Source organism: Chlorocebus sabaeus, chromosome X, assembly GCF_047675955.1.
Source record: "Chlorocebus sabaeus isolate Y175 chromosome X, mChlSab1.0.hap1, whole genome shotgun sequence".
Lineage (NCBI taxonomy): Eukaryota > Metazoa > Chordata > Mammalia > Primates > Cercopithecidae > Chlorocebus > Chlorocebus sabaeus.
The window spans coordinates 52293487-52365575 of NC_132933.1; the positions used below are offsets into that span (position 1 = coordinate 52293487).

The following is a 72089-nucleotide window of genomic DNA, read 5'->3' on the forward strand; positions in this document are numbered from 1 at the left end:
TGCTTCAGAATGCCACAACCTTTAGATGTTGAATCTGTCCCTGAATCAGCCCTGGGGAAAGGAGGCAGCAATCATAGAAACCTTAAAAAACAACATAAGACAGGACTACCTGGAGGCCATCATTTTGGTGGCTGCTACTTGGCCACTCCTCACATAGATTTGTTTTACTGACTTCCTGCAGCAAAAGGAGATTGGCACAGGCTCTGCTACATTATTATTATTATTATTATTATTATTATTATTAAGACGTAGTCTTGCTCTGTTGCCCAGACCGGAGTGCAGTGGTGCAGTCTCGGCTCACTGCAACCTCTGCCTTCCGGGTTCAAGTGATTCTCCTGCCTCAGCCTCCTGAGTAGCTGGGACTACAGTCATGCACCACCACGCCCGGCTGATTTTTGTAGTTTTAGTAGAGATGGGGTTTCAACATGTTGGCCAGACTGGTCTTGAACTCCTGACCTCAAGTGATCTGCCGGCCTCAGCCTCCCAAAGTGCTGGGATTACAGGCGTGAGCCACTGTGCCTGGCCTACATTTATATTATTACCAGGAGGCAGATGTTTTCTCTTTTTCTCTGAGGTTTAGAATTATGCAAATGAAGACATGCAAACGAAAGCTCAGTGAGGTAGGGGAGGATTACACTTAAGAATACAGGTAATTTGCAAAGCTCTTTAAGACACCCCTCTCAGTTTTCACTAACAGCTCTCTCTTGGCTTTTTGCCAGTCTGTTTAGAATTTGGCACCTCTTCATAACCTTTCAACCAAAGACCTGTAAGTTCTTTCTAAAGCTCCTATCCTGGCCTCATTTTGCAAGTGGAGAAATCAAGGCATAAAATACGAGCTTTCAGTGTCTGTGGGCTGACCTTGAGTCTTGACCTTTATCCTGTTCCATCTTCCCTCCGCTGAAAACTCTGGCCCAATTCCTCCCAGGTTCACCCTCTCATGATATTATCTGGAGGGCAATAGGACCTAGGGAGGTTCAACCCTGCGGCCGAGGGAGACACACCTGCCTAACCGCGTGGGTAGAATGAGTGTTGGAGCAAGTCACTTAACTAGTTAGGGAGGGCGGGGTAAAAGTGGGCGCCTGCTGCTCTTAGGGAAGAGTAAAGCTGTGGCTCCCGCCTGGGTCTGGAGGTCGTGGTCAGAAGTGCTTCTGAAGAGCGGCCCAAGCCCCTTTTGTCCCGCCACTCTTCAAGGAGCATCCCTCGGCTGGCCGCCTGCCCGGGAACTCTCTGGCTGGTTTTGTTTGGCCCCAGCTGTCCCGCCCATCTCGCCCGCCCCCGCCGTCCCGGTGCCTTAGTTTTTGAAGCTGCCGGCCTCTCGCAGCTGGAATCGCAGGCCAGGCAGGACCCTGGCAGCAGACGGCGTCCAAGAGTTTGGCGACATCCGTCCAGCCAGGTTGGCGACCCGCACGTCGTGCCTCTCACTAGCAAAGTTTCTCCGAGGAGAAGCAGCCCCTCCAGCCTTTTCTTGATCCTGTAGAGCGAGCGCGCTCTGCTTCTTTCCCTCAACACTGCTCTCCAGTCCCGGGCCAGGCGGTCTTGGGGGCGGGGCTGGGGAGTCCGAGGAGCTATCCTGAGAACCCTGGACTCAGCAAAGGTCCTGAGAGCGCGCAGGTGAGCGGGCGAGCTGATAGCTACAGCCTAGCAATAGCTAGGATACCTAGGCACTGAACTGAATCCCGGTTGCGCCCCCTCTTCTGCCCTGGCTCAGCTCTCCGCTGACTTGAGAGAACACACTGGTCAGCACTCTTTGTGAGGAGCTGTTGAGTGTCGGTGCCCCCAACAAATTGGCTACTCCCTGCCTGAGGGGCTGCAAAAGGAGCTGCCACGGAAGCCGCTGTTCTCATGACTCTTCACGTCCCTGGAGTTGGACTCTGGATGGGGCGCTGGGATGCTTGCTTTTGTCTTGTTCAAGTTTCACAGCAAGTATGTTGACGATTGGAATCCTGGGCCAATCAAGAGTCGAGTTCAAAGTGGTACTCCTGGGTTTTCCATCCCAGACTCCAAGTCGAATCTGAGTCTAGAAGAGAGCGGTTTCTTGCTCTAACTAGTGAATCTCTGTTCCCAAACGGGACTTGACAGAGCTCTCCTCACCTATACTTGGACTGCAGCGGCTACAGGGTTCTCTTGGGGATGGATGGGAGGGTGCTATGAACACCAGACCATAACATTCAGAAAGAACTTCAACAATGGACAGAGTTTATGAAATTCCTGAGGAGCCAAATGTGGATCCGGTTTCATCTCTGCAGGAAGATGTCATCCGTGGAACCAATCCCCGATTTACTTTTCCATTTAGCATCCTTTTCTCCACCTTTTTGTACTGTGGGGAGGCTGCATCTGCTTTGTACATGGTTAGAATCTATCGAAAGAATAGTGAAACTTACTGGATGACATACACCTTTTCTTTCTTTATGTTTTCATCCATTATGGTCCAGTTGACCCTCATTTTTGTCCACAGAGATCTAGCCAAAGATAAACCGCTATCATTATTTATGCATCTAATCCTCTTGGGACCTGTTATCAGGTGAGCAACTTTTAAATCTTTTCTTTACCCCCCGAACCCCACCCGAGACTTGGGCAGAGAAAGATGAAAGATTTACAAGATGGCTACTATGGCTCTAATCAGTTCTCTCATTTCCTCCCACTCTCGGCTTCCCTGTCTACCATCCAAAAAACTTATCTGAAATCTTAAATGCCACCATGATGAACATGTGGTAGGTACCTGTGTTCCAAAACAATGAACGATACTATTAACAAGACTTTATTAGAGAATGTTTGCTGTCTGGATTTGGGCTGTGTAAACTAGTACGGGAACAACAAGACGTGATCACCCTGTGCATGAAGGCCATAGCTGCAGAATGTGTAATTTTATTTTTTAAATTTTTTTTTCTAAGACAAGGTCTTGCTCTGTCTCCCAGGCTACAGTGCAGTGGTGCAATCCTGGCTCACTGCAGCCTTGATCTCCTGGGATCAAGCGATCCTCCCACCTCAGCCTCCAAGTAGCTGGGACCAAAGGCATGTGTCACCACGCCTAGTTAATTTTTTTAAAAAAAATTCTAGGCCAGGTGTGGTGACTCACACGTGTAATCCCAGCACTTTGGGAGGCTGAGGTGGGCGGATCACCTGAGGTCAGGAGTTCAAGACCAGCCTGGCCAACATGGTGAAACCCCATCTCTACTAAAAATCAGCTGGGAGTGGTGGCGCACATCTGTAATCCCAGCTACTCTGGTGGCTGAGACAGGAGAATCACTTAAACCCGGAAGGTGGAGGTTGCAGTAAGCCAAGATGGGTGCCACTGCACTCCAGCCTGGGCGATAGAGTGAGACTCCATCTCAAAAAACAAAACAAAAAAATTTGTAGAGATGGGGTCTCGTTATGTAGACTGGGCTCAAGTGATCTTCCTGCCTCAGCCTCCCAAAGTCAGCCACCGTGCCTGGCCTGAGTGTAATTTTGACTCTACCTTTTGGATGCTTTGTAAATTGGATAAGAGTTTCTTTACCCTGAGCTGCTTGGGGTGGTGCTACTGCCATTTTCAAATTTTCAATGTGATTTGACATCTGGAAAATATTTTAAACCATCTGTGATAATCTGGTACCCCAACTCAATGTAGTTCATTCTCTGTTGGTTTATCAGTCTCCTGTTTATCTCTTTGTATATTTCTGCAATAAAGATACAAAGTTAGGAGGGACAAAGGAAGACAGTTCATCTCTCTATGTGGATGCAGTAGCACAATTTAGTAGTATCAAGTATTTCTATTCAGATTGCCTTCAAGTGGAGAGAATGTACTTAATCCTAGGAAGACAGGCATCTCTGTCAACAGTCTCATCTGGATGCTATGGGGTTTTCAAGGTAGAGAGATGTTGCAAAATTTATGAGTTCAGGAGTAAGGAATGGACCACGTTTGTCTTGATTGCAAGAGAGGTAGACAACTTCAGTCAGCCGAGGAATATGGGTCAGAGTGTTGCAATGGGAAGATACTTCATCATTAGACAACTAAAAACAGTCTGTGAAACTGATTAAGGATGGAACTCACTCCTTTATAAAATTTCATGTATGTACATATATATAATTTTTATTTATCATTTATACCTCAATAAAGCCAGAAAATTTTTTTATCAATACATTTTTAAGTGGGGAGGAATTGATTAGGCTCCATCAGAGAGAATATGGGATATCAACAGAAACAGTGGCCTGAAATTCAGGAGATTTGGAGTCTAGTCTTCCCTCTGTCATTGACTGGTTGTGTGTTCTTGGTAAAATCTCTGAAGATGTATTCACAGGAAGGCATATACAGTTCTCTCATCTGTAAAGCAAATGGGTTAGTCTAAATCATGGGTCTCAAACTCAAACACTTGCATGGACCAGGCAGGTATCATAAATGAATGGAGCAGGCCTAGTATAAGAAAAAACAGTAGCCTTGTGTGTGATGATAAATGAAAACAAAGTCTCAGTGTTAGAGAAATACTGAGGAGTAGTGAATACCGTGGTAATCTGAAATCTTCATGACCTGCCTGAAGGAGGTAGCCCCTCTAGAGCCCTGGCCCGTTGTTTCCATGTTGGAATTCAGACCCAGTATTGCCAGATCTACTAAGTTTTCAGGAGATGCTCCAAAGACAGGATTTTTACATGAAATGTCATGATTTTAAATTTTCACAGCTGACTAAAACAACAACAACAACACAGGATGGGCCAAACCATTTCTATTGGTCAGATATAACTCAGCTGGCCTATATGCATCTTTGGACTGGGTAATCTAAAGATCCTTTATGGTTCTAAATCTTTGAAGTTAAGCTGTAAAAGGAAGACCTCATCTTGACCTTGAAACCAAGAAATTTAAAGATGTCACTAGAGGAGCAAATAAACCATTCGTCCCTCCTTTTTCAAATGCAATATATTGAGTTAACCAATCGAAAACTCTCAAGATACAAATTTCAGAAAGTACCCAGCTGCACCCTCCCCTCTTTTTGACTTCCTTTGTTTGCTTTGTGAACCCTCTGTGTGGAGTGTTGAGTACTGTTTTTCATTTTTGTTGTTTAGCTTCCGCTAGAAATGATTGGGAAGCATTTATAACCTCAGGCAGCTAAGCCCACAGCAGAGAAAAGATAATTAAAAACTCATAAATTATACTCTGGATTTGTTTATTTTCAAGGCCAATTACTTGTTAGATAGGTAGGAACTTGATTAGTGCTATCAGGCACATGAAAGTGCTTGTAGGGTCTGGGTGCCTTACATGAAATGCAAGCATACTTCTGAAATGAAAATGTGCTCTAATTTACTGAAGCTTATAAATGGGCAAACACCCTTACTTAAACCAGAAAATAGCCTTGAGAATAGAAACGGAACATTTATGTAAATGGAAATGGAACATTTCATGCCACCACCTTCTCCAATACTGTTCTCCAGTTTAGCAATAGTACTGATGGGTTTGGATTAAAATATAACATTTTTCATTGAAAATGCACTTATGCAGAACAAGAATCAGAAAAAAGTGTTGCTTTTTCTTCTCTGTTCTTTCTTTGCATCTTTTTCTTTCCCAGGTCTTAGAGTTTGTCCCTAGAAGGTGAAAATTTCAAACTACATGCTTCAGAGTGGTACACATGCATCAATCTTAGAGTGATCTATGGAGACTGGCAGCCAGCATATGTTCCAAATTTTCCTTATCAGGAACTAAAGGCTAGAGAGCATATCAACCTCTGGGCTTGTCTTTGGTCTACTTTTCTGTTAAATTTCATTGCTGTTATTATTATCCTCTCCTCCCATAATTGCTTACCCTGTATTATTTTCTTCCTTCTTATTCTTTCATTTACTCAGCAAATATTTCTCAAATACCCACTAAGTGATCAGAGCTGTAAACAAGATAAATACAACCCTTGACCTCAGTCTATTAGGCAAGATGCCTTAATGTCCACTACAAATGTTCTTACTAGTCATAAGTAGTCCACAGTTTTTATTCGTTCAAGGTGAGTAGGGAAGTGGTAATTCAGGTGTTCCAGAACAAGATGTTCTGGTTGCTTGTCTTCCACTTGCCACATCAGAACTGCTATAGACTTCTGATTTGTATGGGGGAGATAGGAGGGGCATAGCAGGAAATGTCATCTTACCCTTATTCCAAGGATGATAGACTTTCATAAGGATGTTTTTCTCTTTGTAAAGAAAGAATCCAGTTTAAAAGGCTTCTGTCCACAAACAGGTCAAGAGGCACAAAAAGTAACGATTACAGTGATCTTTCGAGGGCCTAGGTATGTAGTTCATTCAGGTTTGAGTTGTCGTCTTTTAAGTACCTTTGTTGCTTTCATTGCTTCCTGTGTATATGAGATATTTTTTTTCCCTGATCTCTCCCAAGACTTTTTGGCTGAGATATAGTTATGAGCCCTTTCTTGAAAAAGCAGAATCTGGCCAGGTGCAGTGGCTCACGCCTGTAATCCCAGCACTTTGGGAGGCTGAGGTGGGTGGATCACCTGAGGTCAGGAGTTCAAGACCAGCCTGGCCAATATGGTGAAAACCCATCTCTACTAAAAATACAAAAAAAAAAAAAAACAACAACAACTTAGACGTGGTGGCACGTGCCTGTAATCCCAGCTACTCAGGAGGCTGAGGCAGGAGAATCGCTTGAACCCGGGAGGCAGAGGTTACTGTGAGCCAAGATCGTGCCACTGCACTCCAGCCTGGGTGGCAGAGCAAGACTCTGTCTCAAAATTAAATTAAATTAAATTAATAAAGAAAAAGCAGAATCTAAAACCTTGGTTATGGAGCTGAATGCTTTGAGTGAGGAATGCTTTACCTCACGAATTTGAGGTAAGAAAACAGGGCCTTTTGGAACCTTCATCATTTCGCTAGGAAAACAGTATTGACTTAATACCTTTGTGTTCAAGGCACTTTTCTACCTGCCATAGGCCTATTCTTAAAAAGACAAAACAATTCCTCAAGTCCTCAAACAAGTACTTCTGAAATGGTGTTCTTAGGATAGTCAATGACTGGACAAAAAAGGATTTCGATTCATGTAATTTGTAGAAGGCATGATCCACCCTTTGACTTATGAGAAATGATCAGAGCAGGAGAGAGAAAAAGACAAAAAGTAGTGCAGGCCGGCCATGGTGTCTCACACATGTGATCCTAGCACTTTAGGATCCCAGCACTTTGGGTCAAGGCAGTAGGATTTCTTGAGCCCAGGGGTTCAAGACCAGTCTGGGCAACATGTCTAGATCTCATCTCTACACAGATTAAAAATAGCTGGCATGGTGGCATGTGCCTATATTCCTAGCTACTCAGAAGGCTGAGATGGGAGGATCACTTGAGACCAGGAGGTCAAGGCTGCAATGAATCATGATTGTGCCACTGCACTCCAGCCAGGGTGACAGAGTAAGACTTTGTCTCAAAAATAAAATAAAATAAAATAAAATAAAATAAAATAAAATAAATAAAATACAGAAGTTGCACAGCCTCCCCAAGTTATTTTTTTCCCCTCATTACAACCTCCCTTCCCAGGACAGCTTTAGTTAAGTTCGCATGATGCTTTACTTCTGCAGATGTTTGGAGGCCATGATTAAGTACCTCACACTGTGGAAGAAAGAGGAGCAGGAGGAGCCCTATGTCAGCCTCACCCGAAAGAAGATGCTAATAGATGGCGAGGAGGTGCTGATAGAATGGGAGGTGGGCCACTCCATCCGGGCCCTGGCTATGCACCGCAATGCCTACAAACGTATGTCACAGATCCAAGCCTTCCTGGGCTCAGTGCCCCAGCTGACCTATCAGCTCTATGTGAGCCTGATCTCTGCAGAGGTTCCCCTGGGTAGAGGTGAGTGGGGTCAGGAGAGGGGAGGGCTCCAGTTAAATCAAGGGTTTTAGAAGTCTAGACCCAAGCTGTCTAATATACTGGCCACTAGCTTCATGTGGCTATTTAACTTAAAATTAAATAAAATTAAAAACTTGCCCGTTGATACTAGCTACATTTCAAGTTCTCAGTAGCCATGCGTGGCTAGCAACTACTGTATTGGATGGCACAGGTATAAACATTTCCATCATCACAGAAAGTTCTATTAGACAGCACTGGGAGACTGTCAAAGAACTTGTGGAGTCAGACATCTCAAGCCTGCCAGATTTCTTAAACAGGTAAGCTGTTTAGACTAAAAATGTCACAGATAAGCCTTCTCTGGGCCCAGAAGAAGCTAATAATACCAACAGTCAGTAGGATATTTTCTCTTGCCCAAAATGTTTAAATTATGCTGTTGTTTTGTTTGTTTAAGGATGGCAGTCTTTAATAAGAGGTTCACAACTAGTACTGATCATCAGAATCATGTGATGAGCTTCTTTTTGAAATTATATTCGCTCCCCAGACTTGAATCAATCTTAGAGTGTGGCTGGGGCAGGAATATGTATTTCTAAAAGTTACCCCAGTTGATTTTGATCAGCCACATTTGGGAACCAGTGATTGAATCATTTCTGCTAATGCCAGTGGAGAGAAAGAAAAGGAGTGTGGGGTGAATACTAATGAGAGTGAGGCCTGGTCCAAGTTCTGACCTTCACTGCGATCTTTGGAGGAAGTTACAAAGCAATCACTGACCTAATTTCCCACTTGTAAAAAAGGGATCCTGAAATGAGTATAACCTCTAGCAGTGGATGAAATGTGAGTCAGTGTTTTCAAAGTTGAGATAAATTGTTGTTAATGAATTTTAACAGCCTGAGATGTGCTTCATCTGCTTGGGCAGGCGCTGGTATAGGTGTGGGTACAGCTTTGGACCATTTCCTAATTATTAGGTTCTAGCCCTGTTTGGCAAAGTCCCATGTCTCAAATAAGGTAAGGAGGAAATTTGCCCTCTTTTGTCTTTTTTCCCCACTGAGAATTGTTCTTGAAGTTCTATTGGTCTTGAAGCTTTTCACATACATACATAGTAGTTTGAGGAGAAAACTCTTTAGAAATTATGATGCTTTTCCTTTAAATCATCTAATAAAAATAGGTGTACATTACAGCTGGGCATGGTGGCTCATGCCTGTAATCCTAGCACTTCGGGAGGCCGAGGCAGGTAGATCACTTGAAGTCGGGAGTTCAAAACCATCCTGGCCAACATGGCGAAACCCCATCGCTACTAAAAATATTTTTTAAAAAGTCAAGGCTGGGCATGGTGGCCGGTGCCTGTAATCCCAGCACTTTGGGAGGCTGAGGCAGGTGGATCACCCGAGGTCAGGAGGTTGAGACCAGTCTGGCCAAAATGGCAAAACCCTGTCTCTACTAAAAATACAAAAATTATCCAGGCATGGTGGCGGATGCTTATAATCCCAGCTACTTGGGAGGCTGATGCACGAGAATCACTTGAACCTGGGAGCCCTGATCTCGCTGTTGCACTCCAGCCTGGGCAACAGAGTGAGACTGTCTCAAAAAAAAAAAAAAAAAAAAAATTTAGCTACGCGTGGTGGCAGGTGCCTGTAATCCCAGCTACTCGGGAGGCTGAAGTAGGAGAATTGCTTGAACCTGGGAGGTGGAGGTTGCAGTGAGCCGAGATTGCACCGTTGCACTCCAGCCTTGGTGACAGAGGGAGACTCCCATCTAATAAATAAATAAATAAATAAATAAATAAATAAATAAATAAAGGAGTACATTACAAAAGTAATACATGCACAGATTGACGTATAAGTAATTGTATATGCACAGAAATTTTCTGGAAAACTATGCAAGAAACTACCTCTGCAGAGTGGGAATGAAAAGTCAGCAGTCTTACTTTTTTAAATTCTTCTGTATGGTTTGAAATTTTTTTTTCGTGATCATGCATTACTAGTTCTGGTCTTTATTTTTTTTTAATTACAAAAGTCAGACATGGTTATAGTAAAAATTAAAAACCATACAGAATAGATCTAAAATAGGAAACGTAATCTCACTCCCCAAAGATAACCTCTGTTAATTATCCAGTATATATCCTCCTGGACTTATTTTTACTATGTAAACATAAACATACATACAATATATAGTATATGTTTTTGCCCAGAAATGGACTGTATGAAACATTCTGTCAACAAAGTCTTTTTCAAAAGTACGGTATACCAGTACATCTTTTCTCAAGTTATTTGTATATACATGTATCACAATAATAAACAATAATATGGGTTTCCTTTATATGAATTAGACTATTGTTATTCTCCTAATTTTCTACTGATAGGATTCTATTGATTGTCTCAAAAAAGAAAAAAAAAAAGGTAGCACAACCTCCCCAAGTTATTTTTTCCCCTCATTACAACCCCTCTTCCCAGGACAGCTTTAGTTAAGTTCCCATGATGCTTTACCTCTGCAGATGTTTGGAGGCCATGATTAAGGACCTCACACTGTGGAAGAAAGAGGGGCAGCAGGAACCCTATGTCAGTCTCACAAATTTTAATTTTTCACAAAAACATTTTTTCTAATTACAAATTATGCCACAGTAAACATCTTTATAAATGCATGTGTCCTCAAATGAGACTTTGTAGGACAAATTTATAGCTGTAGAATTGCTGAGTGGAAGGATATGTATGTTTAAAATTTTATTGATATTGCCAAATAACTCTCCCAAAAAGGTATATGAATTTATACTCTCACCAACAGTATGCAAATGTGCCTGTTTCTGTTTCTTCATATCTTAAACTCAATATTATTTATTTGTATAATTATGAAATAATTGACTTTTAAAATAATTGGCTTTCTTTGGTTATGAATGAAGCTGAGCATCTTTTTGTGTTTGGTCATTGTGTGTTCTGTGAATTGCTTGTTTATATATTTTACTCACTTTTTCTAGTGAGTTGTCTTTTTCATGTTAAGTTTTAGGAGCTATTTACTTATTCTTGTTATTAATCCTTTCTCTGCTGTGAATGAGTATGTACGCATATATTTGTATATTTTTTGTTTGTACATACACACGTTTTAAACATGTATATACATGTCATACAAGTAATATGTGTGTGATATATTTAATATCCACAATACACTTTGTAGTATCTTCTGGAATTCTGAAGTATTACATTTTTATGTATTCAAATTCTTTATTGCTTTTAGATTTTGTGCCTTTCTTACAAAGGCCTATCGCATCTCTCATCTGGTAGAACAATTTCCCCCAATCTTCTAAGTAGATTAATTTTCAAGATCAGTTTTTAAATTCCTCCTACAAAAAACAAAGCAAAATAATAACAGCAAAAGAAAAAAATTTCATTGAGATTCTGATTGAGATTGGTATCAAATTGCTTAGGTTATTTGGGGGGAATTTACATGTTTATAGGATTGATGGATTTCATATTGTGAAATGATAAATGTCTCCATTTTATTAAATATTTTAAAATGTACCTCAGTAAAATTGTATCATTTTCTTCAGTAAAGTTGTATAGTTTTCTTGCTATGAGTCTTACATTTTTATAAGGCTTACTTTCAGATGTTCTATCAGGTTTAAAATGACCTGATTTTCTAAGTACCAGGATAGCATCCAGGTAAAGTAAACCCACCTACCATACTTTTGGAAACATGGGGATGATGAAGATGACAAAGAATAGGAAGAAAGAGGAGGAGGGGGAGGAGAAGAAAAAGGACAAGAAAGAATAAGGGAAGAAGGAAGAAAAAGAAAGAACACAGCTAAAAGATAGAATTTACTAGGTTCTAAGCATTTCTCTAAGCCCTTTACATGTAAATGTTTATTTAATCTTTACCACAACCCTATGAGATAATTATTATTCTCATTTTACAGATGAAGAAACAGACGTACCAAGAGTTTAAGTATATTCCCCCAAGGTCCCGTAAGCAAAGATTGGATTGGAATTCAGGGTGTTTGCCTCCAGAGCCTGTGTATTTTGCTCTTTTATGGCATGAGTCTATTTGTAGGGACACAGATTGAAAATGTTTTGACATTTATTGGAAGCATCAGGTTTTTTTTCCTTCTGTTACACTGCTAATCAATAAATGAGTTCTAGTGTAAGGGAAAGCATCGCCACACAGCTGAATGTATGCTCTGCCATTCCCAGTTCCATAAGGTGCATCAGCTCTTGAGGATGGAACTGAGAATGGTTGAGAAAGCCAAGAGTCACCACTTCGAGAGTCTCCCATTCCAGTCTCTGAGATTCCAACACTCTACTTGAAACTGAAGAACTCAGAAATAGAGCTGTGCTTCCTTTTGGGTTTACCTGGGGGACATCTTAACTTTTCCTCCATGAAAAGTAAAAGATTAAGTTGATATCGCTATGGCCACCTTTTCCCTAGATCAAGTGTTTTAATAAGAACAGAAAGCCCCAGCTTTTCTTTTGGATGAGTATTCCTCAGCCCTCCCAGTTCTCTTGAGAGCACTGGACTTTTCTTAGTAATCAGCATCCTTTGACATAAAGAAAGAAAAGGAAAGGGCCACCTGTGTCATCTGTAGTTGAGGCTTAGGTAGGTTAGGGAGCATCCTGGCTCTTTAGGGCCACTACTCTAACATATGGTTCCATGGATGTCATGGGCGAGGCAACAGGGTTTTGAATTTTTTGAACCACCCTGCTGCAAATTCAGAGATTCCTAACATATGGGGGTAATGAATTGACATTGCTGATGACAAATATAAGCAACTCTAGAGTATCTCAGTGAATTGAGAACTGAGGCACATAGATATTCAGTGACTTCCAAAAGTTCCCATACAGCTGAACCAAGGATTTTCTTTCTCTCTTTCTTTCTTTCTTTTTCTTTCTTTCTTTCTCTTTTTTCTCTTTCTTTTTTTCTTTCTCTTTTTCTTTCTTTCTCCTTTTCTTTCTCTCTCTCTCCTTCCCTTCCTCCCTTCCTCTTTCTTCCTTTCTTTCTTTCTTTTTTCTTTCTTCCTTTCTCTTTTTCTTTGTCTCCTTTTCTTTCTTTCTTTCTCTCTCTTCCCTTCCTCCCTTCGTCTGTCTGTCTGTCTTTCTTTCTTTCTTTCTTTCTTTCTTTCTTTCTTTCTTTCTTTCTTTCTTTCTCTCTCTCTCTCTTTTCTTCCCTTCCTCCCTCCCTCCCACTCTTCCTTCCTTCCTTCCTTCCTTCCTTCCTTCCTTCCTTCCTTCCTTTCTTTCTTTCTTTCTTTCTTTCTTTCTTTCTTTCTTTCTTTCTTTCTTTCTTTCTTTCTTTCTTTTCTTTCTTTCTTTTTCTTTCTTTCCTTCTTTCTTTCTTTCCTTCTTTCTTTCTTTCTTTCTTTCCTCCTCTCCTCTCCTCTCCTTTCCATTCCTTTCCTTTCCTTTCTTTTCTTCTCTTTCTCCTTACAGGCATGCACCACCACGCCTGGCTAATTTTTGTATTTTTAGTAGAGACCGGGTTTTACCATGTTGGTCAGGCTGGTCTTGAACTCCTGACCTCAGGTGATCCACCCACCTCAGCCTCCCAAAGTGCTGGGATTACAGGTGTGAGCCACCGTGTGCCTGGCTGGAACCAAGGATTTCTAATTAGTTTTATTTATTTATTTATTTATTTATTTATTTATTTATTTATTTATTCTTTTTGAGAAGGAGTCTCACTCTGGTGCTCAGGCTGGAGTGCAGTGGGGCGATCTCAACTCACTGCAACCTCTGCCTCCTGGGTTCAAGTGATTCTCATGCCTCAGCCTCCTGAGCAGCTGGGATTACAGGCATGCCATCATGCCCAGCTAATTTTTTTTTTCTTTTTGAGACAGAGTCTCACTCTGTTGCCCAGGCTGGATCACAGTGTGTAATCTCAGCCCACTATAACCTCTGCCTCCCGGGTTCAAGCAATTCTCCTGCTTCAGTGTCCTAGGTAGCTGGGATTACAGGTGCACGCCACCACACCTGACTAATACTTGTATTTTTAGTGGAGATGGGGTTTCATCATGTTGGCCAGGCTGGTCTCAACTCCTGACCTCAGGTGATCCATCCGTGTTGGCCTCCCAGTGTGCTGGGATAACAGGCATGAGTCACCACACCCAGCCTAATTAGGTATTTTATGCACCTCTCTAATCTCAGAAGTCTTCATTAATTCCACAAACATTTACTGAGCACCTGCTATGTTCCAGGTAATATATTAGGCTCTGGGAATACAGCAGTGAGCAAAATAGACATGGTCCCTCCTGCCTTCATGGAATTTTCAATACACATTTTGACACATCACTGAAGTTAAGTGTTCTAGAAATACACAAACAATGTTAGTTCCTTGAAGAAGACATACATCAAAGAAGGGACTTCTATTAGCAAGGGCATTCTCTATGAGTCTCCTAAGACTGGATTTTTTCAGATAGAGTTCTTTCTGCCTTATTCAATGTTTGCTCCAAAGCCGGCTTCATCAGCAAAGTCTGCCTGATACCTTTATATGTACTCTTCTCATGTTAGTGACTTCTCAATGTTCTAAGACCCACGCTTTTTAAGGAAGTTTATTTTATATATTTATATGATTATTAAAGTGTTACAGTATATGTTCATCATGGGAAATTTTGAAAATAGAGCAATGTAGAGAAAAAGATTTCTAAAACTGATATAAGACTATCACACACAAAAAAAGATATTTTGGTTCATTTTTTCAATTTTTTGTGCATCTATTTTGTTTTATTGTATGTATTCAAGGTGTACAATATGATGTTTTGATGTATGTACACATTGTGAAATGATTACCACAACCAAACTAACACATTCATCACCTCACATAGTTACCATTTTTGTGTGTGTGTGTGTGTATATATGTGTGTGTGGTAAAACTTAAGATCTACTCTCTTTAAAAATTTCAAGTACACAATACATTATTGCCAACTATAGTCATCATGTTGTACATTAGAGCTCTGAAACTTATTCATCTTATAACTCTAAGTTTGTAGCCTTTGATCAAAATCCTTCCATTTCCCTAAGGCCCCATCCCCTAGTAACCACCCATTCTACTCTGTTTCTAGGAGTTCAACTTTTTTAGATTCCACATATAAGTAAGACAATGCAGTATTTTTCTTTATGTATCTAGCTCATTTCACTTAGCATAATGTCCTCTAGGTTCATCTGTGTTGTCACAGATGGCAGGGTTTCCTTAATTTTATGGTTGAATAATATTCATACACACACACACACCAGATTTTCTTTATCCATTCATCTGTCAACAGATACTGAGTTTGTTTCCATAGCTGGGCTATTGAGAATAATACTACAATGAACATGGGAGTGCAGATATCTCTTTGAGATACTGATTTTCTTTAGGTATACACCCAGCAGTGGGATTATTTGATCGTTTGGCCATTCTGTTTTTAATTTTTTTGGAGAACCTCCATACTGTTTTCCATAATGGCTGTATCAATTTATGTTCCCACAGTGTACAAGGGTCTTTTTTCTCACATCCCCACCAACACTTATTTTTTTTTAAATAATAGCCATTCTAACAGCTGTGAGGTGATATCTCATTGTGGTTTTGATTTGCATTTTTGTGATGATTAGTGTTGTTGAACACCTTTTCATATACCTGTTGGCCGTTTATATGCCGCCTTTGGAGAAAGTCTATTCAAATGCATGCTATTTGTTTACATAGCTGTGATCATATTTGCATTTGCTCTTAACTGGAGCTCTCAAGTTTCACCTGTCATCTCTCTGGACCTCTGGGTTATAAGTACAGCCTTCATTACCAACATTGACTGATTGCCTGTTTTTGTTTTTTTTTAACAGTTGTGCTAATGGTATTTTCCCTGGTATCTGTCACCTACGGGGCGACCCTTTGCAATATGTTGGCTATCCAGATCAAGTATGATGACTACAAGATTCGCCTTGGGCCACTAGAAGTCCTTTGCATCACCATCTGGCGGACATTGGAGATCACTTCCCGCCTCCTGATTCTAGTACTCTTCTCAGCTACTTTGAAATTGAAGGCTGTGCCCTTCCTAGTGCTCAACTTCCTGATCATCCTCTTTGAGCCCTGGATTAAGTTCTGGAGGAGTGGTGCCCAGATGCCCAATAACATTGAGAAAAACTTCAGCCGGGTTGGCACTCTGGTGGTCCTGATTTCTGTCACCATCCTCTATGCTGGCATCAACTTCTCTTGCTGGTCAGCTTTGCAGTTGAGGTTGGCAGACAGAGATCTTGTCGACAAAGGGCAGAACTGGGGACATATGGGCCTGCACTACAGTGTGAGGTTGGTAGAGAATGTGATCATGGTCTTGGTTTTTAAGTTCTTTGGAGCGAAAGTGTTACTGAATTACTGTCATTCCTTGATTGCCTTGCAGCTCATTATTGCTTATCTGATTTCCATTGGCTTCATGCTCCTTTTCTTCCAGTACTTGCATCCATTGCGCTCACTCTTCGTCCATAATGTAGTAGACTACCTCCACTGTGTCTGCTGCCACCGGCACCCTCGGACCAGGGTTGAGAACCCAGAGCCACCCTTTGAGACTGAAGCAAGGCAAAGTGTTGTCTGATTCTATTTTCTGGGTATTTTAGGATGAGTTGGGAGTTGCCAAGAGTAACCATGAAATTGAAGGAAAGGATGAGGCTCATGGGTGAGATACCCATCAGTACATTTTCTTGACTTTTCTGTTAAGCCTATCAGAAGAAAGAGCAACTCCCAAATAGGTTTTATTTTCTTAAGAGTTACCACTATGTTTGGAACCAGGGGGTATCCACTATATAGTTGAAAGGGTCAGAAATACCATTCACACCCTTCTTACCTAGGTCGATTGGAATAACTTGCCTTCAAACACTTTAGGCTCTCTAAAGTGACCTTCTAGCTCTGCTCATTTGCTTGATGCATTTCTGAGCTTTCCTGGACTGAGCCGAAGGCCCAGAATCCCACTAGAATATATCCTGACTGATCAGAGGATATAACAACTTACCAGCTAAGAGTACTTCCCAGGAAACAGTCTGACTAATGTGGAACCTGCAACTGTCAGTGTGGCTGGGGTCTTTTTAATTCCAGTGAGAAGCTCTGGCTGAGAAGAAAATCCCCACTATTAAAAAAGCTGCTCCCCAAACAGATTAGCTCTCTGTTAGGATTTTACTAGTGGCCATTCAGCAAGGACGTCTCTTTACAAGTGGCACTTCATAGGCACACTCTGAGGAGAAAGCGCAGAGTAGAATTCCTTCAGGGCATAAGCCAAAATGACTCTTTTTCTCAGGCACCTGCATGGACCTCCAGCTTGTCTAGTGGAATTGTTGAGCGAAGCCTCTCCCTTAGTGCCTCATTAGCAGAGATTTTATCCAACCCAGCTTTTCTGTGCTCTTGGTATTTTACTACTTGATGTAGACCTCAGAGAAGCTGAACTGTAATTGAAAATGTTTCCAATGTGTGGAAGAAATGAAGACTACTTTGTGTCTGCTGTTATCCTGAGTATTTCATTAATGTGTGTGCATGTGTGTGTGTGTGTGTGTGTGTGTGTTTATGGGAGAGAGAAAGTAATGATAGCTGAGACATCACCTTCATGTTGTTTGGGATTGGGATGGGTGACTAACACTCCAAGGTAGAGTGAAGTCAGAGGAGGGAAACAAGATCACATTAAATCATCATCAGTACTGGTTTCTGCCTACAGGATTTTACTTTTTTTTTTTCTTTTTTTTTCTCTTTTCTGAGATGGAGTCTCACTCTGTTTTCTAGGTTGGAGTGCAGTGATGTGATCTTGGCTCACTGCAGCCTCTGCCTCCTGGGTTCAAGCAGTTCTTCTGCCTCAGCCTCCCGAGTAGCTGGGATTATAGGTGCCCGCCACCATGCCTGGCTAATTTTTATATTTTTAGTAGAGACGGGGTTTCACCATGTTGGCCAGGCTGGTCTCGAACTCCTGACCTCAAATGATACACCCACCTCGGTCTCCCAAAGCGCTGGGATTACAGGCATGAGCCATCTCACCCGGCCAGGATTTTACTTTATAACAAGGAGCATATGTTTACCAACCCTCTGTTCGTTCCTATACCCCCAGTGGACAAATGCATGTCTCCTTTTCTCCTATATTTCAAAGTTTACTTCTTATATCAGTTGGGTATTTTGATAAGAATGTCAGCCAGCTACCTCTGAGGTAACCAAGGGATTGAAGTTACTATGGCCACTGCCTTTTGGGACCAGATATTCCAGCATTTACCTAACTAATGCTTGCCCCTCCCAGACCAGGAAAATTAGAAGAACTAGTAATGTGTACCAGTCGTGGCCACCACAACACTTCAAGAAATTGTGAACAATCTGACCTAGGGCTTCCTGTCCTCATCCAATTTTACTCTTGGTAGCATGCTAAGAATTTATCTTTAGTCATTTCCTCACCTCTTAACCAATGTCAGATATTATGTTGAGGGAGCTCTTTTTTTTTTTTTTTTTTTTTTTTTTTTGAGACAGAGTCTCACTCTGTCGCCGAGGCTGGAATGCAGTGGTGCAGTCTTGGCTCACTGCAAGTTCCGCCTCCCGGGTTCACGCCATTCTCCTGCCTCAGCCTCCCGAGTAGCTGGGACTACAGGCCCCTGCCACCATGCCCGGCTAATTTTTTTGTATTTTTAGTAGAGATGGGGTTTCACTGTGGTCTCAATCTCCTGACCTCGTGATCCACCCGCCTCAGCCTCCCAAAGTCCTGAGATTACAGGCATGAGCCACCGTGCCTCTGGCAAGGAGCTCTCTGTACTAAGTAGCAGGGCTGTTAACCAAAGTATCTTATTTCTTGGCATGGCTAGCATGGTTTTCCCTTCATCAGTCACTGTTTGGGACTAAAAGGATTGTATACTTAATTTGGGAGAGAGTGTACAGACTTGCTTTGGAACAGTGGAGAGCTCCTTTCTTCAACCCCAACTACCTCATTCCATTTTTCATGATGAAGAGACTTAGGTTATTGTCATATAAAGCTCACCTGCTGTCTTCTAACTATGATATTCAAGGTGAACTTGAAAGAAATAATCTATCAGACCTCCAGAAGAACACATTACTTCTTTGGAATTCAAGCAAAAATTTCTCCCCAATAGTCACTGTACCCTCAAGTAAAAGCAAGAGCAGCATGGAACAATAATTTGGTCCATAAAAGCCATGTGAATCAGCTACTTAAGGAGTGGATGATATGGAAACATACAGACACATAGTGATCTAAGCAAGGCAATTCGAGATACAATGACACTACACAGGGCAAAAGTGTGCCTCAGTACTGGACCAGGCAAAATTTTCCTTCCGTATATCCTCCCCAGCTTACTCAGTGACTTAACATCCTGGGAATGCAGAGAGTTTAGGGGTGTGGAGCAGCTTCTGACCTGAAAAACCTGCTGCCCTCACCCAAGGAGAAAAGACACCAATGATACATTATGTAAATGAACCCTTAGAACTTCCTACAGATGGTGGCCATTCGGTTCTGTAAAAATCCTCCAGATACACAGGAGAAGATGGAATTGTGAAATATGGTAGTGGGGCAGGGAACATGCTCCCTTCCATTTGCAAACACTTTTAAAATTGACTACTCTCTTTTGACTTTCTGAAATCTTTTTTTTAACCATTTTAATGTTTGCAATTTACTAAATACATCTCTTGATGATTGCAGACATGTAAGGCTGTTTGGTAGTATTCACAAACATCACAGTAATGGCAGTTTTTTTTCAACTGGTTTGTAGTCCTCAATAATTATATATGAAATTGCTGTCAAACCAGTAAGACTGCATTTATCCATCCATCATTTTCAGGATTGTTGGTAACCTGGTCATATTTTTCCCAAATGACTTTGCCTCCTTGCGTCACAAGGCCCAATTCACTCACATTTACCTCAATGACAGGACCTTTGGTAATAACACCCAAAGCTGTATACAGTGGGGATGAGGGATTCTTCTTTATACCAAGTATTGGTAGACAAAAGGTGGCTTTCAGTTCAGGATGTGTTACATGGGCTTTCTTGAAACGCGAGCCCATTGGCCTGATGAGTCTTCCATATTTAGGTGATTTTCTTGTAAAGCCATCTCCAACAAAGCAGACTTTAGTAACCATCCTCTTCCATGCCGTCTTTCTCTTTCCTGTTTGAATAACTTTTAATACTTCTGTTTCTCCTTGGGCACGTACTTCAGGCAGAGGGACTTCCCATTTTCCCACTTTATCTTTTCATTTCTGTTTAATCATATTGGAAAGTACTGTAGCTCGAGATTGTCCCTCTCTGTCCAGCAGATAGGCAGGTACTGATCCCTGTGGAGTCTTTGCATCATTCTTTTGTTTGGTGTTTCTCTTTTCATGCATCTTGATAGTCTTTTTCATTTGTATTTTCTCAGCATGGTGCTGTTTATGGTAAAGCTTAGCCTTCAGACCATCATTTTCTTTGCCTTCTTTGAACGTTAGTGAGCCTCTTGACTTTCCTTTTTTCTCTTTTTCTCATGGTAATCTAAACGGTACCCATAGCGTTTACAGTGTAATTCAGTATATTCGTTCTGTGGTATGGTGATGGCCGCAGAGCTGCCAGTAGCAGCCTCTAGGGTGCAAAAACGCTCTCAGTTTTCAGGTCTCAGAGACCCACGAGCTGATGCCGTGCAGTCCTCTCTGAAATCTTTTTTTTTTTTTTTTTTTTTTTTAGATGGAGTTTTGCTCTTGTTGCCCAGGCTAGAGTGCAGTGGCATGGTCTCGGCTCACCACACCCTCCGTCTCCCGTGTTCAAGCGATTCTCCTGCCTCAGCCTCCCAAGTAGCTGGGATTACAGGCATGTGCCACCATGCCTGGCTAATTTTGTATTTTTAGTAGAAACGGGGTTTCCCATGTTGGCCAGGCTGATCTTGAACTCCTGACCTCAGGTGATCTGCCCGCCTTGGCCTCCCAAAGTGCTGGGATTATAGGCATGAGCCACCATGCCTGGCCTACTCTCTGAAATCTTAAAGCAACATAGGGTACATGTGTAGGGACAAGTCTTGCTGAGTGGAGAGGAGGCAGAGACAGGGCCAGCAAATGGTTTCTGGAAAAGGCAGGCAGAACTATGAAGTTTGGGGAAAAGAAGTAGGCCATTGTAACAACAGCTATTCTCATATTATTGGAAATCTGGTAGACTACATATGGGCAAATTTGCATGTTAGGAAGAGGAATAAACTAATAGTTTTCAATTTCATTTGCTCCACAAGAACTTTAAAGACTATGGGCATAGGACTGTGAGGCACTGTGGGAGAACTAAATAATAGCTTATATTTATGAGCACTTACTATATTCCTGGCATGGTACTAGGTGCTTTATATGCTTTTTTTTTCTCTCTCTTTTGAGATGGAGTCTCGCTTTGTTGCCCAGGCTGGAGTGCAGTGGCACGATCTTGGCTCACTGCAATGTCCGCCTTCTGGGTTCAAGCGATTCTCCCATCTCAGCCTCCCAAGTAGCTGGAATTACAGGCACCCACCATCATGCCCAGCTGATTTTTGTATTTTTGTAGAGACGGGGTTTCACCATGTTGGACAGGCTAGTCTTGAACTCCTGACCTCAGGTGATCCTTTTGCCTTGGCCTCCCAAAGTGTTGGGATTATAGGCGTGAGCCACTGCACCTGGCCTATATGCATTATTTCATTCGATCCTCACGACAACCCTTATGAGGTAGGTATTGTTGTCTCCCATTTTACAGATGATTCTAAGGCATAGGAAGGTTAAGAGACCTGTCCAAGGTCACAGCTAGTGTCAGAGACAGGATTCAGTCCTATGCCCTCAGGCTCCAGAGCTTACACTCTTTATCATGGCACAAGCCTCTACGTCCTTTTAGGTCCTTTGTGAAAACATTTTAATATGTTAGTGGTTTCAGCAGTATTTTCTGAGCTATGGTTGGTTCATCCCAAACATTTTTTCCCCCTAAACACTCCTTATCAGGAGGCACTACTGAATTCTCTCTAGAGCGAGAAGTCCTAAAAAGCCTGGGATGAAAGCTGAGCATATGCTCACATGTATTTGTAGATTCGTACTGGGATAGTGAGGAGAAGGATGGTAGAGGGGCCCCATTTTCTTTCTAGTTTCAGGACATTAACTCCTGTATGCTCTTCCTTACACACCTTTCAAACCGTGGTTGTGGGAAGAAAACTGGAGAGAGCAGTTCCTACTAAGGGTTGTATGAATTCTGACTCCAGGAACAACCAGTCAGGCCAGTGCTGAAGCCTATTCCCTTCCACTTCATCTTGCCAGCACTGCTCTTACTCCTGCTAAGAAGCTGACTTCTAGTCCTAGAGCAGGCCAAGGGAAGTGGACAGTAGAGAATAATGCCCCTCCCTAGAGCCTAGGTCAACCTTCAGTGCCCTTTCAGCTAGCCCCTTCATGCCTGCACCTCATATGGTCATGGTCCTTAACATTACAGAGTTTATTGTCATGTTCCAGGTTGAGGGTGGGGCAGGCATCTGTTGGGTAGGGTACTCATCAGGACTTTCCATCTAAGCCCATGGGGCTTTATATCTAGGAAATTCTTTAGTACATTATCAGCTGACTCTATCCTGCGAAATACTTACCTACTTAAGAGTGGGAACCCTTGTTCTCTGAAGCCTTTGCTATTGGGCTGTCTTACTATCTTCAGAGGACACACATGTCCATAATCTTACTATGTCTTTCCTCCTGAAGGATTGGCACAATCAGTCACACACTTTAGACCATAGAGGCCCTGGGGTACATAGCAGAAATATGTTGAGTCTTGGCAAAAGAAAGTACACTGTGTGAAACTAGCAAGCAGTGAGGCCAGCCTATGTGGGATATGTGAACTAAGTATGAAAAGAACACACATTCCGGCCGGGCATGGTGGCTCACACTTGCAATCTCAGCACTTTGGGAGGCCGATGTAGGCAGATCACCTGAGCTCAGGAGTTCGAGACCATCCTGGGCAACATGGTAAAACTCTGTCTCTACTAAAATACAACAAATTAGCTGGGCATGGTGGCACATGCCTGTACTCACAGCTACTTGGGAGGCTGAGGCATGAGAATCACTTGAGCCCAGGAGGCAGAGGTTGCAGTGAGCTGAGATCCATGCCACTATACTCCAGCTTGGGCTACAGAGTGAGACTCCATTTCAAACACACACACACACACACAAATGCACACACTCCATGCATGAAAATAATATCTGAATAGCACTTTATAATATGAAAAGCACATTTACCCACATTATCTGTTACCAATGCATCATTGTTAGGATAAGCCCTCTGAGTTGTACACATGGATTTGCATTGTTTTAACATTCAATTCACCAAGGATTAAGCTTTTATTTTTTGCCAAGAAAACCTATATGGATATCTCAAAATGCTGTGTAGATCCTGAAAGACTTAAAAATGAATTCCATATACCTAGTGTAAGAGATGTGGGAGATAAACAGGTACTCTCACACATTATTGGTATGAGTGTAAGATATTGATGTACATTTTGAAAGGTGATTTGTTAATATTTGTGAAAATTAAATTGACATACATTGTGTCTCAGAATTTTAAGCTCCAGAAAATTTTCCTATGGAAACATAGTCACAATTACACAAAGAGTTATGCATAGGGGTGTTCATTGCCCCTTTATTTATAATGGTGAAAAACTGGTAACTTAAATTTTCATCTATGGGGAAATGACTAAACTCTAACAGTTCCATAATTGGAATACTATCTACCCATTAAGAGGAATGTGGTAGCTGCATACAGAAAGTGCTGAATGAAAACATAAGGGACAGGTCAGGTGTGGTGGCTCACGCCTGTAATCCCAGCACTTTGGGAGGCCAAGGCAGGAGGATTGCTTGAACTTAGGAATCTGAGATCAGCCTTGGCAACAGAGCAAGACCGCGACTCTACTAAAAAGAAAAAGAAAAATCAGTCAGGCATGGTGTTGTGTACCTGTAGTCCCAGCTACTTGGGAGGCTGAGGTAGGAGGATAACTTGAGCTCAGATTGAGGCTGCAGTGAGCCATGATCGCACCACTGCACCCCAGACTGGGCGACACAGCAAGACCCTGTCTTAAAAATTAAAAAAAAAAAATTTTAAGTGACAAAAGCAAGTTAAAGAATAAAATATGTAAGATGAGGCTATAAAGAATCATTCAAAATTTGGAAGCAAGGATGAGACAGGAAGAATAAGGACTACCCCCGCTTAAGATCTCCATATCCTGCTCCTCAGAACCTGTGAATATGTTATGTTACATAGCTGGGGAAATTAAGGTTGCAAATCAGTTTACCTTGAAATAGGGGGGTTACCTTGAAATAGGGGGTTACCTTGAATTATCCAGGTGTGCTTGATGTAATCACAAGGATCCTTATAAGAGAGAAGGTGATGTGAAGATGGAGGCAGAGAGATTTGAAGATGCTATGCTGTTGATTTTAAAGATGGAGGAAGAGACCACAAACCAAGGAATGCGAGAAAGCAGCTTCAGAAGCTGGAAAAGCATGGAAACTTTCTCTCATAGAACCTACAAAAGGAACATGGCCCTTCTGACATGTTGATTTCAGCCTTGTGAAACAGATTTCTAACTTCTGATCTCCAGAAATGTTGAGAGAATAAATGTGTGTTGTTTTAAGCCACCTAGTTTTCCGTAATTTGTTACAGCAGTACTAGGAAACTAATACAGAAAGAAAGATGACTACTTGATGCTTTAATGTCATGTTAAGATAATTTTTTTAACAGGCCTCTCTGAGTGTGATCTGACTCTGTAGGTCTAGATAATTGCAATTTAACACAGTTGATGAGAGTCCAGTCATTTTACAATTCTGTAAAACTGGCAAGATGCAGTGACTTTGTTTTCTGTCCACCTAAAGAAGACACCACAGGGAGAAGGGGAGGGATGAATAAGTGGAGCATAGAGGATTTTTAGGGCAGTGAAATTACTCTGTATGATACTACATTGGTGGGTACATATCATTATATACGTGTCCAAACCCATAGAATGTACAACATCAAGAGTGAACCTTAATGTAAACTATGAACTTTGGGTGATTATGATGTGTCAATGTATCTTCATCAATTGTAACAAATGCACAACTCTGATGAGGGATGTTGATGAAGAGCGAGGCTATGTACTTGCAGGGGAGGGGATATATTGGAAAATCTTCCTACCTTCCTCTTAGTTTTGCTGTGAACCTAAAACTGCTCTTAAAAATAGTCTTTTTTAAAAGAAAAACCTGGAATATAACATTATTGGATGGAACAATCAATCAATTATATTAATATTGACAATTGATTTAATAGAACTGTCTTGGCTCTAAAATTGTAATTTTAAATGCATCTTTATAGAAATAAAACTATATATTAAACTATATGTTCATTAAGTTATTTTTTAAAAGACACCACTATTTTGGTTCTTATTGCCCTGTAGAACATTAACCAGCTTTGATTCTAATTTAGCAATCTTATTTTAGCATTCCTTTGGTGTTTTTACTGACTATATGTAAAATACCAGTTTTCATATCCTCTTTTGAGTTGGCTGCCACCTTACTGGTTTCCTCCTCAATGAGTTAAATAAATCTTTGATACATACAAATTATCTATTTGTATGAAACTTATATTTCTTTGTTTTAGAATTATTTTGAGAATCATATGTTAACAATGATCCCATTTTTGTAAAATACAAAACCAACAATATGGGGGTGGGGGTAGAGGAAAATGTTTCAAGCTCTTTTCAGCAGTTCTCTGTTTTGGGAAGGTGGGAGAGATTACTAGAGATTTCTCTTGTGTTTAGTGTTTTGCAACATTTAGATTTTGTATAAATTTACATGATATTTGTAATCAGAAAAATACATTGCTTTAAAAAGTAAGTATGTATGAAAATGATTCACAAACAGTGTGTACCCTCAACAAGTTTAAGATCTGGCTAAAGATAGAGACATGCTTCATTCAACTACATAGAAATACAAGGCCAGTTATGATAGGTGCCTTCAAAGGAAGGGGACTATCATCTGTTGAGTGCTTATGAGATACCAAGAGCCATCTTGGATCATTAATATAGATTCATTTTACCATCACAATGACTCTGTGAGTTAGATTCTATCTCTTTTTCCTATGAAAAAGCTGAAGCTGAGAGTAACTTGCCCACAGTCACACAACTACTAAGACAAAGAGCCAGAATTTAAGCCCTGGTCTTATTCCAAAGCTCATATTCTTTCCATTTTACTGTACTACCTCCCATAGATGCTGGGACCCATGGTCTGGACTGGGTAGGACTGAAGTCAGTGAGCATTTTATACTCATTGTTGGCTCTTTAAATGGGGGCAGATCTATTCACACATCACATAGAAAACAAGCAAAAGACCTCTATTTCTAATATCTATCCAAACCAGTTTATGGCTTAGCCTACTCTATATGGTTCCCTGCCCTCCACGTGCTTATATTCTTTACTTTGGGCTCCAGGCCTTCTTCCTTTCCTGACCCGTTTGGCTCTGCTTCTCTGGTTTACCAGCTTCTACCTGCCTCACTTGATTTTCCAACTTGCTCTTCTCCATTGGATTGGCTCACTTACCCATAAGACATTCCTTCTGCCAGCCTCAACCCCCAGGTATCAACACCTGCTGGACAAGCTTCCCTGTCTCCCAGCCAGGAGAGTAGGATTAAACAGGCATAGCCAGGTCAGAAAACTTAAACTTACCTGGGAGTGGCATGGAAGAATCATGTGTTTAGGGGGCCAAGCCAGGAATTCGCACCAGAACAGGAAAGCAGGAACTTATTTAATTAAGAATGAAGTTGAAAGGTTTTTAATTTTAATGAAGTCCAGCTTATCAATTATTTCATGGATCATACCTTTGGTGTTGTATCTAAAAGGTCATCATCATATCCAATGTCATCTAGATTTTCTCCTATGTTATCTTCTAGGAGTTTTACCATTTTGTGTTTTACATTTAAGTCTCTGATCCATTGCGAGTTAATTTTTTGAAGGGTGTAAGGTCTGGTTTGTTTGTTTGTTTGTTTGTTTTTTCATGTATATGTCTGGTTATTCCAGTACTATTTGTTGAAAAGACCATCTTTGCTCCATGGTGTTGCATTTGCTCCTTGCCAAACATCAGTTGACTATTTATGTGAGTCTATTTCTGGGCCATCTCTACTGTCTCATTGATCTATTTTTCTGCCCTTTCACCAATACTACACAGTCTTGATTACTGTAGCTTTATAGTAAGTCTTGAAATTTGGTAGTGTCAGTCTCTTTGTTCTTCCCTTCCAATATCGAGTTGGCTATTCTGGGCCTTTTGCCTCTCCATAAATACTTTAGAATCAGTTTATTGATATCCACAAAATAATTTGCTCGGATTTTGATTGGGATTGTATTCAAGCTATCAAAGAATTTGGGAAGAACTGACAGCTTGACAATATTGATTCTTCTCATCCATGAATATGGACTATTTCTTCATTTATTTAGTTATTATTTGATATCTTCCATCAAAGTTTTGTAGTCTTCTTTATATAGAACTTGTACATATCTTGAATCTATATTAATGATCCAAGATGGCTCTTGGTATCTCATAAACACTCAACAGATGATAGTCCCCTTCCTTTGAAGGCACCTATCATAACTGGCCTTGTATTTCTATGTAGTTGAATGAAGCACGTCTCTATCTTTAGCCAGATCTTGAACTTGTTGAGAGTACACACTGTGTGTGAATCATTTTCATACATACTTACTTTTTAAAGCAATGTATTTTTCTGATTACAAATATCATGTAAATTTATACAAAATCTAAATGTTGCAAAACACTAAACACAAGAGAAATCTCTAGTAATCTCTCCCACCTTCCCAAAACAGAGAACTGCTGAAAAGAGCTTGAAACATTTTCCTCTACCCCCACCCCCATATTGTTGGTTTTGTACTTTACAAAAATGGGATCATTATTAACATATGATTCTCAAAACAATTCTAAAACAAAGAAATATAAGTTTCATACAAATGGAGAATTTGTATGTATCAAAGATTTATTTAACTCACTGAGGAGGAAACCAGTAAGGTGGCAGCCAACTCAAAAGAGGATATGAAAACTGGTATTTTACATATAGTCAGTAAAAACACCAAAGGAATGCTAAAATAAGATTCCTAAATTAGAATCAAAGCTGGTTAATGTTCTACAGGGCAATAAGAACCAAACTAGCGGTGTCTTTTAAAAAATAATTTAATGAATATATAGTTCATTAAATACTTAAGTATTTTATTTTAGACAGTGTTAATGTAAATGTGCATATGAAAAGATATTTGACATCATATGTCATTAAGGAATTGCAAATTAAAACAACAGGATACTACTACACACCTGTTAGAATGTCCAAAATCCAAAACACTGATTAATACCAAATGCTGATGAGGATGTAGAGCAACAGGAACTCCAGTTCATTGAAGGTGGGAATAAAAATGGTACAGCCAGTTTGGAAGACAGTTTGGTAGTTTCTTACAAAACTAAATATACTCTTACCATACAATCCAGCAATCATGCTCCTTGATAATGTATTATAAATTTTAAATTCTACTTGTTCATTGCTGGTATATAGGAAAGCAATTAATTTTTGTATATTAATTTTGTATCCTGCAACCCTGCTATAATTGTTTATTAGTTCCAGTTCCAGCAGTTTTTTGTCAACTATTTCAGATTTTCTGCATAGAAAATTATGTTAACTACAAAGACACTTTTCTTTCTTCCCAATCCATATACAGTGTATTTCCTTTCTTGTTTTATTGCATTAGCTAGGACTTCCAATATGTTGGAATGCAGTGCTGAGATGAAACATTCTTTCCTTTTTTTGTTGTTTGTTTTTTTGTTTTTTGCCTTGTTTCTGATCTTGGCAGAAAGCTCCAAGATTCTTACCATGAAGTATGATGTTAGTTGTGGGGTTTTTTTTGTTTAATACATTTTCTTTATCAAGTTGAGGAAATTCCCCTCCATTCCTAGTTTTTCAAGCATTTTTATCATGAATGGATGTTAGATTTTGTCGACTTTTTTCTATATCTATTAATAGGATCATATGGTTTCTATTTAGTGCGTTCATATGATGAATTACATTAATTGATTTATAAAGATAGAACAGACTTTCATTCTTGGGATGAATCCCACTTGTTCTTGATGTATTATCCTTTTTTATGTTGTTGGATTAAATTTCCTAATACTTCGTTAAGAATTTTTGCATCTATGTTCATGAGAGGTATTTGTCTGTCATTTTCTTGTAATGTTTTGTCTGGACTTGGTATTACGATAATGCTGGCCTCTTAAAATAAGTTGGGAATTGTTTCATTCTTTTCCACTTTCTGGAAAAGGTTATAGGGAGTTGGTATCATTTTAGATCTTTCATTTCTAATATATGCATATAATGCCATAATTTTTCCCCTCAGCACTGCTTTTACTGCATTGCACAAATTTTGATAAGATGCATTTTAATTTTCATTTAGTTCAAAATATGTTTTAATTTCTAGACTTAATCTAGACTTATTCTTTGACCTGTGAGTTATTTAGAACTGTATTGTTGAATTTCCAAATATCTGGGAACTTTTCAGCTATCTTTCTGTTACTGATTTCTAGCTTAATGTCTTTTTGGTCTGAGAATGCATTTTGTATGATTTCTATTCTTTTAAATGTGTTGAGTGTATTTTATCATCCAAAATGTGATATCTTTTTTTTTTTTTTCAGATGAAGTTTTTCGCTCTTGTTGCACAGGCTGGAGTGCAATGGCGCAATCTCAGCTCACTGCAACCTCCACCTCCCGGGTTCAAGCAATTCTCCTGCCTCAGCCTCCCAAGTAGCTGGGATTACAGGCATGTGCCACCACACCCAGCTACTTTTGTATTTTTAGTAGAGACAAGGTTTCACCATGTTGGTCAGGCTGGTCTTGAACTCCTGACCTCAGGTGATCCTCACCTTGGCCTCCTAAAGCGTTGGGATTACAGGTGTGAGCCACCATGCCTGGCCTCAAAATGTGGTATCTTGATGAATGTTCCATGTGCACTTAGCAGAATATATTCTGCTGCTGTTGGGTGAAGTGTTTTGTAAATGTTATTAGGTCAAGTTGGTTGATAGTACTGTTAAGGTCATCTGTATCCTTACTAATGTTCTATCTGATCTTTAAATTACTGAAAGAGGGGTATTGAAATCTCTCACTTGTAGATTTTTCTGTTTCTCGTATCAGTTTTACTAGTTTTCTTTCATGGATTTTTAGGCTCTGATGTTGCATGCATGTTTAGGATGGTATGTCTTCCTGGGGAATTGACCATTTTATTATTATGTAATGCCTCTTTGGTTCAAAGACTGTTTTTTTCTGAAATTAACATGGCTACTACAGTTTTATTTTGCTTAGTGTTTACATGGTATATCTTCATTCTTTAATTTTTAACCTAAGTCTTTATATGTAAAGTGAATTTCTTATAGACTGCTTACATTTGGGGCTTTTTCTCCCATTATTCTTTCTTTATTATTTACACTTATGATACATGATATATACACACATATGTATATAGATAGATACATACACACACAACAATGGCACCGACTTTGGTGTACATCAGAGTTACTTAAGGAGCTCATTAAAAATGGCCGGGTGCGGTGGCTCACGCCTGTAGTCCCAGCACTTTGGGAGGCCAAGGCAGGCAGATCACGAGGTCAGGAGATTGAGACCATCCTGGCTAACATGGTGAAACCCCGTCTCTACTAAAAATACAAAAAAATTAGCTGAGTGTGGTGGCACGCACCTGTAGTCCCAGCTACTCAGGAGGCTGAGGCAGGAGAATCGCTTGAACCCGGGAGGCAGAGGTTGCAGTGAGCTGAGATTGCACCATTGCACTCCAGCCTGGGTGACAGAGTGAGACTCCATCTCAAAAAAAAAAAAAAAAAAAAAAAAAAAAAAAGGAGATTGTGAAGCTAAATTCTCAAACCCCCATTCCCCTTAAGGTGTTTTTATACATATCATAGATTCAGTCTTTGAAAACCTGTAGGACATACATTCTTTTTTTTCTTTTTTTAAATTTTATAGAAGCTAGGTCTCGCTATGTTGCCCAGGCTGGTCTCGAACTCCTTAGCTCAAACGAGCCTCCCACCTCGGCCCTGCAAAGTGCTGGGATTTTAGGTGTGAGCCACGTGCCCTACCAGTACATACATTCTTAACATGATATCAAATATTGAATTATGGATATGATCATTCTTTATTACTTGGGGACAAGAAAAAGTAATTGACAAAGACAACTGAGATTTTGAGTCCAGGTAGCTTGGAGAGGAAAGGTAATATTAGTGAAAAAATAAGGACTGGGGTTGGGTGTGATGGCTCACACCTGTAATCCCAGAACTTTGGGAGGCCAAGACAGGAGGATCACTTGAGCCCAGGAGTTTGAGACCAGCCTGGGCAACATAGTGAGGCCCCATCTCTACAAAAAATAAAAATTATCCCTGACTAATGGTTCCCACCTGTAGTCCCAGCTACTCCGGAGGCTGAGGTAGGAGGATCACTTGAGCACAGGAGGTTGAGACTGCAGTGAGCTGAGATTGTGCCTCCCAAAGTGCAGGGATAACAAGCATGAGCCACTGCACCCGGCCAATTCTTTCAGTTTTGTTTTTCTTTTCCAAGATTATTTTGGCTATTTGGGGTCTTTTGCAGTTCCATTTAAAATTTACAATCATGTTTTCCATTTCTGCAAAAATGATGGCTGAGATTTTGATAGGGATTGCACTGAATCTATAGATCACTTTGAGTAGTATTGTCATCTTAATATCAAATCTTCCAATTCATAAACATGGGATATTTTTCAATTTATTTAGGTCTTCTTTAATTTCTTTCAACAACATTTTATAATTTTCATTGTACAAGTCTTGCCCTTCCTTGGTTTAATTTATTCCTAGGTATTTATTATTTTTCATGCTGTTGGAAATGAAATTGTTTCCTTAATTTCACTTTTACATTGCTTCTAGTTCACAGAAACACAACTGAATTTTTGTGCTGATCTTACACAGCACAACAGGTTACAACCTGTAACTTTGTTTGTTTATTAGTTCGAATTGTGTTTGTGGATTCTTTAGAAGTTTCCTTATATAAGATCAAGTCATCTGTGAATCATTTTGCTTCTTCCTTTTCAGTTTGGATGGGCTTTCTAAATTTCTCTCTCTCTTTTTTGAGACAGGGTCCCACTCTGTCACCCAGGCTGGAGTGCAGTGGCACCATTTCGGCTCACTGTATCCTCTGCCTCTCAGGCTCCAGTGATCCTCCCGCCTCAGCCTCTCAAGAGGCTGGGACTACAGGCACGTGCCACGACACCCAGCTAGCTTTTGTATTTTTAGTAGAGATGGAGTTTCACCATGTTGGCCAGGCTGGTCTGGAACTCCTGACCTCAAGCGATCTGCCTGCCTTGGCCTCCCAAAGTGCTGGGATTACAGGTATGAGCCACCACACCCAGCCTGTTCTTAGTATTCTCTTAAGACAGTTTATTTAAAATCTTTCACTAGTAATTCCACTACCTGGGCTTCCTCAGGAGCAGTTTCATTCATTTCTTTATTCTTGTGTGTGTGGGCCATGCTTTCTTGTTTCTTTGCATGTTTCATAATTTTTTCATAATTTTCTTGTAGAAAGCTGGATATTTTGAGTATTAAAAGTTGGAACTCTGGAACTCGGATTCTTCTCTATTGCAGGACTTTTGTTTCTGCTTGTGGATTGTTGTTTGTTTAGTGACTTTTCTAAACTACTTGTTAAAGTCTGATTTCTTTGCTACGTGTGGCCATGAAGTCTGTGTTCCATTAGCTTAGTGGTCAGCAAGCGTTTTGATGAAGTTTTCTTCTTAATGCCAGGAGTCAAAAAAAAAAAAAAAAAAGAAAGAAAGAAAGAAAGAAAAGAGAAAAAGAAACTAATGCTCTTCCAAGCCCTGTAGATTGACTCTTTTTGGGGAGTAGTGCTTTAATGCTTAGCCAGCACATTTGCAACTGTGCCTCAGGCTTCATGTCCTGCTTGTGTGGAGTCCGATGATGGTCAGCCACCAGCTTAAGGTTCTCTCAAACCTTTACAGAGTATGTGTTCAACCCTGGGCATGTGCATGGCCTTCTCGTTTTTTTGGTTTAGGTGGGAGCTTTTGAAATCCATTATTCCCCTAGTTATCTTCTTTCCTAGCCTCCTCCTTCCCATTCTTTTCAGTCTATTGCTTGTCCTAACTGCTATCTCTTGCCAAAGCTGCTGTGATCAATACCTTTGCCTTGAAATGCTTTTGGCAGATCTGCCCCAGACCTTGGAACATTTCAAGTCAGTTGAAAAAAAAAAAAAAAAAAGGGGGAAGCCCTCGCACCCTTCCTTCAGGGAGTCACCAGACAGGTCAAAATACACATCCACAATTCTTTGAGAACAGGTCTGTGTTGTTTCCTCTGGCGAAAGCAACTTGCACCAAGAATGTAGGCTGCTATTTTCATAGGTGCCACTGATCTGTTGAGTGAGGACAGCAGACAGGCAATTTTAAATGCTAAAGTCTTCAATTATTACAATGTAGCAGCTTCTTTCTTCATTAAGCTTTCCCTTGGTTGGTGGTAAAGTGTTAACTAGATTCCAGAGTATTGCTAAAGTTGCTTCTGACAGTTTGACAGCTTATTAGTTACCTGTATGGAGGACAGAACCCTGGAATTATCTACTCCACCATTTTTAGTGACCTCAACTTTTAATTTTTTGTAAGGACAACAGTGTCACTCTTAACATGCCTGAGCCAAAAGCAGATGTCTCTTCATTATTTTTATGCACAAATTGTCTTATCATTGGCCAGTATCCTCTCCAAAGTGGTTCCTTGTTTTTTTGACAGAATCCCAGTAATCCTTGATAGCTTCCTTGCTTTCTGCTGCAATATGTCCTGGGCTCATCTCATACATTTACTGACCCCGACCTGGATAGCAGTTTCTCCAAAGGACTCTGACTCCTGACTCCTTTCAGTGGGAAATGGTATTGAAAGATCAAAGGCTGGGTGCTAAAGGTATTTTTTTGCTGTTGAGTTGTCATTGCTTCTAGGCTTTTCAGTGGAAAGAACTAGGAAAAACATATATATATATATATATATATATATATATATATATATATATATATATATATATGTTCCATATATGTGTTCCATATATATATATGTGTGTGTTCCATATATATGTTCCATATATATATATATATATATATATATATATATATATATTTTTTTTTTTTTTTAAGACAGAGTCTTGCTCTGTCGCTGTCGCCCAGGCGGGAATGCAGTAGTGTGATTTCAGGTCACTGCAACCTCCACCTCCCCAGTTCAAGCGATTCTCTTGCCTCAGCCTCCCGAGTAGCCAGGACTACAGGCACGTGCCACTACACCCGGCTAATTTTTGTATTTTTTGGTAGAGACAGGTTTCACCATGTTGGCCAGGCTAGTCTCGAACTCCTGACCTCATGTGGTCCACCTGCCTCCGCCTCCCAAAGTGCTGGGATTATAGGTGTGAGCCACCGCATTTGGCCGAAAAAGATATTTTTAAACGTGAAAAATATAATGAGTTTATTAAGCTATTTCCAATTCAAATGTAATGGTACAGGGTTTTGCCCAATATCTTTATCTTGTACTTGTGTCTTTTTTTTTTTTTTTTTTTTGAGACAGAGTCTCATTCTGTCGCCCAGGCAGATCGCAGTGGCGCGATCTCAGCTCACTGCAACCTCCGCCTCCTGGGTTCACGCGATTCTCCTGCCTCAGCCTCCCGAGTAGCTGGGATTACAGGCACACACCACCACGCCCAGCTAATTTTTTGTGTATTTTTAGTAGAGACAGGATTTCACTATGTTGGCCAGACTGGTCTCGAACTCCTGACCTCGTGATCCACCCGCCTCGGCCTCCCAAAGTGCTGGGATTACAGGCGTGAGCCACCGCACCCAGCGTACTTGTGTCTTTTTTCTCTTACCATGACAATCTTTGTTTCTAAGTATATTAACCTCATACTTATTTGCTTAATTCTAAACAAACCAATAATAATTTAAAAATAACAATACCAATTTTACTATTAACATTAAGACTATGGAAATCAGTTTAAGATTTCTTTGTGGTTCATTTTGTCCTTAGATCATATATCATTAGGGATGTATGTTCAAAATATTGTTTTAAAGTAATTTGAAGGTATTCTATTTGTACGATTATGCCACCTACTTGACATATAGTGAGGTTCGTTTGTTTCAGTTTGTTTTCAGTTTTTAGGGACTGATTCTTATTTTCCTTTTGAGTTAATATTATTAAAAATTTTTTTAGTAATTTTTTTTACATAGGGTGTCACTCTGTCTCCCAGGCTGGAGTACAGTGGCACAATCACGGCTCGCTGCAGCCTCAAACTCCTGGGCTCAAGCAGTCCTCCTGCTGCAGCCTCCTAAAATGCTGGTATTACAGGCATGAGCCACTGTGCCTGGTCACTTCATTTTATATTTAATTATGCTTCCAAAGATGAAACTAGCTAACAAGATACATCCAGAGAAATTTAGCTTCTGTTCCTATTACTTCATCCTGTTCCCTCCTTCCCCCAGTTTTGTAAGATTATGGTTCACACTTTTAATGTTTCTTATTTAAAAATATAAGCAAATATATATAGAGCCATACATGTATGTGTATATTTCCCTTCTTGTACACAAAAGATGATACATGATAAAAACTGTTCTTTACCTTGACTGTTTTCACTTCATACATCAAGAGATCATTCCATGTGAATATATGAGGATTATTTTCAGTCCTCTTTACAACTGTGTATTACTCCATTATGTGGTTGTATTGAGTTTTTTAGTCTTTTAGCATTGTCAATAATGCCAATAAATAGCACTGGGCATATGTTATTCTGCATTTTTTCCAGTATGTCTTTGGACTAGATTCCAAGAAGTGAGATTGCTCTATGTATTGACAAGTTCCCCTCCAAATGGGCTATACCATTTTGCATTCCCAGCAGCAATGTGTGAGAGAATCCAGGCCTTCCGACATCTTTCCACAGAGCTAGTGTGGACCAAATTGGTAACTCTGGGTTTTACGGCCTGGGAGAGACCTCACCTCCCTCAGTACTCACCCCACAGAGATATACCACAGCTCACATCCTATTATTTTCCCTATTACATACCCTGTGCTTAAAACAAATGGGTTGCCTAGCAGGAATGAGCAACCCTTCGTGGCAAGCCTTGTCTTGTTATGAGCCACTTCTCAAGTTTGCCTGGCTGCCTGTGGCTGAGGAAGGTTCTGAAACACGTTAAACAGCCCTGACAGCCTGATTGCTAATGAGTCTACATTGTCAGCTGCCTACACTAACCAAGTGATCTTGCCCATGAACCTGCGTCTGGAGGGTATAACCCAGTATACACAAGGCAGAATGGAACATCAAATGTTCATCTTTCTGCTTCTCTGAAGTACTTGCTTTCTGTTCATTATTACCAACATTGAAATAGACCCAGTGGAGGTCCCACAAGACAGACCCATCACTGTTTTCGTTGTTGATCTTTCACCTGTGGGGCTGGCCTTCCCTTCCATTCGCTGCCTCTCCTTGTGTCTCCTTGGAGCTCTCGCCATCTTGTGGCAGGTCAGCAGGCTTCAGAACGGAAATGTCGACTTTTCCTAAGTGTGAAGAAAATCAAATCCAAACTCCTTACCATGCTATACTGTATGTGTGCAATGTATACTGTTTATAATTTGCTTCAAAATGCTTCAGTATCAGCTGTGTGATATACCTTATTTCATCTATTCTAAAATGCGTATCTTTTTCACTTTTAATCACCTCTGAAATTAGGATGAATTTTACCATTAATAATATGTCATAATTTAATTGACAGCAAATTTTCTTTCTGGGTGCAGAAAAGAATGATGAGTCTTACAACCTATGACATTTTGGATTCATGAATTAATTATTTAATGAAATATTGTGTCTGTCTACAAAATGATCTTTTGAAATACCAGCCTAGGCTGGGGACAGTGGAGGTAGGAAGAAGGGGTGGATTTAGTATATGCTTTGAAGTGGAGGAGAAACTGGTAATGTTTATTCATACTGATCAACAGGTTTTACAATTCATTGTTAATTAGTTTTAATCCACACTCTGGGGGTGGTTAGTTAACATTCAAATTATACTAATCAGGAATACATACTCAGGAGTGATTAGTTAGCATTTGAAAGATCCTACTCAGGTGTTTACATCCCAAAGGTAATTATACTCCAGGATGTTCACTTTTTCCTATCTGAACCTGTACTAAGTCAGAAATTCTTATACTTTATTTTTGTCATGGTCCCCTTTGGCCAACTGGTGAACCCATTTCAGAGTCATGCTTTTAATACCCAAAATAAAATACATAGGATTACAATAAAAACCAATTGCATAAGCCTGTAATTACAGCACTTTGGGAGGCTAAGGTGGCAGGTTTGCTTGAGGCTAGGAGTTTGAGACCAGCCTGAGGAACACTGGAAGACCACCCCACCATCCCATCCCACTCCTCCCCACTGCCTCTACAAAACATTTAAAAATTAGCTGGTTGTGTTGCTGTGCACCTGTGGTCCCATCTACTTGGGAGGCTGAGTACTCCCCTGCCATCGCTTGAACCCCGGGGGTGGAGGCTGCAATGAGCTATGGTTACACCACAGGCTGAAAAAAGCATAAATGCATTCAAATGCAGTCATCAAAATATTAAAGATACAATTTATGACATTAACATGTGCTTCTTCGCCCTCAGCTTTGTTAAGGTATGATTGACAAAGTTGTATATATTTATGGTGTACAGCATGATGTTTTGATATCTGTATGTATTGTGAAATGACTAAGTCAAGCTAATTTACATATAATTATCTCACATACTTATTATTATTTTGAGACAGAGTCTCGCTCTGACGTCCAGGCTGGAGTGCAGTGCCACGATCTTGGCTCACTGCAACCTCCCCCTGCTGGGTTCAAGCAATTCTCCTGCCACAGCCTCCTGAGTAGCTGGGATTACAGGCATGCACTACCATGCCGGGCTAATTTTTGTATTTTTAATAGAGACGGGGTTTCACCATGTTGATCAAGTTGGTCTCGAACTCCTGACCTCGTGATCCGCCTGCCTTGGCCTCCCAAAGTGCTGGGATTACAGGTATGAGCCACCGCACCTGGCCTACTTTTTTGAAAAATTTTATTTTAGATTCAAGTACATGTGTATGTTTGTTACATGGGAATTAAATGTATAATGGTGAGGATTGGGCTTCTAGTGTACATATCACCCAAATATTGAACATTGTACCCAGTAGGTAATTTTTCACCCCTTCCTCCTCTCCCTCTCTCCCTCCTTTGGAGTCCCCGGAGTCTATTTTCCCCATCTTTATGTCCATGTGTGCCATTTGTTTAGCTTCCACTTGTAAGTGAGAACATGCACTATTTGATATTCCACTTCTGTGTTGGTTCACTTAGGATAATGGCCTTCAGCTGCATCCATGTTGCTGCAAATGACATTATTTTGTTCTTTATTGTGACTGTGTAGTATTCCATGGTGTATCTCCACCACATTTTCTTTATCCAATCAACTGTTGGTGGACACTTAGGTTGGTTCCATGTCTTTGCTATTGTAAATAATGCTGTGACAAACATATGAGTGCAGGTGTCTTTTTTATACAATAATTTCTTTTCCTCTGGATAGATATACAGTAGTGGGATAGCTAGACTGAATGGTAGTTCCCTTCTTAGTTCTTGGAGATATCTCCATACTGTTTTTTTGGTAGAGGTTGTACTAATTTACATCCCCACCAACAGTGACATACTTATCATTTTTGTGTGGTGAAAATATTTAAGATCTACTCTCATAACAATTTTCAAATATATAATACATTATTATTTACTATAGTTACCATGCTATACAATAGATCTCCAGAAATGATTCATCCTCACTGAAACTTTGCACACGTTGACCAACATCTTTCCATTTCTCCCACCCCAATCCCTAGTAGTCACTATTCTCTGCTTCTACTAGTTCAAACTTTTAAGATTCCACACATAAGTGAGATCATGCAGTATTTATCTTTCTGTGCCTGGCTTATTTCACTTGGTGTAATATCCTCTAGGTTTGTCCATGTTGTCACAAATGAAAGGATTTCTTTCTTCTTTTAAAGCTGAATAGTATTCTGTTGTGCGTACATACCACATTTTCTTTATCCATTCATCCATTGGTGGACAGTTGATTCCATATCTTGGTTAATGTGAAGAATGCTGCAATGAATGTGAGAGTGAAGGTATGCCTTCAACGTATTGATTTCAATTCCTTTGGATATATACATGGAATTGGGATTGCTAGATCATATGGTAATTCTGTTTTTAATTTTTTGAGGAACCACTTACTGTTTTTCATAATGGCCGTACTAATTTACATTCCCACTAACAGTATGCAAGGGTTCCCTTTTCTGTATACCCTCGCCAACACTTGTTATCTTTCCTGTTTTTGAAAATAGCCATCCTAACAAGTACGAAGTGATATCTCATTGTGGTTTTGATTTGCCTTTCCGTGATAATTAGCGATGTTGGACATTATATTTTTTATATCCCTGTTGGCCACTTGTTTGTCATCCTTTGAAAATGTTTATTCAGATCCTTTGCTCATTTTTAATTTTTTTTACATTTATTTTAATTTTTTTAAGTTTTAACTTTCATGGGTACATAGTAGGTATACATATTTGTGGGGCACATGAGATGTTTGGATATAGGCATGCAATGTGTAATAATCACATCATGGAGAATGGGATATCCATCCCCTCAAGCCTTAAACTTTTGTGTTACAAATATTCCCATTATACTCTTTTAGTTTTTTCTACATATACAATTAAATTATTATTGACTATAGTCAGCCTGTTTTGCTATCAAATACTAGGTCTTATTCATTCATTCAAACTATTTTAATTGAGTTATTTGTTTTCTTTCTAGTGAGTTGTTTGAGTTCCTTACATATTGTGGATATTAACCCCTTATCAGATATACTGTTTGCAAATATTTTCTCCCATTCTGTAGATTGTCTCTCTTTGTTGATTATTTCTTTGGCTGTGCAGAAGCTTTTTAGTTTAGTGCAATTCTATTTGTCTATTTTTGCTTATGCTTTTGGGGTCATATCCAAAAATTTATTTTCTAGACCAGTGTCAAGAAGCATTTACATTTGGTTTTTTTCTAGCAGTTTTGCAGTTTCAGGCCTTATGTTTAAGTCTTTAATCCATTTTGAGGTGTTTTTTTTTTTAACATAGTATAAGACAAGGGTCCAATTTCATTCTTCTGCATGTGGATATCCAGTTTTCCCAACATCATTAATTTTTTTAAATTTCCTTCCTTCCTTCCTTCCTTCCTTCCTTCCTTCCTTCCTTCCTTCCTTCCTTCCTTCCTTCCTTCCTTCCTTCCTTCCTTCTTTCCTTCCTTCCTTCCTTCTTTCCTTCCTTCCTTCCTTTCTTTCTTCTCTTTTTTATAAATAGAGACTGTTCCTCACTATATTGCCAAGGCTGGTCTCAAACTCCTGGCCTCAAGTAATCCACCTACCTCGGCCTCCCAAAGTGCTGGGATTATAGGCATGAGCACCATGCCTGGCCCCCAGAATCATTTATTGAAGAGACTGCCATTTCCCCATTGGTACCTTTGTTAAAGATCAATTGACCATAAATGTGTAGATTTATTTCTGGGCTCTTATTCTGTTCCCTTAGTCTATATGTCTGTTTTTATGCCATTACCATGCTGTTTTGGTTACTATCTCTCTGCAGTATAATTTGAAGTTGGGTAGCATAATTCCTCAGTTTTGTTCTTTTTGTTCAGGATGGTTTTGGCTATTATGTGCCTTTTGTGATTCCATGTGTATGTTAGTATTTTTTATCATTATTTCTGTGAAAAATATCCTTGGAATTTTGATAGGGATTGTATTGGCTCTGTAGATCACTTTGGGTAGCATGGACATTTTAACAATATTGTGTGTTCTTTTTTTATTAACCTAGCAAATAACACAACTAGAGCAGGTCTATAATCATCACAATTTTTAAATAGTGATGAGCATAACTGATCTTATGAGATATTTGCAACAGCTATAACGTGATATGAAAATATCTTTGATATATGTTGGTGAGGAAGTTGCAGACACTGATAATAAGACCGTGATTTGTTGACTACATTCAATTAGAAATGAATAAAAATAAAGGTGTAATTTTTCCCATCAAAGTCCAAAGAACCCCCCTACATTCTATTCACAGAACCTCAGGGAAGGAAACCTTGTACCAGAGAGTCCATTAAGTAGTATAAAGGATGTAAGAAATAATATTTCATTGATGAATTGAATTCTGTTAAAAATATGTGCAATGGCTAAAAATTTTGTCCATGTACCTCAATGCTTGCATGAATAAAAGATAAAAATCTGGCACGCCAGCCCAACAGTTCAGCATGTTCTGGAATGGCATCTAGGCCTCAGACTCTGTGTGATCCTTTATAGAGCCAGTTTGCCAGATGTCCCTAGTGATAATAAATGTTGTTTTTAGCCACTACATGTTGGGGGTAATTTGTAACACAGCAATAAATAAATAAAATAAATAGTATTACTTAATAGAAGATTTTCCTGTTCCAACCAGAAGATAGGTTGATCCTGTTACCATAATATTAGGCCAAGTATTTCATGTAGATTTTTTATGCAAAGAGCTTGCTGGAGTTCCTAAAGATCAGAGAGCATATATCAGGTTGGTGCAAAAGTAATTGCGGTTTTCATCATTGCTTTTAATGGCAAAACCCGCAATTACTTTTGCACCAACCTGTACTTGACCGACTTTACAAGGAGAGACTGTATGACTGTTTTGATCCCTGATTGCTAATAGCTGTATGTGTCATAGAATTCAGTCTGACAATTACCTTCATTATAATATTCTACCTAGTAAGGAGGTAGGAGAGGTGACTTATGGTCCTCACCTACCTCTAATTTTCAGAAGCTTCCTAAATCTACCAAAAACAATGAGTTTAGGTCCATTTGCAAAGCCCTAGGTAATCTGACTTTTGTCTACCTCTCTGAACTCACCTCTCCCCACCTACCCTCACTTCTGTCCAGCAACTCTGGTTGTATTCATTCGCTGGGATGCCATAGCAAAGTATCACAAATTAAGTGATTTAAATACCAGAATGTGTTGCCTCATACTTCTTGAGGCAGGATTTGTTCCTTATCAGGGTCTCAGTCTGTCACCCAGGCTGGAGTGCAGTGGCACAATCATGGCTCACTGCAGTCTCAACCTCCTGGGGTCAGGTGATCCTCCCACCTCAGCCTCCCAGGTGGCTGGGACCACAGGCATGCCCGGCTAATTTTTGTATTTTTTTGTAGAGATGGAGTTTCACCATGTTGCCCAGGGTGGTCCCAAACTCCTGGGCTCAAGTTATCCACTCACGTCAACCTCTCACACTGCTGGGATTATAGGTGTGAGCCACCACATCTGCCTGGGTTTGTTCCTTTTGGGAGCTGTGAGGAAGAATCTGTTCCATGCCTGTGTCCTATCTTCTGGTAGTTTACTGGCAATCTTTGGCATTCCTTGGCTTATAGAAGCATCACCCTGATCTCTGCCTTCATCGTTATATGGTGTTCTCCCCTGTGCATGTTTGCATTCAAACATTCCCCGTTTTTAGCCAGGCACAGTGCCTCACACCTGTAATCATGGCTACTTGCGAGGCTGACACAGGAAGATCGCTTGAGGCTAGGAGTTCGAGACCAGTCTGGATGATCTAGGAAGACCCTGTCTCTAAAAAAATAAAAAATAAAAAAAGTAAAAAAACCTGCCCCCTTTCCATAAGGACACAGTCATATTGCGTTAGGAGCCATCCTACTCCAGTATGACCTCATCTTAACTAATTACATCTATAAGGTACCTACTTTCTTTTTTTCTTTTTTCTTTTTCTTTTTTCCTTTTCTTTTCTTTTCTTTTTTTTTTTTTTTTTTTTTTTGAGATAGAGTCTTGTGCTATCACCCAGGCTGGAGTGTAGTGGTGCAATCTCAGCTCACTGCACCCTCCACCTCCCGGGTTCAAGCAATTCTTGTGTCTCAGTCTCCCAAGTAGCTGGGACTACAGGCACACACTACCATGCCCAGCTAATTTTTCTATTTTTAGTAGAGATGGGGTTTCACCATGTTGGCCATGACTGGTCTCGAACTCCTGACCTCACTTGATCAGCCCACCTCGGCCTCCCATAGTGCTAGGATTACAGGCATGAGCCACCGCACCCAGCCAGTTCCCTATTTTCAAATAAAGTTATATTCTAGGGCACTAGAGGTTATGTCTTCAACATATGAATTTTTGGGGAGACACAATTCAACACATAACTCTTGCCTTCTTGCTGTTCCTCTAGCACACTAAACTGATTTTCATTTCAGGTCCTTTGTACATGGCAAGTCTTTCTGTCTAGAACCCTAAAGAAAGCTGGCTGTTCCCTTCTCAGCATACACATATTATCTCATATGCCACCTTCTCAAAAAGGCCTTCCCTGATCACTCTATTTAAAATAGCCTCTCCAGATACGTTTGTCAGCTTGCTCCTTTCTGCCTGTGGACACCACCCAAGAAGCATCACTAAAGTCTCTCTTCTCCCTTCCGTCATGTCTAAGTCAGAGTCTCCTAAAGAGCCCAAACAGCTGAGGAAGCTCTTCATTAGAGATTTGAGCTTTGAAACAACCATTGAGAGCCTGAGGAGCCATTTTGAGTGATGGGGAATGCTCGCAGACTGTGCGATAATGAAAGATCCAAACACCAAGTGCTCCAGGGGCTTTGGGTTTGTTACATACACCACTGTGGAGGAGGTGGATGCAGCCACGAACACAAGGCCACACAAGGTGGATGGAAAAGTTGTGGAACCAAAGAGAGCCGTCTCAAGAGAAGATTGTCAAAGACCAGGTGCCCACTTAACTGTGAAAAAGATATTTGTTGGTGGTATTGAAGAAGACACTGAAGAACATCACCTAAGAGATTATTTTGAACAGCATGAAAAAATTGAAGTGATTGAAATAATGACTGACTGAGGCAGTGGCAAGAAAAGGGGCTTTGCCTTTGTAACCTTTGACGACCATGAATCCGTGAATAAGATTGTCATTCCAAAATACTATACTGTGAATGGCCACAACTGTGAAGTTAGGAAAGCCCCATCAAAGCGAGAGATGGCTAGTGCTTCTTCCAGCCAAAGAGGTCAAAGTGGTTCTGGAAACTTTGGTGGTGGTTTTGGAGGTAGTTTTGGTGGGAATGACAACTTTGGTCATGGAGGAAATGTCAGTGGTCGTGGTGGCTTTGGTGGCAGCCGTGGTGATGGTGGATATGGTGGCAGTGGGGATGGCTATAATGGATTTGGTAATGATTGAAGCAGTTTTGGAGGTGGTGGAAGCTACAATGATTTTGGCAATTACAACAATCAGTCTTCAAGTTTTGGACCCATGAAGGGAGGAAACTTTGGGGCAGAAGCTCTGGCACCTATGGTGGTGGAGGCCAATACTTTGCTGAACCACAGTGTCTATGGCAGTTCCAGTAGCAGCAGTAACTATGGCAGTGGCAGAAGATTTTAATTAGGAAACAAAGCTTAGCAGGAGTGGAGAGCCAGAGAAGTGACAGGGAAGCTACAGGTTACAACAGATTTGTGAACTCAGCCAAGAACAGTGGTGGCAGGGCCTAGCTGCTACAAAGGAGACATATTTTAGACAAATATTCATGTGTATGGGCAAAAAACTCAAGGATTGTATTTGTGACTAATTGTATAACAGGTTGTTTTATTTTCTGTTCTGTGGAAAGTGTAAAGCATTCCAACAAAGGGTTTTAATGTAGTTTTATTTTTTTGCACCCATGTTGTTGATTGTTAAATGTAACAGTCTGATCGTGACACTGAATAAATGTCTTTTTTTTAAATGTGCTGTGTAAAGTTAGTCTACTCTGAAGCCATCTTGGTAAATTTCCCCAACAGTTTGAAGTTAGAATTCCTTCAGGGTGATGCCAGGTTCTATTTGGAATCTATATATAACCTGTTTGGGTGGAGAAGCCATTGTCTTCAGAAACCTTGGTGTAGTTGAACTGACAGTTACTATTGTGACCTGAAGTTCACCATTAAAAGGGACTACCCAAGCAAAATCATGGAATTATTGGTTATAAAAATGATTGCTGGCACATCCTATGCAATATATCTAAATTGAATAATGGTACCAGATAAAATTATAGATGGGAATGAAGCTTGTGTAGCATCCATTATCATATGTAATCAATAAACGATTTCATTCTCTTGAATGAAATGACAACTCCATGGATTTGGGACTGGCAGAGATTTGGACTTTCCCTACCCACTACCCTTGATAATGTTGAATGCTTCTATCACAATTCAAGTTCAAATCTCTGCCAGGAATAGAAACTAACTGCTGGCTAATGCTGCTCCATAAACCCACAGATTTGAAGTGTTTGGGCGGTCTTTTAAAAATGACCAATATCAGAAAGCATTTTAATGAACATAAAGAGACTTACATTAAAGGAAAAAATGAAAATAAATAGCTTCTCTACCACACACACATCATTCCCTACTCCCTTTCCTGTTTCAGTTTTCTTCATAGCACTCATTACTACCTGAAATGCTTTTATTTTTAGTTGTTTTTATCTGTCCCTCCCACCAGAATGTAAGTTCCTTGAGGACAAGAAACTTGTTCATCTTACTTCTGTATCATTAGCTCCTAACATAATGCCCGTTCAAAATTAAATATTTAATAAATGTTGAATTAACATTGAATGAATGAACACTCACTTTATTCTCTGATTGAGTCTCTAAAAACTCCAATAGAATCAAGTTTCCACTGAGAAAATAGAGCTTATTTCAAACTCCTAAAGACATTCATTTTCCCCCTTTGAAATAAACTACACCTGTCTAAGAGACCAAGTATAAAACAATAAAATACTCCTCTCTCCCACAGTTGGCTTTTCTCTCTCTTCTTGTACTACCAGGAAACTACTCAATGGTAGCAAAAATCAGAGTGAAGAGAGGTTAGTTCCAAGACAGAAACACATTGTCAATCTTTACTCAAAGATTATTCATCACCTGCTCTCTCTCCAGCCTGGCTAGCTCTTTTCAGGCCCGATAGGCACATATTCATGGGCCTGGTTGGACCACCTATGAGAGAGAAAAGGGTGATCCCTTCCATTAGATTAACAGATTTAGAAAAGGCTAGGGAGCTAAGCTGACTTCTTTTTTTTTTTTTGAGATGGAGTCTGGCTCTGTCACCCAAGCTGGAGTGCAGTGGTGCGATCTCAGCTCACTACAACCTCCACCTCCCAGGTTCAAGCAATTCTTGAGCCTCAGCCTCCCGAGTAGCTGGGACTACAGGGATTACAGGTATTAACCATGTCCAGCTAATTTTTGTACTTTTAGTAGAGATAGGGTTTCACCATGTTAGCCAGGCTGGTCATGAACTCCTGACCTCAGGTGATCCACCCGCCTCAGCCTTCCCAAAGTGCTGGAATCATAGGCGTGAGCCACTGTGCATGGCCTAAGCTGACTTCTTCTTCTTCTTCTTTTTTTTTTTTTTTTTTTTTGAGACAGAGTCTTGCTCTGTTGTGCAGGCTGGAGTGCAGTGGCATGATCTCGGCTCACTGCAACCTCTGCCTCCTGGGTTCAAGCGATTCTTCTGCCTCAGCCTCCTGAGTAGCTGGGATTACAGGCATGCCACCACCATGCCCAGCTAGTTTTTGTGTTTTTAGTAGAGGCAGGGTTTCACCATGTTGGCCAGGCAGGTCTCAAACTCCTGACCTCGTGATCCGCCCACCTTGGCCTCCCAAAGTACTGGGATTACAGGCGTGAGTCACCGTGCCTGGCCCTAAGCTGACTTCTAACTGAGATTTCTGAGTGTAAGAGCTTTGAGTCAGAGCAATGGCTATGTTTTGTTCCTCAGAGGTTTTTAAAAAGATAATTGTCCACTTCGAGTTCTGACCTGCCTGAAAATTGAGTGGTGAACCTAATGACCTCCTGCCTGCTGTCTCTCAGGTCTTTTATGACTTATGACAATTACTAAGACAAATTGATATCTTAAACAAAGGTCTCTTGGGGATTTTTTGTTATTGTTTGCTTTTGTATCTTCTTAACGATCAAAAGAGGACTCTAACAGGAACCTTGATGTTTATCCAAGTAAATTCAGGCTTTTCCTGCAATAACGAAAGTAAGCTTGTTTGTGGTTTGTGAAGATTTAAGCAAAGGAGGAAAGAAAAGTTGATTTTTAAAAACTGTTTCTTAAAAGACAAATCTTTAAATGAACAGAGGAAAGAATTTAATTTAACAGTTTTCTGAGATCAGGTTCCAACTTTTTTCTATTTAATCTTTTTCCAAACCTGCTTAAGTCAGTAGTTTTTAAGCCCTTGTGGGTTGCAGACACCTTAGGGCAATGCATCTCAAATTTAGTATGGGTATGAACCACCTGGTGGTCCTGCTAAAATGAAAATTCTGATTCAGTAGGTCAGGGGAGGGCGCTGTTGGATGGATCGAATGGATTGTCAAGCTTCCCCACTTGGGCATCCACTTTGGCTTCAGCCCACCTCCAAATGCCCAATGCACTCCTATTTTTCAAAGTCCACTGCTGCAGTATCCGGTTCTAACTATTAGTTCTTGTCAGATGCCCCTGTTACAAATCTTTCTGTTTTTACTTCACCTTCAAGTTTACCTCTCTTAGGTCCGTTTCTCTCTGGACCCTACTCTTGGTGAAAATATAATGAGCAACAGGTGATCATGGGTTGATGGGTTATTTCTCTTTCTCCCTTGGACAGAAGACCAAGCCCACTTATCCCTCCACCACCACAAGGTAACAATAGAATTTAACTATAGCTTTCAGGAACAAACCTTTTCTCAAAGGAAAAATTCCAAATGGTAAAATTTTTCTGCCTTATAACACACTAATGAAAAGGCTATTTTTTAGTGGCTTGGAGAGGAGGAATAGAATTTCTAATTTCTCAGAAAAAAAAAAAATCCGTACAACCTACCTAGGTAACTGCCAATCTGACCTGCTTACACTCTGCTCTGCCTCTCATCTGCTGTGGTCTCATTGAAAGCAACATTGTCTGATTTTAGAAATGGAACCATGAAACTGTTAAATGACCAGTTATTTCATGGTTATGTCCAAAGGGGTTGAAATTCCAAAGCAAGGGGAGCAACCAATTTATTTTTCTTTTCTTTTTTTTTTTACGGAGAGACCTTGATGACCCATGGTGAAGAGCTTCAAAGCAGAATCCAAAGTCTTAACCATGAAAATCTTTTTCTTAACTGCAAAGAGGGCTCAGTCTTCAAAATTCAGATGGTCTTATCTTGTACTCTCCAGAAGGGAGGGCAAATATTTGCATTCTGTTCTGGGAGAGGTCCCATGTGTTAAGTGCTCCTAATACAACAAAGGAAAAGGATTTTTTTTAAAGCAGTTGCATTTCCTATTTAAAAGGCCAATCGTTTACATATTGCTTTACTTGCAACCAAAATAGTTCTAATGTATTTATCCACAGCACGTTGTGTTGATGGTAGGGACTATACATTGTCAGCCTTTAGCTCTGAAATCTTGTGGCTTTATCTTCCTTTTTTTTTTTTTTTTTTTCTTGAGATGGAGTCTTGCTTTGTCACCTAGGCTGGAGTGCAGTGGTGTTATCTCAGCTCAGTGCAACCTCCGCCTCCAGGGCTCAAGTAATTCTCCTGCCTCAGCCTCCCAGGTAGCTGGGATTACAGGTGCCCACCACCATGACAGGTTAATTTTTTGTGTTTTTAGTAGAGATGGAGTTTCACCATGTTGGCCAGGCTGGTCTCGAACTCCTGAACTCAAGTGACCCGCCCACCTCAGCCTCCCAAAATGCTGGGATTGCAGGTATGAGCCACTGCACCCGGCCTATCTTCTTTCCTGGGCTACGGGTAATCAGTTCAGAGCCAGTAAATATGGTTGCAGGAAAGTCTTTTCTTTACCATCTGTATTACTTCCCTATTGCTGCTGTAACAAATTACTATAAACTTTGTGACTTAAAGCAACACACACTTATCATTATCTTATGGTTCTGGATGTCATAATTCTGCATTGGCTCTCACTGGGTTAAAATCAAGGTGCTGACAGGGCTGCATTACTTTCTGGAGGCTCTAGGGCAGAAGTTCCAGCCCACATTCCTTGGCTCCTGGCTTCCTTTCTCTGTCTTCAAAGTCAGTAATAGTAGGTCATGTTCTTCTCACATCTCATCAATCTGACTTCTGTGTCCCTCTTCCATTTCTAAGGATCCTTGTGATTACATTAGGACATCCATATAATCCACAATAATCTCCCTACTTTGGGGTCAACTGATTAGCAATCTTAATTCCACCTTCATTCCCCTTTGCCATGCAAGGTAACGTATTCAAAGGCTTAGGATGTGGACATCTTTAGGGGTCTATTATTCTGCCTACCACACCACCACATGACAAATGTTTATTGAACATCTACTGTTCATGGAAAGCTTTGTGCTCTGCCTTAAGGGACAATCTGGATAAGACAGGACTTGTTCACAAAAGGGTAAATAACAATGGGAGGTTTCACAGGCTATGAGAGAGGTTAGAAGATGAGGAACTCATGCTATGTCATGCTACAAAAATTAGAAGACAGTGTGGTATGATGACTGAGGTGGTCAGAGAAGACTTCCTGGAAGAGGCAGAGCTTAATCGGTCTTAAAGAAAAGGCAAGACTTGAACATTGTTTCTGAGCTGAACAAGTCTTACATATACACTTGTGAGGGCAGATTTCCAAAGTAGCAGATGTAACATGAAAGTATTCACTGCTATTCTAGTGATGTCTCCATGACACTTATTGGCCTGAAAATCACTGTTATACATACCAGCTCATTTGATGCTCACCACAGCCCTGTGAGGGAAGTAGGGAGAACAGGGAACTACATAAACCTTTCCATCATTGAGTCCCTGGGCCCCTTTCCAGGCTTAGGGCCACCCCCAGTGTTCTTTCTTCCTTGTGGCCATAGGGATACCACCTGTTTTCTCCTTTGGTAATTATCTCCCCAAGCCTAGCTGCAGAATGAGACACAAACTCTGCACCTTCCCAGTTTCTTGCTACTATTGAAGCCAAGCACACAGGCTCATTTAAAATTTACTAAACTCTGGAGAAAACAGGGTAAAACCGACAGACACAAGGGAGAGACAAAAGTTTCATAATCTTACAAAGTTTGTATAATAATGGTCTCTGATCTATAGTTTCTGCTCCCCTTTTCAATGGCAAAAGAAAGTAGTATTGAGTTTAGGTCCTCTGCTTATGTTTTCTTAGGGCTCATCATCATCATCATCATTGTAGCAAGCAACTATGGAGTGCTTTTTATATGTCAGGCAGTGTTCTCATTGATTTCCATACTTTAACTCATTTAATTCTTACAACAACCCATTTTATGGATAATGAGGCAGACTTCAAACCTAAGTAGACTGGCTCTGGAATCTCTTTCTAACCACAACACCATACTGCTCTACCATCTCTTCCGCAGCACCACTTTGCCTTCTGCCTGTCAATATAGGCTACAATTTGGATATGTTCTCCATGAGGGATCAGTACGCTAAGTTACAGAAGAAGAAACTGAGGCTGAGCAAAGTTAGACTTTTCCAAGGCAGCATTAACAATGAGTGGGGAGCTGGAGGTCAAATCCAGCTCCATCATACCATGTTGCCTTTATGAGGTGCTACTTTGGTGAGGTCTGGTTCTGCTCCAACGTAGTAAAAAGAATTGATTTCAAATGATTCCACATGTATCAGTCCCTTGTATAATTATGGGATGTTTCATTTTTGGATGCCGTAATCAAGACCAGATTAATACCTTTAAAGGCTCTAAGATTTAAAAGAAACGAATGTCCTCCCAACACTATCCTCTATGGATTCAAATTAAAAGTAATTATAAACAATAAAATAAGTAAAACAAACTATCATTTTTCCCATGACTACTTAAATTTTTGTTTTTGAAATACCAGCCATTAAATTCTTTTATAAATTCTTAAAAGTATTCTCAAAACAATTTTTTCTGATGTCCTAAGCACATGCTTAAACTATTAAGTAATTCAACACTCTCTGTTACATCTTAATTCCTGGAAGAGGTGTACAAGATTTGTAACTGTAAAGGCAAATTTGGGACAAATGAGGACAGACACAAGTGATCAGGAAGAAGACAGAACACGCAGGTCAGGGAAGGGCTGTGTGTTTATAGTTTGCAAGAATCCACCTACCATGGGTGGGATCAACCGTCTACAGGAAATCTTTCCGAAAGACTGCAGTCTATGGTAAAACTATGAATAACTTACTGATGACGTTTAAGTACTCCCTAGAGATCTCCAGGAAGCAACCTCAAATTTAATCAATGCCCTATAATCCATAAACCTGGGAAATGCAAACATTAAAATAGGTGAAACAACACAGGGTGGAGGGGACTATTATAATGTCTAGAGCCAACAGAAGGAAAGCAATTCTTGGAGAATTTACAAAAAAGGGAAGTTGATGGTGAGAAGTTTTATTTATTTATTTTAACTTATTTTTATTTTACTTTAAGTTCTGGGATACATGTGCTGAACGTGCAGGTTTGTTACATAGGTATACATGTGCCATGGTGGTTTGCTGCACCTATCAACCCATCATCTAGTTTTTAAGCCCAAATAGTTTTTAAGGTGGATTCTTGCAAACTGTAAACACACAGCCCTTCCCTGACCTGCATGTTTTGTCTTCTTCCTGATCACTTGTGTCTGTCCTCATTTGTCCCAAAATTGCCTTTACAGTTACAACTCTGGTACACCTCTTCCAGGAATTAATATGTAACAGAGAGTGTTGAATTACTTAACAGTTTAAACATTAGGTATTTGTCCTCATGCTCTTTCTCCCCTTGCCTGCCACCCCCCAACAGGCCCCAGTGTGTGATGTTCTCCTCCCTGTGTCCATGTGTTCTCATTGTTCAAATCCCACTTATGAGTGAGAACATGCAGTGTTTGGTTTTCTGTTCCTGTGTTAGTTTGCTGAGGATGATGGTTTCCAGCTTCATCCATGTCCCTGCAAAGGACATGAACTCATTCTTTTTTATGGCTGCATACTATTCCATGGTACATATGTGCCACATTTTCTTTATCCAGTCTATTATTGATGGGCATTTGGGTTGGTTCCAAGTCTTTGCTATTTTAAATAGTGCTGCCGTAAACATACACGTGCATGTGTCTTTATAGTAGAATGATTTATAATCCTTTGGGTATATACCCAGTGATGGGATTGCTGAGTCAAATGGTATTTCTGGTTCTAGATTCTTGAGGAATCACCATACTGTCTTTCACAATGGTTGAACTAATTTACACTTCCACCAACAGTGTAAAAGCATTCCTATTTCTCTACATACTCTCCAGCATCTGTTGTTTCCTGACTTTTTAATGATCACCATTGTAACTGGCGTGAGATGGTATCTCATTGTGGTTTTGATTTGCATTTCTCTAATGGCCAGTGATGATTAGCTTTTTTTCATATGTTTGTTGGCCGCATAAATGTATTGATGGTGAGAAGTTTTTAGTGTGTCCAGCATTGCCCAAGAGAGGGAGGTTTCAGATTTGGGGCATGAATATTTTAGTTGAATTTGCTGGTGTAATCTTATCTTGAAAAGGGCCAAGTGAGTTTGCTGCTACAGTTTAATAGTAATATTCTGTTAAGATCATCTGACTATCTTAGCTCAGATTCTGTGATCACCAACTTATCAACGGACTTCATAGTACTCTGATATTGGGAATGGGGGTCCTACCTCACAGACATAAGGGTCCGATCAGCATGGCATATATAGTTATTTCGATAATACATAAATTATCATCCAGATTATAGATCATTCTTTTATGAATCACAGGATCTCAATGTTGGAGTATATCTAAGGGACATTTAGTTAACCATCCACCTGGTGCTGATATTCCCCTTATAAAAAGCTGACAAGGGGTTGTCCAAATTTCCTTGAGAGTCTCAAGTAATAGGAAACGCATTACTTCTTTACTTCTCTGAACACCTGTGTTGGAAAATTCTGCTTTATATTGAAAAAAAAAAGTGTTACTTTATTTGTATTTTTATTTTTTGACACAGAGTCTTGTTCTGTTGCCCAAGCTGGAGTGCAGTGGCATGACCTTGGCTCACCACAACCCCTGCCTCCTGGGTTCAAGTGATTCAAGTGCCTCAGCCTCCTGAGTAGCTGGGACTACAGGCATGCACCACCATGCCCGGCTAATTTTTGTATTTTTGGTAGAGATGGGGTTTTGCCGTGTTGGCCAGGCTGTTCTCAAACTGCTGACCCCAGTGATCCGCCCACCTCGGCCTCCCAAAGTGCTGGGATTATAGGCGTGAGCCACCGTGCCCAACCAAAAGTGTGTTACTTTAGAGCCCCCATTCCTTGGTTGACTCCTTGGGTCACATACAAAACAATCTAAATCTTCTAAAAAAAAAAAAATGTAGATAAACTCATGTCCCCGATAAACCTTTTCCAGGCCAAATTCCGTACACTCTTTAAATCCTTCTAATATAGGATGCTTTCAAATCATTACATCAACCTGGTCACCCTTCCATGGACAGGCTTTAGTTTCTCTTTTAATATGTGGTCTTGGGCATGGGCAAGTATTTTTGTAAAATTTACAAATGTAAAATATTTTCATCGCTAGTGATTAACTGTCTCTTACCACTCCAACTTCCCTCTGTCACACTTCCCCTCAGGTCAAGTGATGCTGGACTGGCCATGAGCATTTCTGGAATACAGATAAGAGGTTATTGTTTTGGTGGTATATTTAGTTTGGATTTAGGAGAATATATATTATGTGGTTCACTGCCACTTCTATATCTAGTTAACTGATTGATAGCTGCCTTAGTGTATAAATGGCTTCCAGGAAAACTCCTACTACGCACTGTGCCAATTTCACCTGGCATTATGGTACTAAATTGCAGGTGTGTTTGGCAGCTAATGAAAATGTTATTTTTATGGGTTTGGCGATGTTGAAGAGATTTTTCAGCTTTTTATAATAAATATAAAATGTACTATGCATTGAGCTATACTCCTTATAATGGGAACATTTCATGGCATATAAATTATACCTCAATAAATCTGTTTAAAATGTGCTGTGATTTCTTTTCTATTTTAAATAAATATTTGCTTTTGTGCCTAAAGTAAAGTAAAATAAAAATATGTAGCAGGATATCTACAAAACCTGTACAAAACATCCCCTTGGTATGGAAGAGTGAAATGGAAGCATCCCCTTTGAGATTGGGAATTAGGCAAGGGGATCACTACTTCTACCTTTGTGCAACATTGTACTAGAAGTTCTAGTAAGTGCAGTAAGTGAAGAAAAAGAAATAAAAGTTATAAAAATTAGAAAAAAGAAAGTTGGGCACGGTGGCTCACGCCTGTGATCACCGCATTTTGGGAGGTCAAGGCGGGCGGATCACCTGAGGTCAGGTGTTTGAGACCTGCCTGGCCAACATGGTGAAACCCCGTCTCTACTAAAAATACAAAAATTAGCCGAGCATGGTGGCAGGCGCCTGTAGTTCCAGCTACTCGGGAGGCTGAGGCAGGAGAATCGCTTGAACCCAGGAGGCAGAGGTTGCAGTGAGCTGTTGCAGTGAGCTATTGCACTCCAGCCTGGGCAACAAGAGGGAAACTCCATCTCAAAAAAAAAAAGATAGAATTAGAAAAAAGAAATAAAACTGTGTTTAGAGCAAAAAATGTGACCATGTTTATAGATAATCTAAGACAAAATACAGAAATATTATTACAATTAATAAGTGAGTTCAGCAATGTTGCTGGATATAAAAATCAATATGTAAAAATAAATTGTCTCTTTAACAGCCATCATTAAAAATTAAAATAAAAATATATAATTTACAACCTCATGAAAACATATAAAGTTCTTAGAAGTGAATATAACAAAGGAGATGCAAGAATTTGATTATAAAATTTACATGAAAATGAAAAGGCCAAGAATAAAAACAAAACACAGAAACCCCCCCCCAAAACAAAGAAACAAACAAACAAAAAGCCAAGAGTAGCCAAAGCACTCTTAAAGAACAAGGTGGGAAAACTTGTCTTATCAGATGTCAAGACTTAGTAATTAAGGCAGTGGCATGTAAGAACTAAATGGAGAGCTCCGAAACAAACTCGTGTATAAAGACATTTCATATATAATAGAACTGACATTTTAGATCAGCGAAGAAAGTATGTTTTTGAAAGTACTTTTCAAAAATGGTCAGTTGCGGTGGCTCATGCCTGTAATCCCAGCACTTTGGGAGGCCCACGTGGGTGGATCACATGAGGCCAGGAGGTCAAGACCAGCCTAGCCAACATAGCAAAAACCTGTCTCCACTAAAGATACAAAAATTAGCTGGGCATGATGGTGCTTGCCTGTAATCCCAGCTACTCAGGTGGCTAAGTCATGAGAATCGCTTGAACCCAGGAGGCAAAGGTTACAGTGAACAGAGATCATACAACTGTACTCCAGCCTGGGTGACAGAGCAAGACCCTGTCTCAAAAAAAAAAAAAAAAAAAAAAAGTACTTTTCAAAAATGATGCTGGAGCAATTCGTTTTCCATATTTAAAAGTTGTAAATTGGATACCATAAGTAAAAATCAGCTCCAGGTGGATTCAAAACATAAATGTAAAATGCAAAAATATAAAATTTCTGGTAGAAAATATAAAAGAGTGTCTTGATATCTGGATAGTGGTGGATTTCTAAAGCAAGACATAAAATGCATAAATCATAAAAGAAATGACTGGTAATCAGAGTGCATTAAAATTAAGAACTTTCATTTATCAGAAAACACTATTAAGAGAGTGAAAAGATAAGCCATAAACATAACCAATAAAAGATTAGTATAAGATTATAAACAGAACCCTAAGAATCTATAAGCAAAAGAAAAATAAACCAATAGAAAGATAGGCCATAAGGTAGAATAGGCTCAGAATAGGCTCTTTTTAAAAGAGAAAACTCAAATGGCCAGCAGTTGAATTAAAAGATGCTCAAACTCATTAGTAATCAGGCAAATGCAAATTAAAATCATAATAAAATAGTATTCCACACTTACTTGAATCATAAAAACAAAAAGGTCTGGAAAATACTGAGGGTTGGTAAGCATGTGGAGGAAGTAGAACTCTCATTCATAACTCTCTGTAGTATACATTTAGGTGGTCACTTTGGAACGGGCTTAGAATTACATAGCAAAGTAGAATATGTGCAAATCTCAGGACCCAGGAATTTCACTCCTGGGTATATACCTTAGAGAAACTGTAGCATATGTGTGACATTTGATCAACATTTTTCCGTCATCATATCTATCAGTAGTGGGATGAATGAATACATTAATGTATATTCATTCATGCAATGGCATATTAGATAGCAGTGTAAATGAACTGTAATTACATGTACATGTATGAATCTCAAAAACCCAATGTTGAAAGAAGCAAACCACAGAAGCATACATACACACTGCCAGGTTTCATTTACAAAAAGTTCAAAAACAGGAAAAACTAAACAATATATTGTTTAGGGATGCAACTATAGTTAGTAAAAATATAAAGAAAAATAACGGAATGATTACCCCAAATTTCAGGATAGTAATTACATCTTGTGGGGTAGAGGAGGGGAAGAAGATAGATGTGACTGGGGAGAGAAACACAAAGAGCTTTAAGATACTGGAGAAAAACAGTCTATTTTCTTTAATCTGAGTAGTGAACAGATAGATATTTGTTCCTTAAAATTATTCTTTAAGTTACATATATATGTTGTATACACTCTTCTGTGTATATTTCACCATTTTAGAAAAGGAAAAAAAATCAGTGCCCAGAGCTGAACATACAACTCTAGTTAATCTGCCCAGAGCTGAACATACAACTCTAGTTAATCTATCATAGTCGAAGACAATCATCTCCATTCTTTTGAGTGCTCTGCCCTTGTTTATTTTGAACCAAAGAGTACATTTATACTTGTTAAAATTTCTCTTATTCTATTTGACCCTTCTTTTCACTTGTCCTTCCAGCCAGTCAAGCTCTCCCCAAAGCCATCATCATATATGTCAAGCATGGGTCATCCTCCAGGGCAACTGGTATACTAAAGTTTCTGAGCCAGCCAGGCTGAAATCCAAATGGCAGCCGGCAGACGTGGCAACACTTCGAAAAGTGCACCTTGAAACAGCTTCCTTACCACACACGCTTCCCTCCCTACTTCTCCTGAAGTAATCTGTTTATGGATCCAGACTAATTATCTTTTTTATGAGAAACTTTAGCAAATCTTTTATCTAGGAAGGCAATGCTTCACATTAAGTTATGTTGATAAGGTGATGAGAGAGAATATTTCATCCAAGAATACTGCTATTTCCTGAAGGGGTAAAAACCCCACAGGGAAAACCCCTGTGGTTCTCATAGGTAGGGCTGGTCTATCTAAGCTGATAGCACAGTTCCGTCCAGAGAAGGGAGGCAGAATAAACTTATTCATTCCCGGGGACTCTTGGGGTAGGTGTGCGTTTTTCACATCTTGAAGACTCACAGACCCTGAGCTGGATAAATGTCCCATTCCTGAAGGACCTCTCCAGAATCCGGATTGCTGAATCTTCCCTGCTGCCTAGAGGGGCTCCAAACCACCTCTTGACAATGGGAAACTGGGTGGTTAACCATTGGTTTTCAGTTTTGTTTCTGGTAAGTGATGTTTGACTTCCTATTAATCAGGAAGAATTAAGGAGAAATCATGTTTGTTAATATTTGTAAAATAATTTGAAAGGGAAAGATTCCATGCCAATTATTGGGTTCCTCAGGACCAGTTAGTTAAAAAATACAACTCTGGGTCAGATGAGAGGACAGAGGCAAATAGCATGCAATTGTTCATGTTGTCAAATCACCAGTATTTGGAATTTCAATCTGTTTTCATTTTCTGTCGTCTCCCTTTCTCTTCCATCTCACTTCTAACTACTACCATGAGTGCTGATTTCTCTCTATCTTTCCTATACTGGTCCCGTCAAGATTTCAAAAAGTCGCTGAATGTTTGAGATGAAAGTGATCTTAGAGATCATCTGGCCCAGCACTACCCACTAGAAATATAGCAAACCACATAATGTATTTCCTAAATTTTCTAATACCTGCACTGAAAATGGAAAAATAAACAGGTGAAGTTAATATTTAACAATATAACTCATTTAACCCAACATATCAACAGATCCTTTCAGTATGTATTCAATATTGAAAATATTAATAAGATAATTTACATATTTTTATTTTTACTGAGTCTTTCAAATCTGATATGTATACCCACAGCACATCTCAGCGAAGACTAGCCACATTTCAAGTGCTCAGCAGCCCCATGTGGGTAGTGGCTGTGGCATTGCATAGTGCAGATGTAAACCAACTTATTGATTGTACAAAGGAAAATAAGACCTAGATGTCACACAATGAATTGACTGAAGAGGCATCACTCGAACCCAGCTCCCCAGTGACATTCAGGCCAGAACCCCTTTACCACCCTATGTATGCACAATCCCTTTCTCCTAACACTCAAACACCTCTCTCTACTCTCATTCTTCCATTTCTGAGCCACAATTGAGCCTGGGGATCCCTGTGTCCTTTCTCACTTTCCTAGATCTTCATTCATTACTCTTTCTCTTTTCTCCTATTTTGCTTTTGGGTCCCACAGGCGAAACAGGAGAAAAGAGAAGGTGTGATGCTTCTTTTTTCTCCTGTCCACCCCCTCGCTCTCCCACCAGGTGCTCCAGGGAAAAATATGTGAGTTTTCCTGGAGGGTTGTTTGTTTTACATTTAACAAAAGTGCTTATTTTGTCAGGCTATCCCATGACATATTTTAAATGCTCAATGCCTTATATTGAGTTCTTTTGCACAATAATGGAAAAAACACTAGTTTAGGAGAAAGAGAACCTGGCAAGTACTTTGAATTCTGCTACTAACTGGGTGACCTTGATCAAATTATTTATCCTCTCTAGACTTCAGGTCCTGTATGTGTATGTGGGGGGGACTGGGCAGGGGAGGGGAGCAGGGGATTAATAAAGTGACTAGATTAGATAGAAATATAAGGGTGTTTCTAGCTCTAAAATCCACATTTACCTGCATTTTTCCCCTCTTATTTTTTGCTGGGAGAGGTTACCAGCTATGATGGTGACTCACATTTAACTCTCTAGCTTTGAATTTCCATCCCCCACCAAACCAGCTGGCAAGCTTAGACTTCTCATTATCTCTGATATATACTCCTATGCACTGATTTTTAAATAAAAAATAAACTACTTAAAAATAGTTTTATTCCTCCTTCCTACCAGGTCTTGTAGTTTACCTACTTTGTCGTTCATAGTGGAGGAAATGACAGCTAAGATGGGGAATGGAATTCATTACTCCTAGATATCACTGTATTTCATCATTTGCCTTGCCTACAATTGATGATGGGCTGACACAGAGTTATTTGCCCCTGTGTCTCTTTGCGATCCAGAAATATTTCTGCTCCCTCTAAATAAACTTCTCTCCTCTGTCTTCCAAATTCTGGAGGTATCTGTGACTGTTGACTTTCTCTTCTTTCAAAGACGTTTCTCTGGAAGACACTCAGCTCTGGAAAAGGGTATCTGAGCAAAGGAGGCAGGAAGAAATTGATTGGTAAAGGAGGTTCGGTGGTGACACAACTCTGTAGCTAGCATTTATTGATCTCTTACTAAGCCCCAAGCATTGCATTAATCACTTTACACGCATTATCTGATGTTAGCCTCATAGCACTACTATAAAGTAGGTCCTGTTATTATCCTCATTTTACAGGTGAAGAAATTGAGGTTTAGAAAAGTTAAATCACATGTCTGTCTGAGATTACAGAGCTATTAATTGGTGATGCTACAACTTGACTCCAATATCACACTTTAAATCACTATATTACAGTACTAAAGGTGTGTGAGTGGTCTAGATCTAAGGATTCTGAATAGGCCATGTCCTAGGCTAAAGGTCCTTTGCCTGTTGTGCTGAGATGGTTCTGACTCACACTGGGTCAAGGGATATATACTAGCGCCCTGGAGACCTGTCGAATTACAGACTGTCAAATCACCTTCACACTTGAGCTAGAGACCAGTTGGTTGGTCCTCAAGGCAATGGGCAGTGAGTTCCAAATTTCACGTTTAGCCAGTGCAGAGACAGAACTTGGGACAAGCAAAAGCAGTCTTAAGAGCTCAAATGAGTCCAAAGGAAAAATAGATTAATTTGAAAAAAGACTCACAATCTGAAAACAGGAGAATGTATGTCAGGGTATAATTAAAAAGGCAGGCCTATCTGGAATGGTTTAGTTCTTTTCAGATAGGTATTGTTATAGATGCTAAATTTGTTCTTTGTTTCTTCAGATATCCATTTATTCACTTATTGCCATCTTTTAGGTGCAACAGTTTGAATGCTGTAGTCCAAGAATTGGCAAATGTTTCTGTAAAAAGCTAGATAGTACATATTTTAGGCTTTGCAAGCCATATGGTCTCTGTCCCAACTACTCTACTCCGTCATTGTATCACAAAAACAGCCATAAACAATACAGAAATGAGTAGCAGTGGCTAAGTTTCAATACCACTTTATTTATGGTCACTGAAATCTGAATTTTATATAACTTTCACATGCCACAAAATATTCTTCTTTTGATTTTCTCAACCATTAGCAAATTTGAAAATATAAAATATAAAAAACCATTCTGAGCTTGCAGGCTGTGGCAAAACAGGTCATGGGCCATGGACCTCAGTTTGCTGACCATGCTCTGGTCTAATGCATGTCTCAAAGTGCTGACTCACTCTGAAAGCCAGTTAGATACTGGCAGGATTGTACTCATTTAAGATGAAAACAGGTAAACACAAAATAGCCAAAATGGCGACACTCTTCCTATCCCTATCCTTTATTTACTCCTTCCCATACTCAAATTTCACTGTATTCCTTGCATGTTTTTTTTTTTTCTTCCTCTAGGCTGTTTGGTTGGGGCTGAATGTTTTCCTGTTTGTGGATGCCTTCCTGAAATATGAGAAGGCCGACAGATACTACTACACAAGAAAAATCCTTGGGGTGAGTATCACGGTTGTGATGGAGGAATCCTATTTTTTTCCTTATCTCTGATTCTGGCTTCTTTGTGACCCAATGCCCTGATATCCTCTAGGGCTAGGGTTGCCAGAGAAAGTACAGAATGCCCAACTGACTTTGAGTTTCAGATAAATGACAAATTATTTTTTGATATAAGTATGCTCCAAATATTGTATGGAACACAGGTATATGAAAATATTTTTTAAAATCTGAAGTTAAAATTTAGCTTAGCATCCTGTATTTTTATTTAATAAATCTGATAACCCCATCTAGGGCACACTACCCAGACCCAATAAAGGAAACATGCCATAAAGAAAACTATTAGGCAGTAGTTTTCAAACTGGTTTCCAGAAACTCGGGTGTTCCTACAGGGTATGAGGGGAAGGCTAACTGGGCAGTGCTCCTGCTCCTGCCCCTGTTTCAACCAAAGCAGCCTATATCTATCTATGAACACCTGCTTACAATTTTAAGGAAGTATTTGTTTTTTTTTTTAAAAAAAGGAAAGTAAAAAAGAAAAAACAAACACAACTTGAAAACACTGCTGTCATGGAAACATACCTCTCTATCAAATAAGAGGGATACTTAGGGGAGTCTCATGAGTGCTACAGAATTCAAGGCCTGCAGAAAGGAGGGCTCAGGTCAAGGTTACACAACAGAGAAGCTTGGGGAAGCGGCAGATCAAAAACAGAAGAGGGAGGGAGTGGGTAGGGCACATGGGTGTGGAGGTGACCAGGAGGAAGCGTGGAGTTGAGGATGGTTCTCTCACAGGCTGATGAACCCGGACACTGCCTGGTTAGAAGAGCATATTTGACTGCTACCTCTAGTCTATTATGCAATAACAGAGGATTTTAAAATCACTTTCATCTTGACAGTGTCTTTTTTTTTTCTTAGTAGCTTTCAGTATCCTCCCAATGTACATGTTTAAAGACAGCTTGTCCTTTTAAAAAATGCTTTTTTCTCTCTCCATAATCAAAGAATCCATGTTGAGATCACAACTAATTTGAATGTTCTGTTCATGGTTTATTTCACCCTGCTGTTTTCCATTTTAAATGTTCATCCTTGATCCTTCTTTAGAAAATAACTCCAAAGGAGGTATTAATTTGCTTTAAAAATAGCTTTTTACTAAGAGAATGATGCAATAAATGTGACTAGTTATTAACAGCTTGATTGCTGCATGACCAAAATGTCAGCAGCAGAAAATAAATTATGCTGATGTCCCATGGACATTTTGTTTTTTAAAAATTATTTAAAAATTGTTTATATATGTAGGGGGTATAACTGCAGGTCTCTTTCTTTCCTTCTTTCTTTTTTCTCTTTCTTCCTTTCTTTCTTCTTCCTTCCTTTTCTTTCTCTCTCTCTTTCTTTCTTTTCTTCCTTCCTTCTTTCCTTCCTTCTTTCCTTCCTTCTTTCTCTTTCTTTCTCTTTCTTTCTTTCTTTCTTTCTTTCTTTCTTTCTTTCTTTCTCTCTCTCTCTTTCTTTCTTTCTTTCTTTCTTTCTTTCTTTCTTTCTTTCTTTCTTTCTTTCTTTCTTTCTTTCTTTCTTTCTTGTTTTCCCTCCCTTCCTTCCTTCCTTCCTTCCTTCCTTCCTTCCTTCCTTCCTTCCTTCCTTCCTTCCTTCCTTCCTTCTTTGTTTTCATTCTCTTTATTTTGAGACAGGGTCTTTCTCTGTTACCCAGGCTGGCATGCAGTGGCATGATCATGGCTCACTGCAGCCTCGACTCTCCCAGGCTTCAGCTATCTTCCCACCTCAGCCTCCTGGGACCACAGATGTGCACCACCAAGCCTGGCTAATTAAAAAAATTTTTTTTGTAGACATGGGGTCTCCCTGTGTTGCTCAGGCTAGTCTCAAAACTCCTGGGCTCAAGTAAAATTCCCACCTTGGCATCCCAAAGGCCGGGTATTACAGGTGTGAGCCACCTTGCCCAGCCACAAGTGCAGGTTTCTTACATGCATATATTGCATAGTGATGAAGTCTGGATTTTTAGTTACCTATCACCTGAATAGTGAACATTGTACCGAGTGGGTCATTTTTCAACCCTCACTCCCCTCCCACCCTCCCACCTTTTGTAGTCTCCAATATCCATTATTCTACTCCGTAGGACATTTCATTTTTAAGACCCTATTTTAAAAAATTAATTATCAGTAATGCCGCTTGCAATGAGATCAAACCATATATTAGGTTGGTGCAAAAGTTATTGTGGTTTTTGCTATTAAAACTGTTTGCAAAAACTGCAATTACTTTTGCACCAACCTAATAGAAGGGTATAAGTAAAATGTGAAAATCTCCCTCCCACCCCACTCCCCGGAGATACACACACACAAACACACACACACACAGACAGACATGCACACACACTGACATAAGCTCACAAATGTATCAGACACATAGGATTTGTTTTTGAGGTGGGTACTATTGTTTATTCACGTTTTCATTTTCATATAGTCAAATTTGCTGTTTTTTTGGTGTACGGTTCTATGAGTTTTGGTAAACACATACAATAGGATACACAGTTTTTTTGTTTTAACCGAAAAAGGGATCACTTTAGATATTGGCTGGAAATTGCTTATGTTAATATATCTCACATATATCTTTTTTTTTTTTTTTTTTTTTTTTTTTTTGAGACGGAGTCTCACTCTTTCGCCCAGCCTGGAGTGCAGTGATGCCACCTCCTGGGATCAAGCAATTTTCCTGCCTCAGCCTCCCGAGTAGCTGGGATTACATGTGCGCACCACCATGCCTGGCTAATTTTTTGTGTTTTTAGTAGAGATGGGGTTTCACCATGTTGGCCAGGCTGGTCTCAAACTCCTGACCTCAAGTGATCCACCAGCCTTGGTCTCCCAAAGTGGTAGAATTACAGGCATAAGCCACTGCACCCAGCCTCAGATATCTTTCCATGTGAGTGCCTAACCAGTGGTGTGCTGAAACCAGCTCATATCAGGTTGCAATGCCAGTTGTGTGCATCTCTTCCCAGCTCTACATTCAGTGGTGTTCAATGACATCAAGTTAGTGTCTTGAAATCCACCATGGTAGGAGTATTTACATCATCAAAATTGGCAAATGCTAGAAATCAGGAATCCCCCTCCCCCTAAAAAGCTAGTCATTAAAATATTTACCATCACTGCATCACTGCATAGAGCTCTCAGCCTTTTAAGAGAATAACAATTAATTACATTGGTATACCATAATTTATTTAAACATTTCACAGGTTATTTCTTCAACTCATGCTCTCCTTGGGAAAATACAGAGAGCAATTTGATTCACTATGAAGTAGAGCAGATAAGCAGCAGAGGAAGAAGTTTAAATCCATAGTCAATGATGCATTAATGGCAGCAGGAGTTCAATTATAACACCAGTGAGTGGGGATCTAGAGAAATGAACATACATTGGCATATTTAAATGTGCCGCAATGAGGAAAAAATGTTTTCTCTAAAAAGAATTCATCCTATACAGATAGCCACCACAGAATATGGAACTGTGAAATTATAGTCCTATATTTTCAATTCACTTGCCAATTTTAGCTTTAAGAAATCTCTGTGATTCAAATAAGCAAGTAGTGGGAACCAATGTGGAAATGCAGGATTTCTGAGATGAGCAGAGGAAATTTACTCAGAAATGGAACAGGCTGTCTGTACCGAAAGCAGTCGGAGCGTGACTCAGCAGAGGGAAAAAACACAGGTCATGTGGAAAAACCAGAAATGGAAAACAGTAGGGCAGCTTTTGTTCACCACACTGCCTGACATTCTTAGCCATTATGGATACTAGACAGGTCTTGTCCTGGTGTATTAAACTGATATCACATGTTCCTGGGTTTACGATGTAAGGAAAAATCAATGTTGTGCTTCATAGATAATTAGAAAAAGGCCAAGAAATTGTTAACCTTAACCCATACCCTTCCTTTTAGAAAGTCTTTGACATGCACACAATATAAGGCTGGCCAGTCAGCTGAAATGCAAAAAAATTGCCTGGCTGCTGCTGTCAGCCCCTTTGCTATGACAACGTTGTCACCAACATTGTCACACTCTATAGCAGTCCCAAGTTCATGAAGTAGACTCAGAGACCAGTTGTACAGAGTTGAGGAGAGAAGTCAGATTTAGCTGCCATGGAGTTAAGCATATTCTGTCCAGCTTATACCTAGTAAGGCCTGTTTTTCTGGGCTAAATACTTCTTTGAAGCATTGATTTCTTGTCTCCTTTGCTAGCAGTTTCTACTGCTGGATCAGGTTGTTCTTGATTTATGCTGCCTGGCCACCCAAGAAAATCAGCTTAAAATTTTGCTCCTCTGAAGTTCTCCCTTCTCAAATATCTACCTGTTTAAAAATTTTACTCTAAGAGGTTTGCTAGTCTTGACTAACTTTGTTCAATTTTAAAAGACATTTTAATAGAATTGCTTAAAATTTTAAGGGTTTTTATTATATAACTATTATGTGCTTATAATTGCAATATTAGAAAATACAGAAAAGAATAAAATACTATCTGTAATTATACCTCTAAGTATGAGCTTTATTTAAAATGCAAATAAAGGTATATATGATCCTTGGCCAGGCATGGTGGCTCACGTCTGTAATCCCAGCACTTTGGGAGGCCAAAGCAGGCAGATCTCTTGAGCTCGGGAGTTCCAGACCAGCCTGGGCAACATGGCGAAACCCCGTCTCTACCAAAAATACAAAAATTAGCTGGGTGCGGTGGTGCATACCTGTAGTCCCAGGTACTCGGGAGGCTGAGGTGGGAGGATGGCTTGTTCCCAGGAGGCGGAGGATGCAGTGAGCTGAGATCTCACCACTGCACTCCAGCCTGGGCAATAGAGCCAGACCTTGTCACATATATGTGTGTGTGTGTGTGTGTGTGTGTGTGTGTGTGTGTGTGTGTGTGTATGATCCTTAGGACTTTTTTACAAGTGGCAAATAACAAAATTATAATTAAGAGTATTAAGTAAAATGTTACATCCATAGAATGTTTTGCTAACATGTAATCATTAAATCCTCTTTTCTTTCATGTGAGTAAATGTAGTCAAACATTTCCAAACTACTGTCATGAGAATATCTCAATTCAATATTAAATTCAGTATATTTTATGTATTCTGCAAACAGAGCCTGGCCTGATAGTGTTAGCTACAGAGAGAGGGGAGGCAGCTGTAGCCCTGTTCATTTGCAGGCCTCAGACGAGTGGGCTGGGTCAGTGGCTCACATGCTAGATGGTGAAATGAAGCAGCTAATGGTCTCTTTTTCTCCTCTGCTCTAGTCAACATTGGCCTGTGCCCGAGCGTCTGCTCTCTGCTTGAATTTTAACAGCATGCTGATCCTGCTTCCTGTGTGCCGCAGTCTGCTGTCCTTCCTGAGGGGCACCTGCTCAGTGAGTCCCAGCCACTCCTAAGTCAACTTTCACATTAAAGAAGGAGACCCCAGACTCCTCAGTAGGACCGTCCAACACCATTCTCCTAGGAATGGAAGGCAGAAGTCTCCTTTGGTAGCTAAGGGGGTGGGTAAGGGTGGGTGAGTATTGGCATGCTATGTGCAAGAAGACATATTGGTTATGAGTTAGTGAATTTAATAAAGCTGGCTGGATACATCTGACCATGATCACTTTACATTTGTAGTTTTGCAGTCGCACACTGAGAAAGCAATTGGATCACAACCTTACCTTCCACAAGCTGGTGGCCTATATGATCTGCCTACATACAGGTAATGCAGGCAATCCATGAATCTGCAGACTCCAGGGCATTCAGAATCTTGCTTCATTCATCCATCCATATGCATATTCAAAAAATATTTATCGAGCACTGGGCACTATTTGTCAGGCACTGTTCTTGGCCTATTTCCATGAGCTTAAGTTCTATTCCTTTGGGAACAGAGTAAGTATAAACAAGATCTCTGTGCAGTCGAGGGTTTATTGGGCACCTTCTATGCACTCAGTATTCTGCTAAGCACTATAATGCAGGATTCTTCTAGTCTCATGGAGCACACCCGCCGTGATGTTGCTGAGATGCCTCTTAACATTTCTTTTCATCTTTCCATTTAGCTATTCACATCATTGCACACCTGTTTAACTTTGACCGCTATAGCAGAAGCCGACAGGCCACAGATGGCTCACTTGCCTCCATTCTCTCCAGCCTATCTCATGATGAGAAAAAGGGGGGTTCTTGGCTAAATCCCATCCAGTTCCGAAACACGGTGAGCTGACTTTCTAGCAAAGCATCTGAGATCAGGTCATGAGCAGGAAGTGCACAGGTGGACATTGTGTCAGACTGATATTTCTCCTTTCACAGACAGTGGAGTATGTGACATTCACCAGCATTGCTGGTCTCACTGGAGTGATCATGACAATAGCCTTGATTCTCATGGTAACTTCAGCTACTGAGTTCATTCGGAGGAGTTATTTTGAGGTCTTCTGGTATACTCACCACCTTTTTATCTTCTATATCCTTGGCTTAGGGATTCATGGCATTGGGTAAGATCCTCAAACCCTCATTCTCATGGCCCAGCCCCTGACCTTGCATAATTCTTTGTCCCAAACCATCCTTCTTTGTCTATTTCAGTGGAATTGTCCGGGGTCAAACAGAGGAGAGCATAAATGAGGGTCATCCTCACAAATGTGCAGAGTATTTTGAGATGTGGGATGATCATGACTGCCGCTGTAGGCGCCCTGAGTTTGAAGGGCAGCCACCTGAGGTAAGAGCCCTATGAGCAAGGACAGACTCTTGTTAGGAGCTGTTACTGTTATTATTCTTATTATTACTCTTATTGTTATTATCATCATTATTATTAGCTCAGTCCTGTGCTGGGTCTTATGAAGGATATCCATGGGGTTCCTACCTTTAAGAAACTTCCAATATCACTGGCAACAGGCAATTACAAGGGGATCTTGAAGAGAAAAAACTAATAGTTCTTGCATGTTGTGAGACCCTCTGCAAAGGTAATAATGATAGCCCACATTATTAATTGTGTTTATCATCTGCCAGCCTTGCTGCATAATATGGATTATTTCATTTATATATAGCAATAACCTATGAGATATGTACTTCTTTTTTGTCTAAATTTTGAAACAAAAGGACAGGAATCCAAGAGATTAAGTAAACTGACAGGCTCTTACAGTAAGTAAGTAGTGGAGCTTGAATACAAGCCCAGGCCTTTTGGATTCCAAAAGTTTGAACTCTTGACCACTACACTGCCCCAAAGCTCAGCTGTGATATTCCAGTCAAATTCTGGGGGGAAATAAAGCATTCTTGAAGTGGGCTTTCTTTGGTGTTCTAAGACTATGCTTGGAAATTTTTGTTAGATACTGGGCGATCATGAAACTGTGTTCTAGGGAACTCAAGGTGTGCACCAGGGTAATTCTTGCAGATATTATGATTTACCTTTGCTTTCTCACAAAATAGGTTATATTGAGGAGTAAATGGAAGGGGAAGGTTGATTTGTGGTGCCTCAAAGTACTCTGAGAATGATTAAGGTCTTTAAATCAGATTCAGGATTAAGAGCAATAGCTTAGTTCTCATCTGGAACACGAAAAATATATAAAACAAAAAGTCTTATAAAGTTGGCATTTTAATTCAGCAGGAAAAGGATAAATTAATAATTTTTAGTACAAGAAGATCATCATCTGGGAAAAAAGGTATATTTTCATTTCACACCTTGTACTAAAATATGAATCGAGGATACATGAAGCAAAAATTTACATGTAAAAAAACCCATAAAAGTACTTTAAGACCACATGGGAAGTTTTTTCTAATATTGAAATGGGGGAACATGTTTCTAAATAAAATAAACCATCCTGAAGCCATAAAAGAAGAGATATTTTTGCATGGCAAAAGAAATCCCCATCGGGCCAGGCACAGTGGCTCACACCTGTAATCCCAGCAATTTGGGAGGCTGAGGTGGGTGGATTGCTTGAGCCCAGGAGTTTGAGACCAGCTGGGCAACATGGCTAAACCCCATCTCTACAAAAAAATGCAAAAATTAATTGGGCATGGTGGCGTGGAGGGTGAGGTGAAAGGATTACTTGAGCCTGGGAGGTTGAGGCTGCAGTGAGCTGTAATCATGCCACTGCACTCCAGCCTGGGTGACAGTGAGATCCTGTGTCAAAACAAACAAACAAACAAACAAACAAACAAAAATTCCCATTGTAAATAAAGATAGACAAAAAATTACCAAGTAGGAAAAGTATTTACAACTCACAGGCCATGGACTAATTTTCTAATATATCAATAACTCCTAGAAATCAATAAGAAAAAGCCTAATAACATGATAAAAAGAGATAAGATATGAACAGAATGATCTCAGAAATGGAGATATATCTTTATCTTAAATATATGAAATGATGCTTAATGTTATTCATAATGGAAAAAATGCCAAATAAAACCACAAGAATCTGTTAACCTGATAGATTAGCAAAGATAAAAAACCTGCTAATGTATGGTGTTGGCAAGAGTATGGAGAAATGCTCTTATGCATTGCTGGTGAGAGTGTAAACCTATACAACTGCTTGTAGAGAGTGATTTGGCAGTAGCAATTAAGCTTTAAAACTCGACTTCCAATTTATTCCACCAATATACTTAAATACATGTTAAATTACATGCATTAAGTTATTCATTACAGCATTGTTAAATAGAAAAGAAGATTGGAAACAAGTGTCCCTCAATGGGGAACTAGTTACATTTTGGGACTTTCATGCAGTGGAATAGTCTGCAACCAGTAAAACGAAAGAGAGAGCACCATAGACACTAATAGGGACCAGTCTCTAAGATGTTAAATGTAAAAGGCAGGGCAGTGTATATAGTCTCCTATCATTTGCATTGAAAAGATCATTTAAATGCCTGTTCTCCAGAAGAATTCACAAAATAATAACATTACCTCTGGGGATCTGGAGGGGAAGGAGGATTTGCTTTTTATTGTATATCCTGTTGTACTTTCAGATTTTGTACCATATACATGTATTACCTATTTAGAAACTAATTTTGTAATAAGATAGATGGAGTGCTAGCTACACAAATAAAGAATGGACCACTAGCTACACTAATAAAGAAAAAAGAGAGAAGATCCAAAAAACACAATCAGAAATGACAAAGAGGACATTACGACTGACCCCACAGAAATTAAAAAAAAAAAAAAACCCTCAGAGACTACTATGAACATCTCTATGCATATAAACTAAAAAAAAAAAAAAAAAAAAAAAAAAAAAAAAAAAAAAAAAAACCTAGAAGAAATGGTTTAAAAACCTAGAAGAAATGGATAAATTCCTGGACACATAATACAACCTCCCAAGACCAGACCATGAAGAAATTTAATCCCTGAGCAGACCAATATTGAGTTCCAAAACTGAATCAGTAATAAAAAAACTTACAACCAAAAAAAGCCCAGGACCAGACAGATTCACAGCCAAATTCTTCCAGATGTATAAATAAGATCTGGTACCATTCCTACTGAAACTATTGCAAAAAAATTGAAGAGGGTCTCCTTCCTAACTCACTCTGTGAGGCCAGCATCATCCTGATAGCAAAATGTGGCAGAGATACAATGAAAAAAGAAAACTTCAGGTCAATATCCTTGATGATCATCGATGAAAAAATCCTCAACAAAATACTGGCAAACTGAATCCAGCAGCACATCAAAAAGCTAATCCACCACGATCAAGTAGGCTTTATCCCTGGGATGCAAGTTTGGTTCAACATAGGCAAACCAATAAATGTGATTCATCACATAAAGAGAACTAAAGACAAAAACCATATGAGCATCTCAGTAGATACACAAAAGGCTTTCAACAAAATTCAACATTCCTTCATATGAAAAACTCTCAGCAAACTAGGCATTGCAGGAACATATTTCAAAATAATAAGAGCCATCTATGACAAACCCACAGCCAACATCATACTGAATGGGCAAAAGCTGGAGGCATTCCCATTGAAAGCTGGAACAAGACAAGGATGCACTCTCTTACCACTCCTATTTAACATAGTGCTGGAAGTCCTGGCCAGAGCAATCAGGCAGGAGAAAGAAAGAAAAGGCATTCAAATAGGAAGACAAAAAGTCAAACTATCCCTGTTTGCAGACAATATGATTCTATACCTAGAAAACCCCATAGTCTATGTCCAAAAGCTCCTAGATCTGATAAACATCTTCAGCAAAGTTTCAGGATACAAAAGCAATATACAAAAATGAATGGCATTGCTATACCCTGACACCCAAGCTGAGAGTCAAATCAAGAATGCAATCCCATTCACAATAGCCACAAAAAGAATAAAATACCTAGGGATACAGCCAACCAGGGAGGTGAAAGATCTCTCCAATGAGAGTTACAAAACACTGCTCAAAGAAATTAGAGATGACACAAACAAATGGAAAAACATTCCATACTAATGGATAGGAAAAATCAATATCATTAAAATGGCCCTACTGCCCAAATCAATTTACAGATTCAACATTATTCCTACCGAACTACCAATGACATTCTTCACAGAATTAGAAAAAAACTATTTCAAAATTCATATGGAACCAAAAAAGAGCCCAAATAGCTAAGGCAATCCTAAGCAAAAAGAACAAAGCTGGAGGCATCATGTTACCCAACTTCAAACTATACTACAAGGCTACAGTAACCGAGACAGCATGGTACTGGTATAAAAACAGACACACAGACCAATGGAACAGAAATAATGTTGCATACCCATGACCATCTGATCTTTAACAAACTCAACAAAAATAAGCAACGGGGAAAGGACTCCCTGTTCAATAGGTAGTGCTGGGATAACTGGTTAGCCATATGAAGAATGAAACTGGACTCCTTCTTTACATCGTATACAAAAACCAACTCAAAATGGATTAAAGACTTAAATGTAAAACCCCCAACTATAAAAACCCTGGAAGACAACCACCCTGGAAGACAACCTAATACCATTCAGGACATAGGCCCCGGCAAAGATTTCATGATGAAGATACCAAAAGCAAATGCAACAAAAGTGAAAATTGACAAATGGGATCTAATTAAACTAAAGAGCTTCTGCACAGCAAAAGCAACTATCAAGAGAGTAAACAAACAACCTAGAGAATGTGAGAAAATATTTGCGAACTACACATCTGACAAAGGTCTAATATCTAGCATCTATAAGGAACCTAAACAAATCAACAACAACAACAACAAAGAATAAATTATCCCATAACAAAGTGGACAAAGTCTCAAAAAAAAAAAAAAAAGTGGGCAAAGGACATAAAGAAACACTTTTCAAAGAAGACACACATGCAGCCAACAAGCATATGAAAAAATGCTCCACGTCACCAATCATTAGAGAAATGCAAATCCAAACCACAACGACACACCATTTCACGCTCTTCTTTTATGGCTTCAGGATGGTTTGTTTTATTTA

The 72089-nt window shown here is 39.8% G+C and overlaps 2 protein-coding genes and 2 pseudogenes across 2 annotated transcripts in view; 3 read left to right on the plus strand and 1 right to left on the minus strand.

Moving 5' to 3' along the window:
- The first annotated feature begins 1066 nt into the window (after positions 1-1066).
- On the plus strand, positions 1067-17219 carry XKRX (XK related X-linked). The gene is made up of 3 exons (XM_007992268.3): positions 1067-2521; positions 7524-7792; positions 15577-17219. The coding sequence occupies exons 1-3, from the start codon at positions 2187-2189 to the stop codon at positions 16320-16322; spliced, it is 1350 nt and encodes a 449-aa protein (XP_007990459.3). The 5' UTR covers positions 1067-2186; the 3' UTR covers positions 16323-17219.
- Positions 17220-18336: 1117 nt separating this feature from the next.
- Positions 18337-36267, minus strand: LOC103232959 (ribosome biogenesis protein NSA2 homolog pseudogene; annotated as a pseudogene).
- A 6418-nt stretch (positions 36268-42685) lies between these two features.
- Positions 42686-45389, plus strand: LOC140710755 (heterogeneous nuclear ribonucleoprotein A1-like; annotated as a pseudogene).
- A 14967-nt stretch (positions 45390-60356) lies between these two features.
- The window catches only part of NOX1 (NADPH oxidase 1), a 21402-nt gene continuing 9669 nt past the window's right edge, over positions 60357-72089 (plus strand). Inside the window, exons 1-6 of the mRNA XM_007992248.3 lie at positions 60357-60728; positions 65981-66091; positions 66336-66420; positions 66758-66909; positions 67005-67186; positions 67275-67407. Coding sequence (XP_007990439.3) covers positions 66032-66091; positions 66336-66420; positions 66758-66909; positions 67005-67186; positions 67275-67407 — 612 coding nt within the window. The 5' untranslated portion in view covers positions 60357-60728; positions 65981-66031. The remainder of the gene's footprint in view (positions 60729-65980; positions 66092-66335; positions 66421-66757; positions 66910-67004; positions 67187-67274; positions 67408-72089) is intronic.

Coding starts and splice junctions, on each gene's coding strand:
- XKRX (XM_007992268.3), top strand. CDS start 2,187: ATGGACAGAGTTTATGAAATTCCTGAGGAGCCAAATGTGGATCCGGTT. Junction 2,522..7,523: donor CTCTTGGGACCTGTTATCAG/GTGAGCAACTTT, acceptor TTACTTCTGCAG/ATGTTTGGAGGCCATGATTA. Junction 7,793..15,576: donor AGAGGTTCCCCTGGGTAGAG/GTGAGTGGGGTC, acceptor TTTTTTTAACAG/TTGTGCTAATGGTATTTTCC.